A 72,089-nucleotide genomic window follows, 5' to 3' on the forward strand; every position below is an offset into this window, starting at 1 on the left:
CCTTGTCCAAGGGGAGGTTAGAGTCCTCTCCAGGGGTTAGAGTCCCTAAACTCGTTGTCCTTGTCCAAGGGGAGGTTAGAGTCCTCTCCAGGGGTTAGAGTCCCTAAACTCGTTGTCTTTGTCCAAGGGGAGGTTAGAGTCCTCTCCAGGGGTTAGAGTCCCTAAACTCATTGTCCTTGTCCAAGGGGAGGTTAGAGTCCTCTCCAGGGGTTAGAGTCCCTAAACTCGTCTTTGTCCAAGGGGAGGTTAGAGTCCTCTCCAGGGGTTAGAGTCCCTAAACTCGTTGTCTTTGTCCAAGGGGAGGTTAGAGTCCTCTCCAGGGGTTAGAGTCCCTAAACTCGTTGTCCTTGTCCAAGGGGAGGTTAGAGTCCTCTCCAGGGGTTAGAGTCCCTAAACTCGTTGTCCTTGTCCAAGGGGAGGTTAGAGTCCTCTCCAGGGGTTAGAGTCCCTAAACTCGTTTTCCTTGTCCAAGGGGAGGTTAGAGTCCTCTCCAGGGGTTAGAGTCCCTAAACTCGTTGTCCTTGTCCAAGGGGAGGTTAGAGTCCTCTCCAGGGGTTAGAGTCCCTAAACTCGTTGTCCTTGTCCAAGGGGAGGTTAGAGTCCTCTCCAGGGGTTAGAGTCCCTAAACTCGTTGTCCTTGTCCAAGGGGAGGTTAGAGTCCTCTCCAGGGGTTAGAGTCCCTAAACTCGTTGTCTTTGTCCAAGGGGAGGTTAGAGTCCTCTCCAGGGGTTAGAGTCCCTAAACTCATTGTCTTTTTCAAGGGGAGGTTAGAGTCCTCTCCAGGGGTTAGAGTCCCTAAACTCGTTGTCTTTGTCCAAGGGAAGGTTAGAGTCCTCTCCAGGGGTTAGAGTCCCTGAACTCGTTGTCTTTGTCTAGAGGGAGGTTAGAGTCCTCTCTAAGGGTTAGAGTCCCTGAACACTGTCTATTTGTGTTGAGTCAGATTGAGTTGAATAAAAATAGAGAGGAGTGTGGTGTGTTTTTTCCTTTGACCAAGAAGTTAAAGAAATCCCGAGGAGAGATGGAGAAAGGTGGGGGCTAAAAGAGTCTGTTACGTTGAGATCTTACAAAGGTTATCCCAGAGGATATACCCCTGGTTTATAAATTGGTTATAATACAATTGGAAGAGTTATACTAGAGCAAACCAGCTGTGTTGGTCAAAGAATGTTTTGAGGAAATGTATGTGAAAAATTATGAGGAAGCAATTGGAAAGTTACATAAAGGATTGGTTTAGAGAGGATCATGGAAGGTTATGAAATAAAACAAGAACGTTTTGTGGATGTGAAGAGATGATTGGTTTAAACACTGATGTTTTGAAGAGGAAACTATGAATATACTTTGATGGTATATGGGATAACATTTTAAGTCAAAATAGTAAAATCTAGGGTTTTTAAGAGTTTTGATAAAGGTATTAGATATAATTTGGTTAAAAATGAGAAAGAGAACATAACTAAATGTACTTTTATTTGGAGTTTAATTGTAATTTGGTTTTAAGTTTTATTTGAGAGTTTTATCAGAGCCTGGCATACTGTTTGGGATAAACAGTTAGGCTGTGATAATGTTGTATTAATAAATGGTATTAGTGCATGAAGAGGATTATTATAACATTCAGTTCTGAAATAATTTGGGAACACTCATCAAGTCTGATAAATTGTGGTTATGATGGTTTGAGCTAATTGGCTCGTTTTGAACTGCAGCAAAACGAGTTATGAAGTTCTACCTATCTGACCTTTATAGAAAATATATTTGGGAAAAATGTTTGGTTAATAGCTGCATTAAGAACATTATTTGGTCTATATTTCATTTAAGAAGCATACAGATTCTGGTTTGGCATAATGAAAATTGCTTTTATCATATCTTTGATAAAAAGAGGTGTGATTTGGTAAAATAGAGAATCTAAAACAATATTGGTCTTAAACTTAACTGTTTTAAAAGACAGAAAAGGTTTTTTGGAGTGAAAGAAATTAGACTAACAGTTGATTTTCTAAAGAAGGGAACAAAGAAACAGATTGTCATTTCTAGGCATGACTAATAGGAGTTGAATATGGGGGCTCGTTTTTTAGATGCTGTTACATGTGTTTGCTCAACAATAAGAAAACTGAAGGGAAAATACTGCCTGGTAATTATAGATACAGTATGTTTACTATGTGAACTGAAGTCTTTCCCAGTCCTATACCAGGTGCATAACACCATTTGAATTGATTTATTGGAGATCATATGTAATACCACAACTTAAACCTTTCACATAGCATGATGAAGAGGCGAATCAAATGGTTAACCAATTTTATAAAAAAATGCTAACTAGAAAAGAGATGTCTTCTGCTAAATTCTGTTCCAGGTGAAGCAGTAAACCAAAGAGTGGAGGAGTCAAACGAGGAGATTGGGTATTGATTAAAGTTATCAATGAAAGGAGGGATCTTATGAGAACTTTAAAATATCCTGTCTAATTTCTGTTTTTTCTATTTGTTTCGAATTTATTTTATTTTATTACAATTATAAAAGCTTGGCTAAAGTTGTATGTATGTGGTGAAGGGGGCCTGTGAGCATGTCCAGGTCTGCCGTGGATACATGGATGTATCATTATTGTATGTCAACATTGTGTAATCGGTAATGGGATATTTTTTGAATTTGGGTTTGTTGTCACACCCTATAAGGGTGTGAAAGGAGGGATTTATTTGAACTTTAAAAATATCCACTTTAAATCCTGAAATGGGTTCTTGATTTCAATATCTGTGTTTAATCATTGGTGTTCGACTGTTCGCATCTCATTTGACTCAGTTACTGCTTGATCATGGGAGATAAGGTGATGCTGGGACTGTAACTCTTTTCTGCTTCAGGACGAGTCAGACCCCTGGAGACCCTGCCCCATCTGCCCCTATGCCCCATCAGACCTAGGAGTGGTCTGGCCCCCCCCTTCCCCTTGAAGACCCTGTCCCACCTGCCCCAATACATCATCAGATGTTCGGGGAAGCCTGTTGTACATTTATGGACAGGACCATTCAAGGTCATCGAGAGAACCTCGCACGCCCTAAGGGTGCTGGGGGAAGGAAGTACGTGGTACCACTGGAGCATGTGTTGTGCTGCTCCAGAATCCAGTCGTACGTTGCAGGAGTTGGTGGAGAAGGGCCAGTGAACCTTTTGCTATTGCTACGAATGTGAGAGTCCAGAAAAGAGGGTTACGACTAGGCCAAGAGTGATACTGCTTGACCACACTAGAATTGTACTGGACTAAGAAGGTTTGCGCTATTTTACTTAAGAGTGTGCTATATCAACATGATTGTTGCTGTATCCCATGTATCAGGTCCCTGTGTAACAGGATCATTGTCTCGGCTGAGGAGAACCCGACGAAGGGGTTCCAAATGCCGTTGCTGGGGCTGGCTGACCAGGACGAGGAGGCGGTGGTTGGTCCGGGCTATGTTGATTGATCTCTGGTGTTTTCAGAGATCAAAAGAGGGATTAAAGAATATGTTGTGCTTATTAAAGTTATGCATTGTGCTTATTAAAGTTATGAACTTAAAAGTGTGCTCAGGCTTAAACATTGGGTCTCACACTGGGTGTGGGAAGCAGGCTGTTCTTTGTGTTTCTATCTCTTCATTTTCAGAAACAACCTTGAAACCGGGTGGAGACGGCACCCGAGCAGGTGGGATGCGTAGGCAAGAACAACTCCCTGATGCACGAGAGAACAAGCTCAACCCTTTTTTAATACTTGTGTGTTTCAATTGCACTGTATAAATATATGCTGGGGAGGGACAGATAGCCAGTTGGACTTCGTGAACCAGCCCAAACTCTGTTGCGGGTAGGGAAACTTAGACAACTCCAGAGCTCTGTACTTGTTGATTTCCAACTGCTGCATTAAAGCTGATATTATCGGACCTCTGCGACTCCAGACCACTCTTTCTAGAACACAGATTTGCGTCATTGGATACCATCATTACATATTGGAATAGACACAAAGAATAAAAATCCTTCAGTAGTTACTCCTGGCCTATACTATCAGTGTTTCAGGATTTTGAGAACTTTTTCTAAAATGCAGTACCATCAAGATCCACAAGGGCCTTCACTTCAAGCCAAGGAATGAGTGGGGGCTTGGTCAGCCCACAATTGCCTGAAATGTTGTGTATGCGTCTCGCCAAGCTTGCGCGTGTGTCAAGGGAAAGGCTGAGTGTGTGAGAATGTGGAGCGTGCGTGCTGAGGAGCAGAGGGAGACATTACATTGGAAATTTCCTTAGCAATTAGCCAAGCATGCATGTTTCAAATATTCACCAAAAATCGACTTTTCATGTTACAGTCAACTTTTCCTCAGATTTGTGTACTAAACATTCTCAAGAGTCTTCATATGAACTTGTGATTGAATCAGAGTATCGTTTTTTGACTGGCGGATGTGTAAAGCATTATTTTAACGTTAGCGATAAATTCGATTTGCTTTATATCAATCATTTTTGGAGATATGAAGTTGCCTTTGCACATGGTAACATGTTGTAGTGTCTTCCACCGATATACCAAGTTTAGTGTTGATATCTCAAAGATTTGCCGAGATTTGACCCAAATTCCTGTTTGGTTGCTTTGTTGCCAATTTTGATTGGCTGTACCGGACAAACGGTTTTGAAAATCCAATATAAAAGTAATACCTGAGTGAGGGTTGCTCTGACGATGATGTGTGCCAATTCTGGGGAAGATTGGAAAACAATGGTAGTAGGAGTAGGCTTTCAAATGTTTTTGATAAAACCGGAAAATCTATATAACCGGAAATTGACGTCATAGGGTGCGTTTAACTCGTCTTGATCCAGGGAATCCAATGGTATCTAATGAATGGGGGCTTGGTCAGCCCACGATCTCCTAAAATGTTGTGTGCGTCTCGCCAAGCTCGCGCGTGTGTCAAGTGAAAGGCTGAGTGTGAGAATGTGGAGAGCGCGCGCTGAGGAGCAAGCGGAGACATTTCATTGGAAATATCCCTAGCAATTAGCCAAGCATGCACATTTCAAATATTGACAATAAATCTACTTTTCATCTTACAGTCAACTTCTTCTGAGATTTGTGTACTAAACATTCTCAAGAGTCTTGCAATTCCCTTCATACACAAGGACAACCAATCAGACCACATCTTGAATGGGGTGTGAGAGCCATCAAGTTGAGACCATCCAGAAACTCCAGACTTTAGCATATGAGAGGTGGGGGCAGGTTTGACACCCAGCCTTACAACTGTCTTCATTTACATGTGCTTTTAAGTTGCTGTATGTAATCATGCAAAACCTGCACACCCGGCCACTATTAAAATAGCATGTAAATACAGCCAAGTTATGGGCGGATAAATTGTCTGCAGAAATGGTTGCTAGGGCCCCCTTCAAAAAAATGACTTCTTTCATTCACACAAATCTCAATTCCTTTTGTGTATAGTTCTTTGAGATCAAGAAGGAGAGGACGGAGAATGTCCATGAGGGGGTACCTCTGAGAGAGCTGGTATCTTATTAGAAGACACAGGTGTATGTGCCGTAACTGGGATTAGTATTTTTGTTCTAGATTTCCAATTGTAAAATAGAAGGCAGTTACTTTGTGTATTGCTTTTTTAGCGCCTAATGAATTCACCACTTCAAATTCATCTGTGTATAGATGTATACGGATAATACTTGGATCACCCAAAAATGGTGGAGTTTGGAAAATATTTCCATCTGTGAAGTCTTCCAGAAGATCCTTCGAAACTTTCTCACAGCTTCTTTGAAAATAATAAAAATGTCCTGTTTCTCCCAAAAAAACTTCAAAACATAATTTACTGGCACATACTGGAAAGTATCTTCCTTCCCCTTGCTACTGACACCAAGGACATGTTGAACTGGCTCCACAAAACTCAGATTCTCCCTTCAAAATGGTATTAATTTGTACTCAGATTTTACGTACTCAAAGGCACAGTCAAAGAGTTTCATTTGAAAGTAGATTGTCCAATTCATCATGGTCTCTCAATCTGAATCCTGACTGGTCCAGGTGAAATTTGATGATGTCAGCATAATGCTGTTGAAAAAACAGTATTAGAAATTGAAGACTTTCAACAAATGTGTCCTGGGTTATTTTGGGGAGAAGAGGTTTCTCTTGTAATTTTAATATAAAAAGTGCCACGTGCCTCTGTAGCCCTGACAACAAGGTGTTTAAGTCTGGCAGACAATTTTCCTTGATGAACAGTCTTTTATGTCATCCACCTGGTCAATTTAATTTCCGGCTGAGGATATTACATTGTCTAAATTATTATCTGTATGCTTTCTGAGAGCAGCCCTATGTTTCCTGTAAATATGTGTTCTTAAGCCAGGTATTGTTGTGTAACTCCTTTTACATCCCTCTATATCGCAAACAATGTGGAAATCAGGAAGATGGTGATGAAGAAGCTGTAGATCCTGCAAATATTTCGTAAGCTGGAACTTAACGACATCACAGAATGGACATCTGACGATTCTTTCCATTACCTCTGAAGATTTCTTTACCGTCGATTAGATTAATAGTCTGAAGCCATTTACAAACATCGTCTACAGTCCAGTGCTCGGTCATCTAAAATGAAAAATAAGACATAAGCATTAAGTAGCCTATCATTTTTAAACAAGCATTCATAAAACGTTATTTAAGGATGGTTTAACAGTCAGAATATACAAACTCTCTTAATTATGATGGTCAGTAGATGCAGTGTTGCGTTACAAATGGATGTACGGCTATGTAGCAAGCTAAAATTAGTTAGCTTATCGGGAGCCGGGTGGACAGGGGATTTCATTGTCTTGCGGTGTCTTCGTTTTGATGCAAATTTTCCAACTATGTGAGGCTGCCACATAGCCTATCACCATTCCCTCTTGCACTAAGGGAAGTGAGAAGAAAACCCTGTTTCATTCTACACTTCATTTAGTATTTTGGTAAATGAGCAGCAACAAATGTATGTATTTTAATCTATGCAATCTTCATAAATAATAGATATGAATATTTATTTAAAATATACAGAAATATCAGTTGTAAAATGTAAGCACATGAAAATTCTTAGAAGGTTTGGATGTTTGATATTAGTTTAGACAATAGGGTTGGAGGTGATATAGTGAAAAAAAACTGGCCCAGCTGCAACCGACGCAAGCACACCTCACAATTTCCCCGGAAATTGTCCTCACTCTAGTTTATACATGAACACACACTAAATTGAGTAGTCAATGTAGTATTGACAGGGCTGTATTTTTTTATTCTTACAGTCAACTTACTGTGTCCATTGGGCTCATGCGCTCCTCCTACAGTGCCACTGAGTATAATATGAAGATGGTATCCAATTCCAACGCGACAGTACAGCAACTATTGTGTGACAGTCCCTCGGATCGGCTGAGGCAGAAGTGCACCTGCAGTGGAGAGAAGGAATGATTTGACAATTGAATACACATTATATTTTAAAATCAGCAATAATTGCTTAGCTGCTTTAGTTAGGCCTAATATTAATATTGTTTGAAAAGTAAACAGCAGGGTACAAGATGCCTATGAATTATTTTTGTTTCATGAGCTGTTATATAATAAACATGTATCTAAACAACACATAGGCAAACCACAAAAGGTATTTCCTCAACCTTTGCCAAAAGTGGCATGACACACATCAGATCAGTTGTCTCTGAACTACAAAATTGAAACGTTTCATTGTGGCAGTTCAGCTTTATGGATGTTGTATATTTCACCCAAAATCTCCTGTTTAAGAAAGACTAGACTCACAATCACAATATCTTATTTTCCTATTTAGTCTTACCTTCACCAAATACAAACTTCCAGACAGCACCAGAACCCATTGGCAGCTATTTCCTTAACTAAAGCCCCACACAGTCTGGTGTTGGGCCTAATTTCTTCAGTGGGGTCCCAGCAATCCACCAATTGTGCTGTAAAGATGGGTCCCTCAGTTTTTACTTATGTTCAACCCTTCCTCCAATCAACGTTAAGTTACTGAACACAATGTCCTCTGTTCAGAGTAAACACACTTGCTCCACATGGGTCAGTCTCTCATTTTATCTAAATGCACTGGGATAGATGCACTGACAGATGGACACACGCACTTGCACTTTCACCTAACATGCACAAACACATAATATCCTTCACCACATAAGTGCCCCACTTTCAATCAAAATTGTATTTATAAAAATGTAAGTTACTTTCATTTGTATCATTAACCTAGTCTGTCAGCTTATTGTTATTTTGAAAATAATGTATCAAAATGTGCAGGGATAAGTACGTACAGATCGACTTCATGACGTTATTGTTTGGGTGTACTCAGAATAGTCTCTTAGCGTCTGTTTGCAACTACTATTTAAGTTCAAGTTAGGCAAGTTTAAATGTACACCACCTTTGTTCTCAATGGCATTACAACGTGCTAGGCACATCAAACTTTTTAAAATAGATAAATTGGGAGACTATAATTGGAGTCATCAACACAAAGTCTTGAGGCTGTATTAAAGACTAATCAACATCAACTACAATGTTTGAATGTCTCTGCCAAACAGTGCTTCACCTTTTGTTTCTATGACCAGTATCTGTGCAGTGCCACAATCATTAAGCTCGCACAGCAGGCCAAACCCCTAGCATGATCAAGACAACCATCATATACAGTGTCTGTTTATGAGAGGAAGCGATAAAGCATTGTGTGAATCTAGTTTGTGTGTCTCTGTTTACATCTCGGGAATCCTGAGTTCTGTTGGTGCAATATAATGTTTCTCATTGACAAGTATGACAAACCTAAAACCAACAGCCATGAGCCACACAGCACAAGAATGTCTGATACATCATCCTGACAAGGAAGCCAGAGCCTCTTGTTAATACAATGAAGGCTGAATAAGCTTTCTTTAAAGAGATAGCCTGTATATTCTTATAAATACAACTACTTGAAATGATAATGTAAAAGTTCTAAAATTCAGTACAGTGTTTAATGAATGGCAACAGTTACCAATAATACAATAACTTTATAATGATTTAATACATTCTTGTTAAGCATGCCATAATTACATCAGACAAATGACAATTTTTCACAAAGAGGTGAATTCATTGCTATATTGGAATATTAATCTTAATTAATTGTATAAACCTGACATTGCTCATCTTAACAAGTACATTTGACATTTTGTAACACAAACCAATGCTTTCTTTGTACAAAGGTGTCTGATGCGATACTTACATTAAATGATAATATGGTTAATTCACATTCCTAACAGGACAGAGCCTTGCACAAGGTCAACTGATGGAGTAGCAATGTTAGGTGCTACATCAATGGTTCAAGCCACTAGGGCTGTGCACAAGTGAATGCAGTAGGCAATAGAATATTCCAGATGTCAGTAGGACCAGAGTCCTTATACAGTACATTGTGACCTCTTGCCCTGCCACAGGTGAAATCAGTCATGCCAAAAGGCTCAAGACAATAATCAGAACAAGGCAATGAAAACAGTCTCAATGTCTACTGATAATTTATGGCTGTTATAAATAGATGAACACAGTTACCATATTTCTGTCTGTATACACAAGAATTGGTTTTGGAGCCAGTCTGGGCTATGAGGCACCCTTGGCTCTGAGCTTGGACAGCAGCATCTCATTCTTACGACACTCCTGTAGACAAAAACATGGCAAATGTGACTATTACTATTAATCAAATATATTTTCTTCAATTCATGACAATTGCTTAATGAATACAAATCAGCTTATAGTCAAATTCAATCAATACAGTTCATTAACAATAACATTTTAAGAAAGTGTTGTTTTACCATATAATAACAAATACAATGTGTGTGCACTCTAAAACTATTGTCACTATTCTTCAACGACTGTCTATCCATGTTGTCAATGCAATTGTCCTAATCAGTAGATCCTTAAAACCCTTGTGCTGCCTTCGGGTCATTGTGACCCACCGTCGTGGTGCAAAAAGGTGGGTCACAATGACCCGAAGGCAGCTAATAGGGGTGTGATGATACACTCATGAGACAAGACGATATTTAACAACATTGATGATTTTCATATGTTCATGTTTTCATGTCATTATTTGTCAACATTAATTTTCGTAACAATCTTACGGAAATATTTTATCTTCATGACGCACACGCCCCACCCCGAGTACTCGTTTTTTGAGACCTATCAATGATCGAAATAAGTGACAAAAATGCCCATCCCCTTATTGTCATGTAGCAAATGATTTGCAATTAACCAGTGATCAATTCTAGATTTCAATTTGTGGTTTGAGCTAAACCAGGAGTATTTAAATATTCCTGGATTTAAGTGTCTCCAAGCATCAACCAGGCTGTGTTCATTGCAAAAGTTAGTGAACGTGGTGTTTGGATGACCTACAGAGTATCTGCAGGGATGGAATGAATGCAATGGACTAGATTTAGATCACATATTATGATATTCAGTTGAGTTATATTGAGATTGTCTAAATGCAAGCCAATCTGTTCCAATAGGTTTTGGTTTTCTTAGCCAATGTTATATCCATACATATTTATCAAGATGAATTTTAATCCATCAATGTTTAGCATAAGAATCACCCAGTGACCAAATTTGTCTGCCATATATAATCTGAACTCAGTTATTTAGGATCTGATCTTGAAGTACCATGGCTAAAGTAAGTAATCTCCCTATTGTTTAGACCAAAATACAACATCCTCAACCTTAGAATGTGTTTCTTGTACAACAATTATATTATATTAAAAAAATTATTTTCTTATCTATTAGCCCTCTTGCATTAACAGCAATGAAAGAGATGTTGCTCTTTAAACTGAACATACAGCAAAACACATTTAAAAGAGAAATTACAAAACAATAAATTACCTGAACTGTATATATATTCTACCTGAACAGTAGAAGTTTTTCCTTCTTTCCTTTTTAAAGTAGCAAAACCATAAGCATAATTTTGTATTCAAAACTCACTTGTAATCAGGATTCAAGGACCCTGGTTAATTGTGTCTATGGTGTGACTCTTTGTCCATAAATGAAGGCCTGGGGGCCCCGGAAGCAGCGTCGGAAATACACGAGGGCAAAGGGCAAAACTGCGCCTAAGAAATATAATTTTGCCACTGATATCACTAGGAGAGGGGCAAAAAATGCACCCATAGTTTCCTCAAATAACAATGATAATTTAATTAACTTGTCAAAAACATCGTAGCCTATATGACCCGGTCCAGTTGCCATAGAATGTTTTTGATTTTCGCCTTGACTGATGATGCGTGTGCGTAAAGAACCACACGTTCTAAAAATAAAAAAAGCATGTCAGGACACGGTCAGTCTCCGTCACCATCTCAGGTTCCAAAGATGAAATTCACTCAACCAGCGACCATCGGAAAATGGAAGCTAGATTGGCTTGGGGTGGAGGGAGTAGACGAGAAAAACACTTGCCCCCTAAAAAATATGTTAATTTCCTACCCACAGTCTTCAGAGACCTGCCTTCCTTGCTTGCTCAACTTTCAGCCATACAGCCCTCCGTGCCTGTCCTCTTTGGGGAGGTCTTCTGCATCTGCGTCGAAATCCTTGTAGAGAGGGTTAAGTTTGGTGATGTTCAAAATCACACCGGGAAAAGCTCATTTAAGGCTATTTCACTCCCATTTACTGTTAAATAGCTGTCAGGTGCGCATTTTTTCACCTGCATCCCAAGGCTGCGATTCTCTTTCTTATCAGCATATGTTGCTCCCGAATGCGAGTCTTCTGTTATTCAAACAAAGTTCATATATAGTGTATAAAAATACCTAATATGTATAGTTTATACATACATATATAGCCTATATATAATTATGTGCAAAATGATAACAATAATTTAATTATATGAAGTGCATTTGTTTCACATACATTTGTGTGTCGACAATGGTATAAGCGCAATTCCTCATGTCCCATTATTTTAGAGCGGCAACAATAATTTACGATTGCAAATAAGCTATGTTTTGTAAAGCAGATAAACAAATGAAAGCATTGTATTCAAACGAATCATTAGCCAATAAAATCACGAATGAAAATTTACAATCTACATATGTAAGGTGAATTAGTGGACACAAACTATAGTCTGCGATCAATAGGTCTATATAAGCTGTTGAAATAGCCTCAAACATTCTAGGGTCCGATAAATCCAATTATCCTGGCAAAACAGTTATTGTTCTTTATTTATTGACAGGGCACGGTCCAAGTATTGCAAAAATGAGAGAAGTCTATGTTTGGAACTTCTAAGATAGAAGCTACGATCTCTGCTTGCTCTCCCGTTTATCCTGCTCTCAAATGTTTGCTCCCTGAACAATAAATTGGACTGTGGCTTGTGTGTTTTTATCAACACGACTGGTGCAAAAACTAATTTCTAATTAGGCTACTGCTCATCACTGGTGGAGTTTATGACTGTCGTGTTCACACTTGTAGTTCGGTTCTCTTGGATCTCTTGGTCCGGACTAAAAATTAAAATATAGCCTATACTCCTGGTTTGCTAACAGAGCAATCGCATCAAAGTTTGTTTTCATCAAACCAAACCTAGCTGCCAAGAGTGAACACACCCTTAGATGCAGACTATTTTATTTGCTCTAATTCGCCCCAACCTCAGCTACTAAAAGCACATATCTGTTTTGCTATTCCCTGCATACAGTAAGCTAAATGAATTTATTATTGAGCTGTAAGTAGGCCTATCAGAATGGAATGCTTGGAATTTGAGTAAGCTACACCGTTGAAAGGAACAGTTGAGACCAAATGCATTGATTCACTACGCGATCGATCATTAGGGGCGGATGGGATCGCATCTTTCAAACAGCCTGGAAGATGCATCCACGGGTTACCAGCTCAACAAAAAAAAAGAAATCCTGTGCACAATGCAGTACCCCAGATTAGCCTATTTTTTTCTATTTAGTCCGTAGATGTAAAGGGAACAAAACTTGTTCTCTTTTGGCTATTCTAAATGATCTGTCAGGCTAGTTGTAGTAGATAGGCCGCCTACTTTATTTATCAAATCCATTTTTTGTTTTACATGAGTCCCAAATGTTACAGTAATACAATAGCCTACATAAAACCAAAATACCCATTCTCATCTAGTCTGATATTATTTCGGCCATATTATCCACTGTGTCTTGTCATTCCGAAAGTTGTTAAATTTAATAGGCTAAGCCTCAACAGGCTAACATCAAGTAAGCCTATAGCCTAGAATTTCCAAATAATTATACATCGCTCTAATTTTTGCAATACTTGGACCATGTCCTCACAATAAATGAAAAACATTACATGTTTTTCCAGTATAACTGGATCTAATTAGACAATTGAATGTTTATGATGTCCATGTGTTTGTTTATACTTTTGACTGGGGACAACATGATCTTGTCAGCCGACTATGTAAGGCAGTGTTTCCCAAACTTTTTTTCTGGGGACCCATATTTTAAAAGTCACAAGCCTTCGCGACCCAAGCCAATAGACATTATTCGTAAATCACAAAATTAAGGTGGATTTGACCATTATTGAACAATAATGAGGATATTTTATTGTTATTTCAGAACTTGTAGGCCTACTGCCATTGTTAATAAACTCTCAGACTGAGTGATTCTTCTCGCTGAACAATTGAACCAGCAATATTTAAAGAAGGTATCCAATAAGTGCCTAATTGGACATTAAATGTAGGCTATAAAAAAAAATTATAGCCCATTTCTTCTTATTTTCAACATTCAATTGAAACAAAAATATTGGAACAAAATATGTAATAATTACAAAAATATGACAAATTATACAAAGCATTTCAACATTGCTAATGGGATAGGTGGGCCTATCAGCGTTTTTGTAGTGCGTTTCAGTCCGTGGTGCAGGAGGAGAGCGCAACACGCATATCAGGCGCAGCATTCAGTCTGTTTCTGTGCTTTGTCTTCATTTTTGTGAGCACAGAAAATCCCAATTTGCACATGGTCCAATACTTTTGCTCACATGACAAATGGGTGGATTCAAACAAAAGGTGCTATTTTCTTAGTTGTGCATCAGATCCAGAAGTAAATACCTGGAAATAAAAGCTGAAATGTTGATCTCTGGTCTCACGTTCATCATTTGATGTCAAGCCCAAATGTCTTCAGTCTACAGCAAAAATAAAGGAATTGGCCTCACTGTTCCAATACTTTTGGAGGGCACTGTATGTCAGTAACAATGCCCCTGTCTGTAGACTCAACGGCGCTATAAGTAGGGAGTAGAAAAATGGCTCAGCGCTTCTAGTGTTAATCTTATGTTCCATCTCCTTTTGTAATGCTCCTTTTTCCACCTCTGCTGATTTATTCCCTAGCTTTGTGTTCTCTCTACGTGGTTTCACATCTTCATGCAGCATCTTGAATTCTTCTTTACATTCTTTGATTTCGGCAGAGTTAAAGTTTAGAGTTTGACCGCTTTTGTGATGTAGCTCCGCTTTGAAGTCTTGAGTCATGTTTTGAAGAGTACCAATAGCAGCCAGGATTGCAGCGTTAGAAGTGTTTCCAGAATGAGCTGCAGTAGTCGCGCCTTGTCTGGTTTAGACTTTTTCTGCTGTGCTGGTGGTTTGGAGGGATATGTTGAGATATTTTTTGTTCCTCTTGTATTAGTTTACATGCTTTCTGGACTACAGTAGACGTGTGCCTGGAGAGCCTTCACTTTACACAGCTCTTGCGCTAGCCATATTATAGTCTGCGGCATGTTTTCAGGAAGTGCCCAGGGTTATTCATACATCTCTAAGTCATTTGGACAAACCCCCCACGGATTTACATCTGATATAACTCACCAAAACCTTGCTCTAAGACCAAACTGTTGATTTTCAGGGCTTTGCTAATATGAGCTGTTCACAAAGCGTCTGCTCCCTCCGCCTTGTCCCGCTTCATTTCTATGGAAAGTGCTCACTGGCACTTTGAACTTCCGGCACGTCCGGTCTTGCGCAGTATTGACTCCCCATTCTCCTGGCTCTGAGGCTCACACACACTCACAACCAGCTGTACACGTCATACTTTACGACAATCAGTCGCAAGCGTTTAAGCTCAGGCATTACAGTAGAATCAGAACCTTTCTCCCTGTGCTCAGTCAGCGTCAGGTAAATCAGCCATCGGCTAATGTTCCCTTTTGTGATTGTGCTCTGTTCCCACCTGTGAGCAAAGTTCCATGCAACTGTTTTTGACACATGGGCTGCTAGTTTATCCATTTTGGATATGTTTCAAACGCAGCAAAAATCCACGAAAATTATTTATTTAATATCTAAAGGTATTAGTTTGAGCCAGGTTCGAGAACATAATTTTTTGGGGGGAGGGGGATAGTTTTGACTTTGTCAATAGAATAAAATTACTGGAACGAGCCAGGTACCTAATCAGAAATGCAATACCACCAAGATCCACCGGGGCCTTTGCCTCAAGCCGAGGAACGAGGGGTGGGAGCTTGGATACTACTATGCATCCACGAGACAGCTTTCCACTCAATGACAAATATCGTCATCTTATAATACCGCATTCCCTAGTATCTAAAGTGCAGACACAACCATAGTCACAATAAAACACTACTGTATGAACCTCTTTGAAGTCCTTCACAGTTTTGAAGTAGAGCCTCTGTTTGTCGAGCAGCTCCAGGTATTCATCATTCAGCTGGTCTCTCCTCATCTTGTTCTCCTGCTTCTTCTTTTCCATCTGGGTACAGCAACACAAAGACAATAGCCAGATCTAACATCAACATTGCGTGCATGTAAATGTATAATTAATTAGCATTTCCTAAAATGTATTTTTCCCATTCTGGATAAGTATTCATATATTACCCATTCTGGTTAAGCTTAGAAGTATGTGTTAATTTCTAACTATAATAAGTAGGGGTGTAACAATACACTCAGCTCACGATACAATACGCATCATGACACTGGGTGTACAATACGTATCACAATATTTTGACCATTTTAAATTAAACTGAAATTCAATTAACAGATATATTTCCAAAACATTAAACATTTTCAAAAAAAATCTTTGTTGTACATACAATTTAGTTAACTCAGTTCAAGCGATTTCTGTGAATGCACGCATGACGCAGGTGCAGAGTACGTCGCGTGCTGGTAGCTCAACCAATAGGATCAAACGGACATCATATTGTAAAAAATATTGCCATAACTCTACGATACATATTGTAACATTTTTGTATTGCGATATATTGTTACTAAAGGCCGTAATCATAATATATATTGAGGGACACATCCCCCCCAATATTCAAATCAGGTCAAAATCCCCCCCCCCCCCAATATATTGATATAAAAATATAAATGTGCTACGCTACGACAGGCAACCACGCACGCTGTCCGAAATTATCATTAAAAATGTAATTTGTCCCCCCCAATGTTGACTCCATGCCTACAGCCTTGTTGTTACACCCCTAATAATAAGTCATGCATGTCTAATTTAGCCCAACTTCTCAGTTGGCTACATACTGTATGTGCTGAATGATTTAACATAAAGTTGTAGGCTGTAGCATGAATAGGTCTGGCATATGTTAAACCCACTTCAGAAATATTAGGTATAAAAGGTTCTGAAGACATTGTTAGATCATCATAGGAATTCACCAACATAGATGAAAGCTTTATATTTACAAAGTATTGACAAGAGCATTAATGGTTCCATACCTTAATGCGGTTTTGTTTGATTCCATCGACTATCTGTTCCATCTGTCTAAGGAACTGCTCTTTAGCCCCCGAAGATGCCATAGCCCTAAGCAAGACAGCAGACCACAGATCATACAGGAAATATACTGACTTAGCAACACCTCCTATTATCTAACTTAAGAATCTGAATGAAGATCTGGTTAATACTCACTGTTGAAAGTTGTCATAGATGGAGTTCAGCAAATTCACCTATGGGAAAAAAAAGATAGTAAAGTCACAAAACCTTTTCCTCAAGCTTAAACCTAACAGGATGGATCTTGTCCGTCTTACCTCCTTCTCTAGGTAAACCTTCTTATCATCCAGTGTGTTGTACAGGGTGAAGAACTGCTTGGTCTCTTTGTGTGTGGCTGAAACTGCAAAGTGGAAAACAAAATTACCAGAAACATAACCTGGCTGAGTCTTATTTGGGAGAACAGAATAAAGTTCACATATTTTGGAACATGTTATTGAACTTAGATCAAATGTTTAATGAAGTTAGTAAAACCCACCTTGACCATACAGCTCAATGAATCTTTTCTGATACTGAGTCAGCTCTGCCCGGCACGGCACCTCATCTATCTTCCTCTGCAGGATGGCAATCTCACGGTTCTTTCGTGCCTATGGTAGACGAGCACATCCAGTATTTAGCTATTGCCTACTTTATATGTACGACCAGTAAATTCATATATCATAACTGTCACCAACAGCCTTTACCATCATTAAACGAATCTTCTGTAGCTTTTCTTTGTCTACACTGTGCCGCTTGTCAAACTGAAAACTCCTCTCCTTAGAGAGGGAGAGAGAGAACATGACAGAAGTGAGAGCTAGAGAGAGTGACTTAACATATTGGCACACGTGTGTAAACTGGACATGCAAAGACAAGTTTATGTCAGCCACCTTCTCCTCCTTGGTGTTGTCTCCAGACTCTAACTTCAGGTTTTCTATGTTCTGCTGCAGACGAACCATCTCCTCCTAGACAAACAAGAGTAAAGCTTACAGTAGTTTTAAATGTAAAGATTAAATGACCTTGTAGCTATTTTATAAGGAAAAGTGTTGAATCACTGCACTAGGCATGGGCCGGTATCAGATTTTGACGGTATGATAACAGTATGATAATAGTTTGGCATGAGATTACCATACTGTGTTTCATACTGTCTGGTTTTTAACTCTGTATATGACGGTATGATAACCTTGAGAAAAAATACCACGGTTTCACAGTATTGCAATTACAGCTCTAAAATATTTTTGTTGAACACAATATATGTTATGCCATTTCGCAGAAATGTGGTAGCAGGGCTCTCAAGTTTTATCAAAAGTTTGGCATGAGATTACCATACTGTGTTTCATATTGTCTGGTTTTTAACTCTGTATAACTCGAGACAACTATCAACTCTGCAGAAATCTGCGCTTCTCAGTGTGAGAAATGGTTGATATGTGTGAGTTTACATTTAGTCATTTAGCAGACGCTCTTATCCAGATCGACTTACAGTAAAGTACAGGGACATTCCCCCGAGGCAAGTAGGGTGAAGTGCCTTGCCCAAGGACACACTTCAGTTCATTTTGCACGGCCGGGAATCGGATTGGCAACCTTCAGATTACTAGCCCGATTCCCTAACCGCTCAGCTACCTGACTCCCGAGGACAATAGTCCTCATTAGGCTACAGTATGGTAGCTAACATAGCCATTTCTAGCTCTGCTTCCCAATATTGCTGTCTAGTGTTATAAGTTAATGTAATACATAACTTAACATAATTATACTTAACATTTAACCTTCGACTGTTGAAGTAAATGGGACTTGTTAAACAATTTTTTTTAATTCATCAGCCCACTTACAATTTACCACGTTAACAACACTTATATTTGTAGTACTTGATGCAAGTTGAATCTAATCTAGATAGCAATCACACCAGCAACTGCTCAATTTAAGACAAAAAAGGAGTTTGGTAAATAGAAGAGAATATACAAGGCAACCAATTGCATTCAATAATCTTTTTTATTATACAATATGTCCAGTAAGGGGGTCAAGTTTGTTTGTACCAAGGAACAACCTTGCTAGATGCAAACTAGCCATGTTATCTAGTTGAGCTAGCGAGTGGACCTGAAATTCCTGACGAGCGTTGAGAGCCGATTGGGGACCCCTTAATATGAAATTCAGATGTACTAGGCTAATAAGAGAAGACTAACTTTGTATGCCAAAGAACACTAATAACTAGAACTAATTTGACAGACTATAAACCAACTGACCCTCTGGTTATGATACACATGCTCTCTAGCTAGCTACAGTAAAAGTGTTGCTTACGATACTAGACCTACAGTCTAGCTCTAACTGCATTTAGAATCTAACAAGCTATTATCTTACGATAAACTTTAACTAAAGCTGGCTATATAAAAAACTACTGGGATCTGCGACGCTGACCCCTTCATCCTCTGCCAGGAACCTCGGGGTTACCATAGATGACAAGCTCACCCTCACGGCCCACATTGCTGCAGTCTCCTGGTCGTGCAGATTCACCCTCTGCAACATCCGGAAGATCAGGAGATACCTGTCTGAGCATTCCACCCAGCTGCTAGCTTCTCGCCAGTCTGGCAGCATGCGCAAACCGCCCTCTCCAGAGGATTCAGAACGCAGCAGCCCGCCTGATCTTCAACCTACCCAGACGCTCCCATGTTACCCCGCTCTTCATCTCCCATCACGGCCAGCATCAGATTCAAGAACCTGGTACTGACCTTCCGAGCGGTGAACAGGACTGCACCTGACTACATCCAGTCTCTCGTCCAGCCTTACACCCCCACCCGCCACCTACGGTCTTCTTTGGACAACAGTCTGGTGGTCCCACCTCTCAAGAGCGCCCGCTCACAACCCAAGCTCTTCTGTTTGGTAGTGAAATCATCTCCCCACATCCATCAGAGATACTGATGTCAGAGATACTGTCTCTCTACCTTCAAGAAAAGGCTAAAGACGCAATTGTTCCGGGAGTACAACGGTACTTTATTTTATTTTTTTGTCATTTAGCAGACGCTCTTATCCAGAGCGACTTACAGTAAGTACAGGGACATTCCCCCCGAGGCAAGTAGGGTGAAGTGCCTTTCCCAAGGACACAACGTCATTTGGCACGGCCGGGAATCGAACCAACAACCGTCTGATTAATAGCCCGACTCCCTAAGAAAGATTTGTTGGTCCAGATGTTAGTTTCTCTCCTCCGGGAACACTATGACACTTATTGAGGGACTCGCTGCACTTGTTGGTTAGTTGTAACTGATTTAACTGCTTGTACTTGCTGTGAATTATATTATTGTTGCTTGCTTCCTCCAGGTACACTCGAGCACTTTCAAGGATCATGTTGTTTAATTTAAATGTGTTTAACTACATGCTCTTCTGGTTCCACCTATTGGCACTTATTTGCTTTTTCACAATGTATGCTCCATGTTTTGGCTACCCGCAATGATTTTATGATCATTGACCTATGCACTTTTTGTAAAGCTCTCTCTTGTAAGTCGCTTTGGATAAAAGCATCTGCTAAATGACTAAATGTAAATGTACTAATAACAATTAATAAGAGGTCCACTAATGTGTTGAAATATAAAAAAAATCTGTAATTTGATCAATTTACCAGCTAACTTGCTTCGGAAACACTGAAAATTAATGGGGTTGAATGTTGGAAATATACAACGTTTGGAACTATAGGTCGCACATGACACGCTTTACTTCCGCATTCTTCGATTACAATGGAAGTGTCGCAACTCTTTTTCTATAGCTCTGGTGATGGGTGGTGCTCCCGTATATGGGATATCATACGCATTGCCTCCTCTAGCAACCACACTAAAACACGTCTTTCAAGTTGTATTTCCTTCATTCGTGGCCATCTGAATGTTTTCGGTACCCAAAAAATTCCCATACAGCAGGGAAAAGTTCCAGGCAGGGGTGTTGTTAGACATAAAACTCTACCGGGGCACAGGCACCTATTCATATCCCTTTTTTTTTTTCTTTCAAGCTTGCTGCGCACAATGCACTACTAGGCTATAGACACTCCTTGCTTAACACACTATACGACAGTTCAGGGACGCAAGTTTTATATCAGCTTTGGCCGGGACATCAATGGTTAATGCGAGCGTGCACATTCTTTTTGCATTCATTTGAGCACAAATACTGTTTTTTTGAGCTTCATGTAATATTGTTTTTATGTTTTAGTCAAAATAAGATGATCGGTAGGCCTATCATTTACAAACTTTTTCGTTTTGCCTTTTCTTAGCCTACCTCAATTCTGACTTGTGTGCCGAGTCCGACACCTGGACTTCTGTGTGCGTGCTGCAGTGGCTATTTGGCAAGCTCAGAAGAGCGCGCTGACATGGAATTCTGTGTGCATCGGTTTGTGTTTTAGGTTAAACTGCTTTGATTTTACAAGCGTTGATTGGGATACTGCGTACATTTTTTTACGGGAATACCAATCAAAATTCATGCACTGACTAATAAAGTAAATTGTTAAAACTCAAACTAGATTTTACTGGGGCACAGCAGATTTATACTGGGGAACGTGCCCCAGTAAAAAGGGTCTAACGACACCCCTGGTTCCAGGAGTGCACCTCCTTCGGCTCTTCTATACACCTGGTGGTGACTGACTGCTTGCTCGCACCAACCGGAGGGTTACATTCTCCGCTGCGTAAAACCTGAAAGATTCCTGCACTTTCCGTTTTTGACGAGACAAAAAACAGCTCATACCACAGCAACGGTATAACGGAAAATTAGAAAGGTATTAAAACCGCATTCAAACCGTGATATACCTTGAAACCGGTAACCGGTCCAGGCCTACTGTGTACTAAGTGAAACGTGTATTGTTGGATAAGTATAGACAAATACTCACTCTACAATGTGTGCGGAACTCCTGCTCTTGGTGTTTCAGATTTTCATTCATGGCAACCAAAGCTTTCAGTTTATCCAATAGCCTGGGCCAGAACAAACACGAAAAAACTAAACATGCTACTGTGACACATTCAACTTTAACAGATGTGAGTATATGATGTTTTAAGACTTACATTAGCAACACAATATGAGAGGACGCAACACAATATGAAAGGACGCAACACTCACCCTGTGTCAGCCTGAGCCTCCATCTCCTCCAGAGCACTCAGTTCTTTCTCCAGTATTTCTGAATGCTCTGAAGCCTATGAACACAAGGTCAAATATGGAAACTTCAATCATTTGACTACAACTTATATTAAGTCAGTTACAGGAAGGTAGGGACGGTAGTTCTCCTTGAACATGCTGTTGAAACACCTCACCTCCATTAGCTTGCTCTTGGCCTCTTCACATCCGGTTTTCACCTCCAAATGCTTGGCCTGCAACTAAAAACCAGACCGCACACAAAGGAAATTCTGACTGTCAAAGAAGTACACTGTACAATTATATCTCAAAAAGTGTAAATAAGGGGACGTTAAGGGTAACTGTATACCAATACTGTGAGTTCTTACTTCCTCCAGTTGTTTGGTCTTCTGCATGATCTGTTTGTTCAAAGAGGCCACCATGCGGCGGTGTTGTTGCAGAGGTCCAAACCACTCTGAATGGTCCTCTGCTGATAGCTCAGATTGCTAGTAACAGGTGAAAACAGTAACATTACAATAACTACACATTATCAAAATACATACCCTTTCAACCTAGATCCTATATTCATTATGTCCAAAACTTACACGTTGTTAACACCAAAGTCATACTTCAAAGTAACGACATTGCGAAAACATTGATAGCTTTAGATGCTCACCCTTTCAGCATACTCCAATGCTATCTGCTTAATCTCCTCAGACTGCAGACACACTATCTGGCCCACTGCACTAGCTGTTAGCCTCCCCTGTGGAAAATCACATTAACAACCATCTCAAATATACTAATACATCGGTAAAACTAAAATAATGTACACAATCTATGCTTTTTTACCTCTTCAGCTGCCATGGCAGCCATGTTGGTCATCAGGGTTTTGATGCACAGCTATGAAGGATGAGGAAGACAGTCAGTTAAATCATGACTAATGTTCCAACAATTTACGGTAGAATTGCAGATTCTACCTTAAGTATTAATAACAGTTATATTTTAGATTGAACTGACAAAACATGAATAATCTCCAACAGCAAAAGTGCTATGACAATATTTATACAGGTGTCTTGAGAACTCACCTCCTCTGCCGCCTGCAGATCCTCATCCTCCGACACCTCCATCATCCCTGGCGGCAAGGCCTGAGAGCCCTGAACCAATAAAGCCTTCCGCTCATTTGCCTGGAAAATAGAAGGCTCATTAAGAGTGAGTTATTTTTCCAAAACGGAAGCTAGCTAGTTTTAGTTAGCTTCCGTTACCTAGCAACCTAGCATAATACTTGTAGCAATGCTACTACCTGCTAGTGTTACTTGTTAGCCTCCTAATTGAAAATTTTGAAGCCATACTATAGCGTTTGTCATATAGTTTTTGTCTATCGGAAAATAGTCGGTTGGAATGTTCAGAATCACATATGTGTGACGCTACTCCTTAACGGGTTAACACATCACCAACATACTTTCTCATCTCCCAGTTCAATCCTGTTATCTAGTCTTTTTTAGAGAATATTCCACTGATTGAAGCTTGGGATATGAGTTCACTCACAAAACTATTAATTCCAAAACAATTAATTCCTTTATCCATTAGTACAATAGTAAAATAGAAAAATTGGCTACCAAGGTAAATATGAGCAAAAAGGCTGTGAAATCATTAAATTGTTGTTTAACAGCTTGATCTTAAGAGTCACAATCTGCGGTAATGTTTTCAGAGCTTCCAGCAGCAGTAAGCAATACAACAGTAAGGCAAGCCTAATAGACAGTGTTTGTATCATTTTTGACTGTATGCAGCAAGAGGGAGAAAGATTCATAATTTTTACTTCATTTCCATAAAATGAGAAGCAACACAAATAACTAGAGAGGGTACAATTTCTGAGGAAATTGTAGGGTGTGCTTGCTTGCGTCGGTTGCACATGGGTCCGTTTTTTAATGACATGATAGAACTGATATTTCTGTATATTTTATATACAAATGCATAGGGCCTACTTATTATTTGTAAAGATTACATAGATTTAAAAGCATCTTTTTTTGCTGCTCATTTACAACTCAAAATACGAGTGAAGTGTAGAATGAAATATGATGTCTTCTCATTTCCCCTGCAAGAGGCAGCCTCATAGCTGAATCAAAATGAATAAATTTGGCAGACCGGTGTAAAAATTGACCTAATCTCTATGACTTAAACGTCCTTTTAAGTTTTCCCTTCTCGTGATATTTTCAGGCATTTAGCCTACTCATATTGCATTCATTCATTAATAAAGAACCCCCTTTGAAGATTATTCTACGACGTTACCCGGCAGTAGAAGATGGAATCGCGATTCAAACAGTACCATCTGCTAACTCAAAATATGCACCCAAAAACATAAATAAGCTTGACATTTATTTAGTGGAAAATCGCTCATTCATAAAAAGCTCACTGGTAGCGATCATTGTCAGTAACAACGCAAAATGCGATATAGCCCTGTGTGGAGAAGCTGCCCCGGTAAATTCTACTACAGTACAGTACTAGACTACTGCTGTGTTCGTCTTGGTAGTGATTGCGTTGGTTAGGTTAGTAGTCAGATAGTTTCACCTATTGAAAGACTTGATTTAAGTAAGGGGAGTGCCGAACATGTTCTGTCGCCATTTGACTTCCTAAACAGCTGTGTAGATGTTTTCGTAGTGTGTGTCGCGTAGGCTACAGCGTTGCAGTGAGCAACACTGGTTTGAAACCACAGGTAATGATAATTTCACCAACAAATCGTTTACTTGTAATGTAATGTCATAATAAATCCTTCAACGAAAATGTATTTGTGAGGAATGTTTATTTTAACGATTGAAAACAGATGCATCATAGACCACTGTAGTATCTGGTAAATGACTACATGTAAATGTGTTGCCCGGGCAACAGAGGCTAATGTCATGCTAATGCTTCAGTGAAATAGTAGACTACCGTTTCCGAAAGTAGATGTGGGCCTACTTCCTTAATAATATCAGCTAATATTGTACATTACATTTCACAATTGTGTTTCACATCACAAAGTAAATAGTTATCACCCTGGCCTCTTTGCTTGTGGCGTTTCTGCAGCTGCCTTGCAGTAAAGCTATAGTTAGCCTAGCTATCCCCCAAGTTAACAGATGCGAAACGAATGTTCTGCTACAGGTAGTCACGCGTGTTTTCGTGACGTTAGTGACGTTAGTAACGTCAGTGACTGTGGCTAGCAAATTAGCCACCGTTAGCTTCACTTTTCGCCACAAAAACGTAACTTGAGCCTAAGCCATGCAACGGAACGTAAATCCCAATAGAAGCAACTCAATCGCTACCAAGACGAAACTTGACACCTAGGTTGTCTATGTAGGCCAAATATTGACTGAGTTTTAGGGGGGCAAAAAGAATAATAATATATATGTGAGAGAACAAAGGTTGTGCTCTCGCCGAAGGCTTGAGCACACCCAATAAACCAAATACAATATACCTCAGATCAAACAGATTGGACTTTATTCAAATTAACTACAGACTCAGTGAAACCCCCAAAATAATTAAAAGGCTTAAGTGATAAACTTTCTACCCCAGTAATTAGGGCTAAACGATTTTGGAAAAAATCATAATTGCGATTATTTTTTACCAATATTGCATTTGCGATTATTTTTTACCAAGATTGCATTTGCGATTATTTTTTACCAATATTGCATTTGCGATTATTTATGCGATTATATTTTATTTTTATATTCTGTAATATTCAACAGAGATGGGCGAATAACTGTATAGTATGACCTATACAGTTATTGACACTACTGATCTCCAGTCAGCAACATAACACACAAAGTTCAGAAAAATTAAGGAAAACATTTGGTGAATCAAAGCTAAACGTAGGCTAATAACATGTGCGTTGCACTTTCTTAACTAAAGCTAGCTAGCACTACCGTTTTTTTAGAAAAAGAACTTGAGAAAAAGCGCTGTGGGGGCAGTCGGAAATATTTAGAACTCACGCATCTAAAGGTTAAATCAAGAATTAAAAGAAAAAGAAACACTGTCTGAACATTTCTGATCCAGTCAGTAGGCTAACAGAAACATAATGGCACTGACAGCCATAGTGATCCTACTGTATGTGTATCACCGAGGGGCATCATATCTTTTGTGATGAATGCTGTTACTGCTTGAGTAATTTCGTACATGAATATGGAGTTAGGCTTTGAAACATTTCGATCAGTGATCCTGTCAGGTGTTATTTGGCTTATTTGACACACTGGTGTTCAGCATTTTAGCTATGCATCGTACATGGCTTTGTGGTGTTTTTTTAGGGCCGAATTAGGTTGGTGGCGTTGCCCCGTGAGCTAGCAACGTTAGCCAGGCATGTTTTGCACCATACTTGACACTGCGCAGCATCTTTTTTAAAGGCAAAATTGGCAAAGTGTCTGTAGTGTCAGGTTCTGTCTAGCCTGAGGCCATCGTACAGGTCAAGGTAAAGTGTAACGTGCACCAAAGTAAAATCGCAGCCTTTGCGATTACAAAATCTTGTTTTGTCACATCGCGATATAATCGCAAATGCAATTAATCGTTCAGCCCTACCAGTAATTAACTGTCAGAGTCTGTAGTTATTGACACTTGTAATTAACACAACCAAGCTTAATGACAAAACATCTATTTAACCTGATGCTACTTATGTGGCATTCACCTGGTCTTTTTTTGACTGCTTGCTGAATCCATAGCGTCTGAAAAAAATAAGGATTTGTCAAATGAAATATTTTGTAATGTTGAACAGTGATACCATTCTTTTTCATTGTACTTTTTTTTCCTTGTATGTATGTCAATATAATTGTACACTTGAAAACAACATCCAAATTCTAGATCTGAACATAGGCAAGGATACTGTTTTCATAAAACACAGAGCAGCAAAACAGCAGGAAATTTGCCATGCATTTTTCAGCAGCTTGCAAAATCATATCCAACCTTGCTTACACATTCATTTGAATACCACTCCTTGCAGAAAACTACACAACACACACACACACACACACTGTCCTTACAGGAGTAAACCTGACAGTCTAACACAGGGATGGAATTTATGGACAGATATGAAGTAGCAACATTAAGGTGATTATGTTAAATTAGCTGAGCAAAACACAGAGGGTAACTAATTGAACTCTCCAATGCAAAATAGGAACCTAGAGAATCTATGCAAAATATAAACAGACAATGGAAATTGTGGAGACGTGGAGGACAGAAAAAGTGTGCATACCTCCCATACTCCAACAGAGTGGAGTGAACTTTGGACTCCTCCTCCAACAATTCTCCTGCCTCCGCTTGTCTCTTGTACTTCCTCTGGGGCTTGTACACTTCCTGGAAATACCCAGAAGAAAATTACGTTTCTGAGTTTCTCAATAAATAAAAAATCAGAATCTAAAATAAGATTAGAGCCGAAGGTTAGTTCCACAGCCAGTAGCTAGAGCCATCTCAAAAACATGCATCTTATATTTAATGGAGTTACTTACAGTGACATCCAGTACTGCCTTGACAGCCTTGTTTTTCCTATGCCGGAAGTCTTCATCCTACAAAAAGGGGAGAAGACTTTTCATCAGATGTTCTAAAGCTATAAAACTTTTGATGAAGTTTTGTAAGAAAAATACAAATAAAAAAAACATCAATCTCTACCTCAGGAAACTCGTGGGTCTTCTGAAACTGACAGATGGAGTAGGCTCGCACATAGTCTCCCATTTCCTCTCTGGTCTCTATAGCCATCTTCACAAGCCACTGATAAAAACAAGACAATGGATCACAAATCTGCTACATATACATTACTTTTCACTGCATTGTGTGTGTGAGGAGCATGTAAAATAACTGCTGCCTACTCTTTGCAATACACACCTGGATTACTGGAAATATGTGGATGAAATCCAGTCCCTGAATCTGGTGGGGCTCAAGACGATGGGGGCATTTCATTTTGGGCAGAACAGACACTATTTTTTCTGTGAGTGCTCTGTAGAAACATAAACACAATTTTTGGAGATAGAACAATATAGTTATGATGTTCAAGTGGTTGTGCATATTAATTTCCCATACATACAGTTAGTTATAATACAATATAATATACCACAGAAATGGTAACCCAGCTAACCCTGAATTGCTTGGAATGCTCAACCAACCTGTACAAGGAGCACATTCAATTTAGGGATATTCTGTCATGAGGGCTTGTTACATTTTGGAGAAATTAGATAGATATCACAGATAATTTTACAGTAGTCTGCTTCAACTTACATTTTCTGGCCAATGGTTGAATTCTCTTGGAACAGCAGGTCCACATCAATGTAGAAATTACATGTTGTAATACACCAGGTCATCCCCCCAACCACCTAAAGACAAATATTGATTTTTCCCTATGAAATTCTCCAGTTTCTAGCGTGAGCCAAAAGTTGTGAATTTTAAGGCAAGATGCCTCAAAGTACCTTATCGAAAGGGGACAATCCTTTGATTCGGGCTCGAAAGTATCCAGCAGCCAGCAGAAGCTCCAGGATTTCTCTAAGCTTCAAAATCTGTTCCTCGTCCTCCCTTGTCTCAACCTGCAAGCAACAGTTTTGTTAAGAGGTTACGGTTAGCTAACTATTTAATAGCAGGACCGAGGCAAAATCATCCTTTGGCTTTGCAACTTTAGTTAACAACGGTAGCCAGCTACTCGTACTACGTAGCACTACCTGCCTACTCGTTAACCGGCCAATAATGCTGCTTCCTGTTGCTAACTAGCTAGCTACCAGCACATTTTAGACGCCCAGTCAGTTTACCTCGGAAATATTGTGTTATTACCAAAGCAGAAACAGCAAGAAACAACATTTCACAGCGTGTCAACAATGTTACCGGAATAAGGTGGCCTTCTTGGTCATATTGAGCTCCAATTTTGGAACCTGTTCTTACTCTTTGGAAAACCGATGTGGCCGCCATAACTGCATGCCATGTGATTGGAAGCATGTGACAGTGATGTCAGACTAAAGCAGGGTTGTTGTTTAAGTAATTAATTTTTATTTAAATGCAGTAGCCTACTGAAATACAAGCAATGAGAAACGTTACAAACAAATGAGCTAAATAGAAGCACCACAAGTACGGTATATGACAATAACAACAATAGCCTACTATACAAATACAAAATAAACTAGAAAGGTACATTTCCTGAAGAAAATGTGTGTTTGCTGAAAGCAGTTGAAACCATTGTTTTGATGGCTTGAATAGTGAAGAAGGTTTTACCAAAATTTTAAAAGAGGTATGTGCTTTAAAAACAAAATGGTGAGAAAAAGTGTTAAAAGTATATCTGTCATTGTTATGCATTGCAATATTTTCTCACGGTTGAAAAAGGAGAAAAAAGAGTGATGAAAATCTTATTTAATTTCATAAATGTTAAAGCGTTATGTTAGAGCTATTTTATTTCATTCTAAACCTTTTACATTTTTAAACCCTTAGTATTAGTTATACTTGTACACTTCTTATTTAAGATTCTTATATGTTTAATGTGTGCACCTTCCTGCAACAGTAAATTCCTTGTCTGTGTGAAGTTTCTTATGGAAGCAAATCGTGACCAAAATTCAAATTCAATTGCAGAAATGCTTTTTCATTTTAAGAATGTGGCTGCATTATTTGACTCATAAATGAAATTAGTAATCAATCATCCTATTTGCATTTTAATTTTCTTCTTCAAGAGTGCTCAATCTTTCACTTAATTAAAGATTTGCCCCAGCAAATAGATACTAAAATTCAATTTGAAATGTAAAATTTGAAAATTAAAATGCATTTCCAGAAATGCATTTTCATTTTAAGAACGTGGCTGCAAAATCGTGACCACAATTCAAATTCAAATGCATTTCCAGAAATGCATTTTCATTTATACAATGTGGAGCGCGCGCTCCACATTCTCACACACTCAGCCTTTCCCTTGACACACGCGCAAGCTTGGCGAGACGCATACACAACATTTCAGGCAATTGTGGGCTGACCAAGCCCCCACTCATTCCTTGGCATGAAGTGAAGGCCCTTGTGGATCTTGATGGTAATGCATTTTAGAAAAAGTTCTCAAATTCCTGAAACATTGATAGTATAGGCCAGGAGTAACTACCACACCACAAATGACGCACCATTATCCATAGGTGGCGCTACGGCCACGCCCCAATTGTCCATTTACAAAGTGATGCCATTTGCATCCCATTTGTCCCAAAATTCTGAAATTCATTAGATATGCCTTATTTCTCATGAGGAACAAAAAAGCCTCAAGAACCTATAACAGCCGCCATATTGGATTTTTTTGTACAATAAAGCATTTCGCTCCACATTCTCACACACTCAGCCTTTCCCTTGACACACGCACGGGCTTGGCAAGACGCATACACAACATTTCAGGAGAGTGTGGGCTGACCAAGCCCCCACTCATTCCTTGGTCTTTGGCAAAGGCCTTGTGGATCTTGATGGTATTGCATTTCCAATTTTTTATGCAGTGGTAAAAAGTTCTCCAAATGCTGAAACATTGATAGTATAGGTTAACAGTAACTACCACACCACAAATGGCCCAACATCACCCATAGGTGATGCTACTGGCCACGCCCTGATGCACAAAGATACAAGGCTTTCTGGAATGGGTAGAATCACTAAGCCCCCTCCCTTCACTCCTTGGGTTGAAATAAAGACCCTTGTGGATCTTGATGGTATTGCATTTCAGATTTGGTATCCCATTGGTAAGTCTGCAGCATGGATTTTTATATACTGTGACAATTTGTGAAGAATATATATTTTTCAATGGTTCGCAATCTTAGGAGGAATCCGCCATTGCTGCTTGCAGCTATATTTGGTGGCCAAGCCGCGAAGCGGCGAAGCCACTTAAGTGTTTCTACCTTTTCTTATTGGTGGCCAAGCCGCGAAGCGGCGAAGCCACTTAAGTGTTTCTACCTTTTCTTATTATTAGGGGCCAAGCAGCGAAGCTGCGAGGCACCTATTGTTATTGTTAGTATTATTAGGATTCCTCCGTAAGGAGGAAACCTATTGTTATTGTTAGTTTTATTGGTGGCCAAGCCGCGAAGCGGCGAAGCCACTTAAGTGTTTCTACCTTTTCTTATTATTAGGGGCCAAGCAGCGAAGCTGCGAGGCACCTATTGTTATTGTTAGTATTATTATTATTATTATTATACTTCTTAAGACTGGGTGTCTATGGCAGGCCCTAGAAGCGCTTGGTCGAAAGTTGTGAAATTTGGCACACTCATTCGGGACAGTCCCCTGGTACAATTCACAAAGTTTCATGTCCCATACTCGGGCACTCTAGCGCCACCAATGGGTCAAAGTTGGACTTGTGTTTACACACGCAACTTTTGAACCGTATGACTCATTTTCAAAAATGAGGTACCATTGGATTCCCTGGACCAAGACGAGTTCAACACACCCTATGGGGTCAATTTCCGGTTATATAGATTTTCCGCTATTTCCGGTTTTATCAAAAACCTTTGAAAGCCTACTCCTCCTACAATCTTTGTCAAATCTTCTTCAAAATTACCAGATATGCTCTTCAGACCAAGCCGCACAAAATTTATGGTAGAGCATTTTGATACCCACAACCGTTTGTCCGTGACAGCCATTCAAAATAAGCAGAAAAGCCGCCAAACAGGAAGTGAAGTCATATCTCAGCAGTTGTTTGAGGCAGTGAAACTAAATTTGGTACGCCGCCTCGGAACCTTATTCTGAGGATGTCCTCCAAAAATTGTGTCATGTGACTAAAAGGGGGCGTGGCCGGAAGCATAAACGCGTTTTGGCTAATAACGGTTGAAGTGTTTACCTTAATAAAGTAATTTCTTTGTCTGTTGATGTCTTGTGAGATATAAAGCCTGACTATTAATAACTTTTCATAAAATTCGAATGGACGTGGCCGCCATTTTGGATTTCATGGAAAAGTGTAAAAACCTTTTGCACGCCCCAATTTTTGTCCAATGTTTACCAAATTTGGCAAAGATGATCTTTAGACCCAGCTTCACAAAAGCAATCAGATGAATTTTCAATTTTCAAAAACGTTTGTTCGGTAGAGACGATCAAAAGCGGTGGCGAAGCCGCCAAACGAGGCGCAAGAGCATATCTCAGCAACCATTTGCGCGATTGTCACCAAACTTGGGTTCCATCGTTCCCATGAGGAGCAGAGGAGGCCTGCAGTGTTATACCAGAAAAATAACTTTGAACTCTCAGTACTCTTGAACGCAAGCATATATTTCAACCAAACTTGTTGTATTGCATGAGTGCAACAGGTTGTTGTGACTTAATTGTTGCACAAGTGCTATGGAGGCCATGTCCTGCTCTGGACTGCTTGGCCCCTCCATTGCTGCTTGCAGCTATATTTATTATTATTATTAGGGGCCAAGCAGCGAAGCTGCGAGGCACCTATTGTTATTGTTAGTATTATTATTATTATTATTATACTTCTTAAGACTGGGTGTCTATGGCAGGCCCTAGAAGCGCTTGGTCGAAAGTTGTGAAATTTGGCACACTCATTAGGGACAGTCCCCTGGTCCAATTCACAAAGTTTCATGTCTCATACTTGGGCACTCTAGCGCCACCAATGGGTCAAAGTTGGACTTGTGTTTACACACGCAACTTTTGAACCGTACGACCCATTTTCAAAAATGAGGTACCATTGGATTCCCTGGACCAAGACGAGTTCAACACACCCTATGGGGTCAATTTCCGGTTATATAGATTTTCTGCTATTTCCGGTTTTATCAAAAACCTTTGAAAGCCTACTCCTCCTACAATCTTTGTCAAATCTTCTTCAAAATTACCAGATATGCTCTTCAGACCAAGCCGCACAAAATTTATGGTAGAGCATTTTGATACCCACAACCGTTTGTCCGTGACAGCCATTCAAAATAAGCAGAAAAGCCGCCAAACAGGAAGTGAAGTCATATCTCAGCAGTTGTTTGAGGCAGTGAAACTAAATTTGGTACGCCGCCTCGGAACCTTATTCTGAGGATGTCCTCCAAAAATTGTGTCATGTGACTAAAAGGGGGCGTGGCCGGAAGCATAAACGCGTTTTGGCTAATAACGGTTGAAGTGTTTACCTTAATAAAGTAATTTCTTTGTCTGTTGATGTCTTGTGAGATATAAAGCCTGACTATTAATAACTTTTCATAAAATTCGAATGGACGTGGCCGCCATTTTGGATTTCATGGAAAAGTGTAAAAACCTTTTGCACGCCCCAATTTTTGTCCAATGTTTACCAAATTTGGCAAAGATGATCTTTAGACCCAGCTTCACAAAAGCAATCAGATGAATTTTCAATTTTCAAAAACGTTTGTTCGGTAGAGACGATCAAAAGCGGTGGCGAAGCCGCCAAACGAGGCGCAAGAGCATATCTCAGCAACCATTTGCGCGATTGTCACCAAACTTGGGTTCCATCGTTCCCATGAGGAGCAGAGGAGGCCTGCAGTGTTATACCAGAAAAATAACTTTGAACTCTCAGTACTCTTGAACGCAAGCATATATTTCAACCAAACTTGTTGTATTGCATGAGTGCAACAGGTTGTTGTGACTTAATTGTTGCACAAGTGCTATGGAGGCCATGTCCTGCTCTGGACTGCTTGGCCCCTCCATTGCTGCTTGCAGCTATATTTATTATTATTATTAGGGGCCAAGCAGCGAAGCTGCGAGGCACCTATTGTTATTGTTAGTATTATTATTATTATTATTATACTTCTTAAGACTGGGTGTCTATGGCAGGCCCTAGAAGCGCTTGGTCGAAAGTTGTGAAATTTGGCACACTCATTCGGGACAGTCCCCTGGTACAATTCACAAAGTTTCATGTCCCATACTCGGGCACTCTAGCGCCACCAATGGGTCAAAGTTGGACTTGTGTTTACACACGCAACTTTTGAACCGTATGACTCATTTTCAAAAATGAGGTACCATTGGATTCCCTGGACCAAGACGAGTTCAACACACCCTATGGGGTCAATTTCCGGTTATATAGATTTTCCGCTATTTCCGGTTTTATCAAAAACCTTTGAAAGCCTACTCCTCCTACAATCTTTGTCAAATCTTCTTCAAAATTACCAGATATGCTCTTCAGACCAAGCCGCACAAAATTTATGGTAGAGCATTTTGATACCCACAACCGTTTGTCCGTGACAGCCATTCAAAATAAGCAGAAAAGCCGCCAAACAGGAAGTGAAGTCATATCTCAGCAGTTGTTTGAGGCAGTGAAACTAAATTTGGTACGCCGCCTCGGAACCTTATTCTGAGGATGTCCTCCAAAAATTGTGTCATGTGACTAAAAGGGGGCGTGGCCGGAAGCATAAACGCGTTTTGGCTAATAACGGTTGAAGTGTTTACCTTAATAAAGTAATTTCTTTGTCTGTTGATGTCTTGTGAGATATAAAGCCTGACTATTAATAACTTTTCATAAAATTCGAATGGACGTGGCCGCCATTTTGGATTTCATGGAAAAGTGTAAAAACCTTTTGCACGCCCCAATTTTTGTCCAATGTTTACCAAATTTGGCAAAGATGATCTTTAGACCCAGCTTCACAAAAGCAATCAGATGAATTTTCAATTTTCAAAAACGTTTGTTCGGTAGAGACGATCAAAAGCGGTGGCGAAGCCGCCAAACGAGGCGCAAGAGCATATCTCAGCAACCATTTGCGCGATTGTCACCAAACTTGGGTTCCATCGTTCCCATGAGGAGCAGAGGAGGCCTGCAGTGTTATACCAGAAAAATAACTTTGAACTCTCAGTACTCTTGAACGCAAGCATATATTTCAACCAAACTTGTTGTATTGCATGAGTGCAACAGGTTGTTGTGACTTAATTGTTGCACAAGTGCTATGGAGGCCATGTCCTGCTCTGGACTGCTTGGCCCCTCCATTGCTGCTTGCAGCTATATTTATTATTATTATTAGGGGCCAAGCAGCGAAGCTGCGAGGCACCTATTGTTATTGTTAGTATTATTATTATTATTATTATACTTCTTAAGACTGGGTGTCTATGGCAGGCCCTAGAAGCGCTTGGTCGAAAGTTGTGAAATTTGGCACACTCATTAGGGACAGTCCCCTGGTCCAATTCACAAAGTTTCATGTCTCATACTTGGGCACTCTAGCGCCACCAATGGGTCAAAGTTGGACTTGTGTTTACACACGCAACTTTTGAACCGTATGACCCATTTTCAAAAATGAGGTACCATTGGATTCCCTGGACCAAGACGAGTTCAACACACCCTATGGGGTCAATTTCCGGTTATATAGATTTTCTGCTATTTCCGGTTTTATCAAAAACCTTTGAAAGCCTACTCCTCCTACAATCTTTGTCAAATCTTCTTCAAAATTACCAGATATGTTCTTCAGACCAAGCCGCACAAAATTTATGGTAGAGCATTTTGATACCCACAACCGTTTGTCCGTGACAGCCATTCAAAATAAGCAGAAAAGCCGCCAAACAGGAAGTGAAGTCATATCTCAGCAGTTGTTTGAGGCAGTGAAACTAAATTTGGTACGCCGCCTCGGAACCTTATTCTGAGGATGTCCTCCAAAAATTGTGTCATGTGACTAAAAGGGGGCGTGGCCGGAAGCATAAACGCGTTTTGGCTAATAACGGTTGAAGTGTTTACCTTAATAAAGTAATTTCTTTGTCTGTTGATGTCTTGTGAGATATAAAGCCTGACTATTAATAACTTTTCATAAAATTCGAATGGACGTGGCCGCCATTTTGGATTTCATGGAAAAGTGTAAAAACCTTTTGCACGCCCCAATTTTTGTCCAATGTTTACCAAATTTGGCAAAGATGATCTTTAGACCCAGCTTCACAAAAGCAATCAGATGAATTTTCAATTTTCAAAAACGTTTGTTCGGTAGAGACGATCAAAAGCGGTGGCGAAGCCGCCAAACGAGGCGCAAGAGCATATCTCAGCAACCATTTGCGCGATTGTCACCAAACTTGGGTTCCATCGTTCCCATGAGGAGCAGAGGAGGCCTGCAGTGTTATACCAGAAAAATAACTTTGAACTCTCAGTACTCTTGAACGCAAGCATATATTTCAACCAAACTTGTTGTATTGCATGAGTGCAACAGGTTGTTGTGACTTAATTGTTGCACAAGTGCTATGGAGGCCATGTCCTGCTCTGGACTGCTTGGCCCCTCCATTGCTGCTTGCAGCTATATTTATTATTATTATTAGGGGCCAAGCAGCGAAGCTGCGAGGCACCTATTGTTATTGTTAGTATTATTATTATTATTATTATACTTCTTAAGACTGGGTGTCTATGGCAGGCCCTAGAAGCGCTTGGTCGAAAGTTGTGAAATTTGGCACACTCATTAGGGACAGTCCCCTGGTCCAATTCACAAAGTTTCATGTCTCATACTTGGGCACTCTAGCGCCACCAATGGGTCAAAGTTGGACTTGTGTTTACACACGCAACTTTTGAACCGTATGACCCATTTTCAAAAATGAGGTACCATTGGATTCCCTGGACCAAGACGAGTTCAACACACCCTATGGGGTCAATTTCCGGTTATATAGATTTTCTGCTATTTCCGGTTTTATCAAAAACCTTTGAAAGCCTACTCCTCCTACAATCTTTGTCAAATCTTCTTCAAAATTACCAGATATGCTCTTCAGACCAAGCCGCACAAAATTTATGGTAGAGCATTTTGATACCCACAACCGTTTGTCCGTGACAGCCATTCAAAATAAGCAGAAAAGCCGCCAAACAGGAAGTGAAGTCATATCTCAGCAGTTGTTTGAGGCAGTGAAACTAAATTTGGTACGCCGCCTCGGAACCTTATTCTGAGGATGTCCTCCAAAAATTGTGTCATGTGACTAAAAGGGGGCGTGGCCGGAAGCATAAACGCGTTTTGGCTAATAACGGTTGAAGTGTTTACCTTAATAAAGTAATTTCTTTGTCTGTTGATGTCTTGTGAGATATAAAGCCTGACTATTAATAACTTTTCATAAAATTCGAATGGACGTGGCCGCCATTTTGGATTTCATGGAAAAGTGTAAAAACCTTTTGCACGCCCCAATTTTTGTCCAATGTTTACCAAATTTGGCAAAGATGATCTTTAGACCCAGCTTCACAAAAGCAATCAGATGAATTTTCAATTTTCAAAAACGTTTGTTCGGTAGAGACGATCAAAAGCGGTGGCGAAGCCGCCAAACGAGGCGCAAGAGCATATCTCAGCAACCATTTGCGCGATTGTCACCAAACTTGGGTTCCATCGTTCCCATGAGGAGCAGAGGAGGCCTGCAGTGTTATACCAGAAAAATAACTTTGAACTCTCAGTACTCTTGAACGCAAGCATATATTTCAACCAAACTTGTTGTATTGCATGAGTGCAACAGGTTGTTGTGACTTAATTGTTGCACAAGTGCTATGGAGGCCATGTCCTGCTCTGGACTGCTTGGCCCCTCCATTGCTGCTTGCAGCTATATTTATTATTATTATTAGGGGCCAAGCAGCGAAGCTGCGAGGCACCTATTGTTATTGTTAGTATTATTATTATTATTATTATACTTCTTAAGACTGGGTGTCTATGGCAGGCCCTAGAAGCGCTTGGTCGAAAGTTGTGAAATTTGGCACACTCATTAGGGACAGTCCCCTGGTCCAATTCACAAAGTTTCATGTCTCATACTTGGGCACTCTAGCGCCACCAATGGGTCAAAGTTGGACTTGTGTTTACACACGCAACTTTTGAACCGTATGACCCATTTTCAAAAATGAGGTACCATTGGATTCCCTGGACCAAGACGAGTTCAACACACCCTATGGGGTCAATTTCCGGTTATATAGATTTTCTGCTATTTCCGGTTTTATCAAAAACCTTTGAAAGCCTACTCCTCCTACAATCTTTGTCAAATCTTCTTCAAAATTACCAGATATGCTCTTCAGACCAAGCCGCACAAAAGTTATGGTAGAGCATTTTGATACCTACAACCGTTTGTCCGTGACAGCCAATCAAAATCAGCAGAAAAGCCGTCAAACAAGAAGTGAAGTCATATCTCAGCAGTTGTTTGAGGCAGTGAAACTAAAATTGGTACGCCGCCTCGGAACCTTATTCTGAGGATGTCCTCCAAAAATTGTGTCATGTGACTAAAAGGGGGCGTGGCCGGAAGCATAAACGTGTTTTGGCTAATAACGGTTGAAGTGTTTACCTTAATAAAGTAATTTCTTTGTCTGTTGATGTCTTGTGAGATATCAAGCCTGACTATTAATAACTTTTCATAAAATTCGAATGGACGTGGCCGCCATTTTGGATTTCATGGAAAAGTGTAAAAACCTTTTGCACGCCCCAATTTTTGTCCAATGTTTACCAAATTTGGCAAAGATGATCTTTAGACCCAGTTTCACAAAAGCAACGAGATGAATTTTCAATTTTCAAAAACGTTTGTTCGGTAGAGACGATCAAAAGCGGTGGCGAAGCCGCCAAACGAGGCGCAAGAGCATATCTCAGCAACCATTTGCGCGATTGTCACCAAACTTGGGTTCCATCGTTCCCATGAGGAGCAGAGGAGGCCTGCAGTGTTATACCAGAAAAATACCTTTGAACTCTCAGTACTCTTGAACGCAAACATATATTTCAACCAAACTTGGTGTGTTGCATGAGTGCAACAGGTTGTTGTGACTTAATTGTTGCACAAGTGCTATGGAGGCCATGTCCTGCTCTGGACTGCTTGGCCCCTCCATTGCTGCTTGCAGCTATATTTAGGGTTCCTCCGGTAGGAGAACCCTATTGTTATTGGTGGTATTATTATGTTTTACCCATGGGAGTCAATGGCAGCCCCTAGACCAGTACCGTAAAAAGTTGTGAAATTTGGCATGTTGAAACTGCAGACCATTAGTAACTACCATACCAAACATGGGCCATGTGAGACAATAGGTGGCGCTACAGGCCACGCCCCAATATGTCAATTTTCAAATTGATGCCATTTGCAGGCCATAAGTCCCAAAATTCTGAAATTCATTACATATGCCTTATTTCTCATGAGGAATAAAAAAGCCTCAAGAAGCTATAACGGCCGCCATATTGAATTTGTCTGTACAATAAAGATTAAGGAAACGCGTTTTTTCCCTACTCCTCCTACATTTTTGGTCGAATTTTCTTCAAAATTGCCATAGATGATATCCAGACTGAGCCTCACAAAAGTTATCGTAGGGATTTCTGATTTTCAAAACCGTTTGTCCGGTAGAGCCAATCAAAATCTGCAACAAAGCAACCAAACAGGACGTTTGGTCAAATCTCAGCAAATCTTTGAGATATCAACACCAAACTTGGTATGTCACGTGGAAGACACTACAACATGTTACCATGTGCAAAGGCAACTTCATACCTCTAAAAATGATTGATATAAAGCAAATTGAATTTATTGCTAATGCTAAAATAATGCTTTACACATCCGCCGGCTAAAAAATGATACTCTGATTCAATCACTAGTTCATATGAAGACTCTTGAGAATGTTGAGTACACAAATCTGAGAAAAAGTTGACTGTAACATGAAAACTCGATTTTTAGTGAATATTTGAAACATGCATGCTTGGCTAATTTCTAGGGCTGTTTCCCCAAATCCTCTCTCCCTTTGCTCCTGTGCGCGCGTGCTCCACATTCTCACACACAAGGGGCCAGAGCCCCTTGACACACGCGCGAGCTTGGTACACGCACAAGAAGACGACCATTTTATTTTATCGTTGGAGAACTCCTGCAGCCCTCAGAGATTTTCATTGTTACATTTGACAGTGAGTAATAAGATCCTACAATGGCAGTACAAAACATGTATTTTAGCGTTTGTATTCGTATGATAACTTGAAGACTTTTATACTGTCGTAAACAGGATAGCAGCTAATCTATCTACTGTAGGCTAGCTGAGCTAAGAATATCTCTTTGTACAGACAGTATTACAGGCTAGCAAGTCGTAAAATCTTTAACATTATACTTGCTTCTGTGAGACGCGTTTGAAATTTGTATACTGTGCGTGACTATGCGGTTGGGTTGTTCTATTTTTACATGTCATTGTTGATGTAATTTAAATTAGTACGGTGAGTTCCAAATGTGTCTTTCGATTAAACACTGCAGCGTGTATTACACAATGATCATTTGTGGTGCGGCTTTTATTCGAAGGCAACGTTTAATTAGTAAGACAGATTCAGTGAATTGTAGTTGCAGTGCGGCCATACACAAACAAATAGACAAGGTCAGATAAATGCCGAGCAAGCTATAACCCTTAAGGCTAGTTTTTGCTTTTGTGGACGGCGTTTCAAATTTATGTACTGTACCTACCTACGGTTGGGTTATTCTATCTTTAGCTACATGTCATTGTTGATGTAATTTTGTTTGTTCGTTCCAAGTTTTTCTGACGGTCTTCACATTGTAAGTTATTCTTTTTGAAACTGTAGCTAGGTAGCCTAGTTTGCTGCACAGTTAGAGCTACCTAGCATAAGCAAGTAGCAATGGTACCATGGTTGTTTTGCTTGCTAGCTTTGTTTGGGTTCATGGTTTGATCGTTTAGGAGTTCCATTGAAAGCCTATAGACCTACAATACGTTTGTAATCGGCATTTTGTACCATGCTGCACGATTTCCTATCTCTTGATAACATTTTATATTTGTATCAATTTTATACACTAAATTGCCAAAGTATTCGCTCGGTTGCCTTTACACGCTCATGAACGTGAGTGACATCTCATTCTTAAACCATAGGATATGATGTCGGACCACCCTTTGTAGCTATAATAGTTTCAACTCGTCTAGGAAGGCTTTCCACAAGGTTTAAGAGGTTTATGGAAATGTTTTACCATTCTTCCAGAAGTGCATTTGTGAGGTCCAACATTGATGTGGAACAAGAAGGTTTGGCTCGCAGTCCCTGCTCTAATTCATCCCAAAGGTGTTGTATTGGGTTGAGGTCAGGACTGTGTGCAGGCCACTCAAGTTCGTCCACACCAATCTCGCTCATCCATGTGTTTATGGGCCTTGCTTTGTGCACTGTTGCACAGTCATGTTAGAACAGGAAGGGGCCATCTCCAAACTGTTCCCACAAAGTTTGGAGCATGAAATTGTCAAAATGTTGGTGAATTATTGCATTTCAGGAAATTAACTTATGGGTAGGAAATATTTAATGGATTGGGCTCGGCGGGGTATTTTGTCATCCATCCATTCCTACTCCATGCTCTTGATTATGTAATTGACCTACAGGTACATCTTCTAGGCTATGTTTATTTGTTTTAATTTTCTAATGTGAGTCAGTGGCTTGGCAGTATTTTAACAGTAAGGTTTGGTTATTTGTGTTAAACTGTGATGATTCTTTTGGTGAAACATGAATTTAAAGTAAAAACCATTTGCAAGATAAATTGTTCTCAATTGGTCTTAATTTGTATTTATAGTCGAGTCCGTTTCTCTGTTTACATTTTACAGACTTAAATTTGAATGTAGACAGTGTAAATTGAATAAAGGTAAATAATGGATGTCTAAATATTTTTTTTAAGTACAGAGATTGGTGTTTTGAGAATCCTAACCATTTCAATATTTTCTTAAAGGTCTGTATACTACAACTGTTGAGTATGAAGTTATGATAATGTAAGACTATGAAATTGTTAAGCAGTAGTGTGGTATGTTACATTTCATAGTTTTTGATGGTTTTTCTATGTGTTTTTTAGATGCCATGTTCCAGCAAGAGATCCAGGGACCAAGGATCCACTGTTGAGGTTAGACTTCCTTGTGGGAAAAAATGCTAAACCAGTGTGTTTAAGTGATAAGATTAATTGAGAAAAATGAATGTGAATGAGCATTTTTAACAATGTCTTTGTTACGGACCCATGTTTAAAATGTCCTAATTCAGTCTGTATAGTTGTGGTTGTGTGTTTTTTCTTTTCTCCCTTCTTTCTTTCTATTCGCTGCATGCAGGTATGGTCTAGTCAGCGTTTGTTGGCGGTTGGCTATCAGTCTCCCTATCTCGTGATTGGCAATCAGCTGCGCACTTCCAATCAGCGGTTTAGTTGTCAACATAAAATTACCACACTGGTCAGAGATTGCTTTTTGCTTTGGAAAGTTGCTTGTTTAGAGAGTTGTCAAGTCAGAGAGACTTCTTGTTGAAATCATTGTAAATGTTGTTATTATTTTGTTAGAATGGTTTGCTTCATAGTGAACCCTTTTAATAGAGCAGTTAGTGGTGCAGCGTTTATTCGAGGGTGGCGTTCATTCAAGGGCAACGTTTAATTGGTAAGAGAGATTCAGTGAATTGTAGCTGCAGTGCAGCCATAGACAAACACAGAATAGACAAGGAAGTCAAACAAAAGCCCAGTGTAAAATGTATGCCGCGCGTGTCTCTACTTTGTGTACAAATCTGACGCAGCATGCCGTAACATTCTTACAGCTTTCAAACAGAAACCTGTGCAGAAAGCACTCACCACCAGCAACAGATCTATAGCACGCAAACTTGGTGTTGATGAAAAGCACATTCAGGAATGGTTAAGTCAGCTACCTCGCCATATTGTATACAATATGTATAACTATCTATAGGCCTGAATGCAATTGTCGCAATTGCATTATAATAATGTATAATTTTTTTTCAAGCAATGTCTTAATTTAGAATTATATAATTGTATTCAGAATTATTACGTGACTTTATTTTGAAGGCCTTTTGGGACGCTCATGAGTGAGAGAGTCGACAACCTAACAGCAAGCGAAGCACAGACAATTTAAAGCTCTGATAAGTTTCAAGTTCAAGTTTATTATCATATACTCATAAACAGCATTTATAAGTAATGAAATTCTTTGTGCTCAATGTCCGTTCAACTTGCAGAATAAAAAAATTCAATACTAAAGAATGGGGAAAAAGGGTAGAAAAAATAAGAAAAATTGTAGTGCAAAAAGATATTTCAAGGACAGTTCAGCATCCTGATGGCATGTGTGAGAAAACTATCCCTGTATCTGCTGGTACAGGACCTTATACTCTTGTATCGCCTTCCAGAAGGCAGGAGGGAGAAAAGACTGTGGCAGGGATGACTAGGGTCAGAAATGATCCACTTGGCCTTTCTCCTGCACCGCTGGCTGTAAAGGTCCTGAATGGATGGTAATGCAGTCCTTGTAATACGCTGTGCAGATTTGACCACTCTTTGTAGTGTCTTCCTGTCCTGGGCAGTGCTGTTGCCAAACCATGTTGTAATGCCACCAGTCAGTATGCTCTCAATGGTGCACCGGTAAAAATTGGTCAGTATAGTGCAGTCCATGCCAAATTTCCACAGTCGCCGCTGAAAAAAGAGCCTCTGTTTCGCTGTCCTTGTAACCACACCAATATGGTGTCCAGCTCAGATCCTCACTGATGTTGATACCAAAAAATCTGAAACTTTTGACTCTCCACAGCTGTGCCCGCGATGTGAATGGGTGCATGTTCTCCCTGCAGCCGCCAGTAGTCCACTATCAACTCCTTGGTTTTTGCTACATTAAGCAACAGGCTGTTATGCTGACACCAGGATGTCATTGTTGCCAACTCTGCTCTGTAGGCAGACTCATCACCATTCTTGATGCAGCCGATAATGGTGGTGTCATCAGCAAACATAATGATAGTGTTGGACCTTTTTGTGGCTGCACAACCATAGGTGAACAGAGAGTACAACAGTGGGCTTAACACACAACTCTGTGGGGCACCAGTGCTGAGTGTTAGACTGGTGGGGTGATGTTACCTAGCCGTACTGCCTGTGTCCTGTCCAGCTGCACATGGAAGGACTGATGTTCGGTCCTGTAGTTTTATGATGAGCCTGGATGGTACTATGGTGTTGAAAACGGAGCTGAAGTCGATGAAGAGCATCCGCACGTATATGTTGTTCTGATCCAAGTGAAAGAGAGCAGTGTTCAAGGCCAAAGCTACAACATCATCTGTAGACCTGTTCGGCCTATATGCAAACTGGAGTGGGTCTAATGCAGGTGACAGGCAGGATGTAATGTGGTCTTTGACTAAAGTCTCAAAGCATTTAATCACAACAGGGCAACAGGGCGGTAATCATTGAGACAGCTCACTGATGGTTTCTTAGAGACTGGGATGATGGTGGCCCCCTTGAACCTATTGGGGACGACAGACTGCAACAGGGAGAGGTTAAAGATGTCAGTGAACACCTCTGCCAGTTCAGGAGCACAGGCCTTGAGAACACAGCCAGGGATGTTGTCAGGTCCTGGAGCTTTATGCACATTCACTCTAAGTGATAAGTTTAAGGTTGTTATAGAGGTTGTTAGCAATCTAAGGAAACCTCTATTCCCTTGTGTAGGCTACAGCATGCAGCCAACAAAGTATGTTGTTTTGTGTCTGTATTTGACTTTGGTGAATGTTATTTACATGCTGCGCATGTCATTGCATGTTCATATTAAGCTAATGTGGTCTTTATTTTCTCATTACAGCGTGAGTTTAGTTTTAACGGTGGATTTGGAGAAAAAGCTTCAAATAAATCTGTAGCAAGAAAGACACTTGTGCCTGCCAGTGTTTCATGGGATAATAGTATGCTACACTTGTAAATTACTTGTGTAATAAATACTGTGTTTTAACCAATTAAATAACCGTTTTCTGATTTTTTGGGGGAGGCGTTTAATCGAAGGTGCCATTTATTACACAATGTTCATTTTTGGTGCAGCGTTTATTCAAGGTCAACGTTTAATCAAAGAAAAACTGTAGTTTTCTTCCCAGCATGGGAAGGCCAAAGGATGTTTACAATTGTAGTAGGCCATTGATATGTTTTAAAAGTTCAGGGATGTAATTTGTTGGATAAGAAGCCCCCATCCCCCACTCCAGAGACAATTGATGACAGAGAGGTGCTGACATTAAGTTAAACATAGTCATGCGTTAAAGAGTAGAGTAAAAAATAGAGACAAAATGTGTACATGGATGTTGAAACTCAGTGCTCTGAGTTTGTGCATGTCAGTTTAGACAAACGTAGCCTTTTCAACCTCTAGGTTTAATTCTCTCTTTTATACATTTAAAGTTGGATTTGACATTTAACAGACATTTAATCATTTAGCAAGTTGTTTGACTCAAAAACCATAACGAAGTACATATGGTGTAAAAAATCTGCAGTCAAATTTGGCGAAATTGCTAGCTTGGATGTTATCTTTACATATAGATGGGTTGGTGGTTACAAACAACGAGGATGCGCACGCAGCTTCAAGGCAGAACAATGCCTACCATTTCACCTCTAGTTTATATGTTCCCACCCCCCCCCCCCCTTCTGAATAAAGTTAGATAGATCTGATTTGTTGATATCTGTTGCTATGAAAACCATTTTAGCCAAGCTAACTAACATTGTTTTTAGCTAGCTGACATTACCATTCAATCACTAACAAAACACGAATAGAAATACTTTGCTAACAGTCCTCACGTGTAATCAAAAGCTTGTAGTGAGATCACATGCATGACCCCCCGAGACAAGCTTTCATGTTTGCATCGCTAGCATCTCGTCATATTACACAGCCGGAAGACAGCTAGATAATAAATATTGTAGCGTCAGCGCCCTTGGGTACCCAGCATGCAGTGCACACCAAAAACGCAAATAGCTGTGGAAACGCAAATAGCTTGGTTACAACAGCTGTGCAAGGGATTTCAGTTGTTGTGTTCGTTCACTTAAATGTGTGTAATGTTATTGTTTTTTACTTAAGATAATACTGTTGGTCACCCTGATTGTGCATGTTGTGTAGTTTAATGGGATCAGAGAGTCTGACCATGACAAAGTATTGTTAAGCTGCTGTACCATCACAAGGTACACTTGCTAACAGCTGGACATTAGCTATACCTTGGTCCAGTTCCCTACATGACTCTTGACAGTTGTTTGACTGAGACTCTAGAGAGAGCTCAATTCAGGTAGAGTTCTAATAGCCATGGTCTTGTAACCAGTTTCAGTTTTGAAAACAGTGTGACTGTGTATGGTATGTTTTTTGGGCTACTTCTAATACTCATACGGCTGCCGCATTTATGCCTTGGCATGACCTGCGCTGGGATAGAGGGAAACCGCATGGATGGGGAAAGTGTGTGGGCAGAGCAAGCAGTAGTAGTACATAACCTACACACTTCCTTTAGTGAAGTGTATCCTCACTTTCATAAAGTTATTGTTGTAATCAAAGCTTTTAACCCTTGTGCTGCCTTCGGGTCACATGACCCAAAGGTTCATAACGAACCATCGTTGTGTTTACCCAATTTTACCCAATACAAAAACAAATAAAAATAATTTTCTTTTAACCATCGCAATGTGGGGGGTCTGAGACAGCCCAACGGTTAAAAGAAAATGATTCACTTTGTTTTGGTATGCGGTAAAGTTGTCGCAATACGACGGTGGGTCACAATGACTGATGGGTCAGAATGACCCGAAGATAACACACGGGTTAAAGAATGGATCTCTGCATGATGGGCCTGACCAGAGCACAGGTGGCCTGACACAACACGCTTCAAAGTTGTCACTTTCAAAAGGGTGGCATTTTAACCCTGTCAGTCCAACATGTCTAAAAGTTGGTACGCATGCCTTATTGCCAATGGGGAACAAATAAGTCTCAAGAACCCATAATGTCGGCAGCATGGATATTTCTCTACAGTGACAATTTGTGAAGAATTTCAAAAAATGACTTCAAATCAGCCATTGATCCAATTGTATTGAAATGTTGTGTACATGTATGAAATACATGTCTGTGTCATGTCAATTTTGTAATGGTTTGCAATGCTGAGGAGGAACCCGCCATTGCTGCCTGCAGCTATATTTAGGGTTCCTCCGGTAGGAGAACCCTATTGTTATTGGTGGTATTATTATGTTTTACCCATGGGAGTCAATGGCAGCCCCTAGACCAGTACCGTAAAAAGTTGTGAAATTTGGCATGTTGAAACTGCAGACCATTAGTAACTACCATACCAAACATGGGCCATGTGAGACAATAGGTGGCGCTACAGGCCACGCCCCAATATGTCAATTTTCAAATTGATGCCATTTGCAGGCCATAAGTCCCAAAATTCTGAAATTCATTACATATGCCTTATTTCTCATGAGGAATAAAAAAGCCTCAAGAAGCTATAACGGCCACCATATTGGATTTGTCTGTACAATAAAGATTAAGGAAACGCGTTTTTTCCCTACTCCTCCTACATTTTTGGTCGAATTTTCTTCAAAATTGCCATAGATGATATCCAGACTGAGCCTCACAAAAGTTATCGTAGGGATTTCTGATTTTCAAAACCGTTTGTCCGGTAGAGCCAATCAAAATCTGCAACAAAGCAACCAAACAGGACGTTTGGTCAAATCTCAGCAAATCTTTGAGATATCAACACCAAACTTGGTATGTCACGTGGAAGACACTACAACATGTTACCATGTGCAAAGGCAACTTCATACCTCTAAAAATGATTGATATAAAGCAAATTGAATTTATTGCTAATGCTAAAATAATGCTTTACACATCCGCCGGCCAAAAACTGATACTCTGATTCAATCACTAGTTCATATGAAGACTCTTGAGAATGTTGAGTACACAAATCTGAGAAAAAGTTGACTGTAACATGAAAACTCGATTTTTAGTGAATATTTGAAACATGCATGCTTGGCTAATTTCTAGGGCTGTTTCCCCAAATCCTCTCTCCCTTTGCTCCTGTGCGCGCGTGCTCCACATTCTCACACACAAGGGGCCAGAGCCCCTTGACACACGCATGCTTTCTTGAAAATGTGTGCTGACCAAGCCCCCACCCTCGTTTTTTAGCCCCTGTTTCATTTCGCTTCCAATCGCAGCTCGCTGTTACGAATACAAATTATTTTTCGGCGGCCATTGTTGTTTCCCGTGTCCCGTGAAAGTCGTCTCCCGTGAAAGCCGTGTTGGAGGCAGCCACTTTCGGTAAGTCCTGGTTTTACACATTTTAAGCTAGAATTAATGATTGGGTTTGTGAAAGTACACTACTCTTGAATTATGGTGAAGGTTTAGCACTTTTAGACCTTATAGATCGTGATTCTGAAGTGACGGAAAACCAAACTCGAAAAGTAGCTACTGTAGCTCTAGCTTTTTTCCTCTGTGTTTTTAATTAGTGAGTCATTTTGCATCTCGGCGAATTGTTCATCAAAAAGGTCGAGGAGAGCAGCCTTTAGGAGAAAAAGCAATTCCCCACAGACCTGTCGGCTCATAATGGTGATTTTTGGCGTGAAAGTCTTTGTAATAAGCCTATGCGGCAGGGAGACTTTTTCAAGGCGAGCCTGTTTCATTCGTCATATGCCCTGAGAAAGCGACCTACGTTAGCCAGGCTAGTTTTGCCAATTTCGGTAAGTCAGGCTATTTAAAGGTCTCTTACAGTCAGAATCACTGTTTACAAGCAAAGGTCGAGCTGGTCTTTTGTCAGATGTGTATATATTGACCAGTTTAGAGGTAAATACTCTTGCCAGAGCCTGGAATCGAACCTGTGTTTTGAGTGACTGCATGGGTCTCCATGACGTCAACACATTTGGATTCAAGTTCAAGTAATGACACTGCATTTCACAGTCAAAACTGAAGTCTGTATCAAGTGTAGATGGGAAAAGCTTCATTTTTCACAACTGACATGGACCCTTTCTTCACTTTGACAGGTCTGGAGGGTCATGCAGAGGCCTGCTCAACAGAGTTCAACAGAGGATGCAACAGACTCGAGGATGGTGAGATCCACACAGACCCCTTGCTGGACTACCCCTCTCTAGCTGGACAGCTTCTCTTCAGCCCTGACCCCAGAACAGCTTGATCCAGCTGGCCTGCCTGCCTGCCTGCCTGCCTGCAGGCCCTGCTTGCCCCTGCCTGCCAGCCCTCCAGAGACAGTCACCCCACAGACACAGTAGCTCTGCAGCCTGCTTTTTTGAGGACATTGATGAAAAAGGACAAGCCAGCATTACTTTGATGAAAGTCTAAATGTTTAATCCTTTCCATGTGCCAGTATGCCAAGCTGCTGACTTTGTGTCTTAAGTGATGAAACTAGTTCAAGTGATAGACTTTTGACCTGAATCCAATGATTATTCATCTGAATAAAAACCACTCAAGAGAAGTACTGCTTCTTGGAGCATTTGTGCTCCACATCAGTACATCTCACACATTTGCCTTTGTTTCCATGGGATTCATGGAATTGTTAGTTTCTGCTCCACCATTTCCACCCTAGTGTAATAATAAGTATAATTTAGGACAGCAATTACATTTTTGTGTTATCCTTCCGCATTACACACATTTAGTCAATGTTCTTAAACTCAACCGATTATTGTCATTTTACCATACTGTTCATATTGAACAGACATCAGTGTTTACTTGGAAAGATGACTGTATATTTCCACTTTTGATTTGTATTTCCATCGTAAGTTTGGTCTTTAATTTCATTTGGAAGTGGTATTAAAAGGTCTTACATTTAACTTGTTTATACCTGTAGACACCCTGTGAAGCCCCCACTGCAGAGACAGTTGGTGACAGAGAGGTGCAGACATTAAGTTAAACATGCCTTAAGAATAGAGTAACAAATAGAGACTAAATGTGTAAATGGCTGTTGAAACTGAGTTGGTGCATGTCAGTTTAGGCAAAGGTAACCTTTTAAACCTCTAGGTTTAAAACAAATTCAGATTTGATTGGAACTCTCTTTTATACATTTATAGTTGGATTTGACATTTAATTCATTTAGCAAGTTGTTTAACTCAAACAACCATAACACGGTACATATGGTATACAATGCTGCAGTCAGATTTGGCGAAATTGTTAGCTTGGATGTTATCTTTACATATAGATGGGGTCTTGTTGATGCGCACGCAGCTTCAAGGCAGAAAGACGCGTTCCATTTCACTTTTACTGTACCTACACCTTTAATGTTCCCGCCATCCCCCCATTTCTGAATAAAGTTCGACTGATCTGATTTGTTGATTTCTGTTGCTATGAAAACCAGTTTAGCCAAGCTAACTAACATTGTTTTTAGCTAGCTTGCATTACCATTCAATTGCTAACAAAACATTAGTAAAAATAGCTTGCTAATCGGGCAGAACTTGAACTCGGGCAGGAGACTCTGAGACCTCAGCGCACCACTAGCATCTCGTCATATCACGCAGTCGGAGCACAGCTAGATAATCAGCGTCAGCGCTCTTGGGTACCCAGCATGCAGTGCGGCATGTTAAAAAAACAACAGCTACGCAAGGGATTTCAGTTGTTGTGTTCGTTCAGTTAGATGTTTGTAATGTTATTGGCCGGGTTTCCCAGATTCGTTAAGAAGCTCTTAACGCTAAGAGCTTCTTAGGAGCGTTCTAAGAGCGTTCTAAGAGCGTTCTAGAGCGTTCTTAGAACGCTCTTAAGAAGCTCTTAGCGTTAAGAGCTTCTTAACGAATCTGGGAAACCCGGCCATTGTTTGTTAGTTAATATAATCTTGTTGGTCACCTTGAGTGTGCATGCTGTGTAGTTTAATGGGAACAGAGAGTCGGCCATTTTACTATCACAGGCTATACTTGCAAGGAGCTGAACGTGGGCTGTGCCCTAGACCAGACCAATTGCCTATGAGGCTAATCTTGATTCTGGATTGACTGAGATTCTGGAAAGAGATCTACTCAAGAAGAGAGTCAATATCTGTGGTTTTCAAGCCATCTTTGAGAAAGTTTGAAAACAATGTTGCGGTTAATATGTTTTGATTGTGGGAGGCAACTTTTGGACTACACCTAAACCTCATGCGGCCACCGCACCACCCGCACTGGCAAAGAGGGAAACAGCATGGATGGGGAAAGTGTGTGGGCAGAGCAAGCAGTAGTAGTACATAAACTACACACGTCCTTTACTAAAGTGTATTCTGACTTTCATAAAGTTATTGTTGTAATCAAAGCTTTTAAAGAATGGATCTCTGCATGATGGGCCTGACCAGAGCACAGGTGGCCTGACAGAACACGCTTCAAAGTTGTCACTTTCAAAAGGGTGGAATTTTAACCCTGTCAGTCCAACATGTCTAAAAGTTGGTACGCATGCCTTATTGCCAATGGGGAACAAAGAAGTCTCAAGAACCCATAATGTCGGCAGCATGGATATTTCTCTACAGTGACAATTTGTGAAGAATTTCAAAAAATGACTTCAAATCAGCCATTGATCCAATTGTATTGAAATGTTGTGTACATGTATGAAATACATGTCTGTGTCATGTCAATTTTGTAATGGTTTGCAATGCTGAGGAGGAACCCGCCATTGCTGCCTGCAGCTATATTTATTATTAGGGTTCCTCCGGTAGGAGAACCCTATTGTTATTAGGGTTCCTCCGGTAGGAGAACCCTATTGTTATTGGTGGTATTATTATTTTTTACCCATGGGAGTCAATGGCAGCCCCTAGACCAGTACCGTAAAAAGTTGTGAAATTTGGCATGTTGAAACTGCAGACCATTAGTAACTACCATACCAAACATGGGCCATGTGAGACAATAGGTGGCGCTACAGGCCACGCCCCAATATGTCAATTTTCAAATTGATGCCATTTGCAGGCCATAAGTCCCAAAATTCTGAAATTCATTACATATGCCTTATTTCTCATGAGGAATAAAAAAGCCTCAAGAAGCTATAACGGCCACCATATTGGATTTGTCTGTACAATAAAGATTAAGGAAACGCGTTTTTTCCCTACTCCTCCTACATTTTTGGTCGAATTTTCTTCAAAATTGCCATAGATGATATCCAGACTGAGCCTCACAAAAGTTATCGTAGGGATTTCTGATTTTCAAAACCGTTTGTCCGGTAGAGCCAATCAAAATCTGCAACAAAGCAACCAAACAGGACGTTTGGTCAAATCTCAGCAAATCTTTGAGATATCAACACCAAACTTGGTATGTCACGTGGAAGACACTACAACATGTTAACATGTGCAAAGGCAACTTCATACCTCTAAAAATGATTGATATAAAGCAAATTGAATTTATTGCTAATGCTAAAATAATGCTTTACACATCCGCCGGCCAAAAACTGATACTCTGATTCAATCACTAGTTCATATGAAGACTCTTGAGAATGTTGAGTACACAAATCTGAGAAAAAGTTGACTGTAACATGAAAACTCGATTTTTAGTGAATATTTGAAACATGCATGCTTGGCTAATTTCTAGGGCTGTTTCCCCAAATCCTCTCTCCCTTTGCTCCTGTGCGCGCGTGCTCCACATTCTCTCACACACAAGGGGCCAGAGCCCCTTGACACACGCATGCTTTCTTGAAAATGTGTGCTGACCAAGCCCCCACCCTCGTTTTTTAGCCCCTGTTTCATTTCGCTTCCAATCGCAGCTCGCTGTTACGAATACAAATTATTTTTCGGCGGCCATTGTTGTTTCCCGTGTCCCGTGAAAGTCGTCTCCCGTGAAAGCCGTGTTGGAGGCAGCCACTTTCGGTAAGTCCTGTTTTTACACATTTTAAGCTAGAATTAATGATTGGGTTTGTGAAAGTACACTACTCTTGAATTATGGTGAAGGTTCAAAAGTGAACTATTTTCTAAGTATACTTCTTACAAAAGTGAACTATTTTCAAAGCATACTTAAAAGTATATCAAAAGTGAACTGTTTTTAAGTATACTTCTTACAAAAGTGAACTATTTTCAAAGCATACTTAAAAGTATATCAAAAGTGAACTATTTTCTAAGTATAATCCTTAAAAGTAGATCAAAAGTGAACTATTTTCAAAGCATACTTATAAGTATATCAAAAGTGAACTATTTTCTAAGTATACTTCTTAAAAGTATATCAAAAGTGAACTATTTTCTAAGCATACTTCTTAAAAGTATATCAAAAGTGAACTAAAAGTGTACTATGGGAATCAGGTGGCTGAGTGGTGAGGGAATCGGGCTAGTAATCCGAAGGTTGCCATTTCGATTCCCGGTCAAGGCACTTCACCCTACTTGCCTCGGGGGAATGTCCCTGTACTTACTGTAAGTCGCTCTGGATAAGAGCGTCTGCTAAATGACTAAATGTAAATGAACTATCCATATTTTAGTATACTTATAGTATACTTTTATATACTTTTTTTTGTAAGGGAATTTAGCCAGGACACTAATAGCCACCGTAATGGAGTGGAACTCTTATCGGATTTATGAAATAAAACTGTCTTTTCCCTAATATACGTTGATGGAACACCCCCCATATTAAGGCAAAACGCTTGGCTTCCGTTGTTTTGTTTTGGAATAATAGAATAACCATATAACAACGAATGGTAGAGCCATTTACTCGTTTGTTTTATCGTCCATGCTGGCACAAGTGTAAAATTCACCGAACAAATTTATTAGGAGTCCTGTGTAGAAAAAAGTAGCTCATCAACTGAATTGTTTTCTAGTCCCGATTATATTTACTAAATTAATTCGCATTAGCTTGCCACTCCCACGTTTTAAGCAAGTACAACATTAATTGATTACCTGAAGTTTATCGTGGACTTTAGCTCGAGAACACAATTCATCAAATCAATCTATTGGTGCTTTGGTCGAACTAACACATATGACATGAGGCATTCACAAATTTACAGTATTTCACCTTCAAACATCCACGAGATTATATTTTGGTATGGAACAACTTCCTGATATGGACAACCGACTCAAAATGCGTCTTTTCGATTTTCAAAATAGAAGTCCGACCAAACCAACGTCTATCTCAATTCTTCTTCTTTTCGTTTCACTGAAGTGATAGTTATATGGCAGTTTCCCATTGCTTTACAGTCCTTTAGTTGAACACTGCAAAGTCGTTTGAGCTGCAAGGGTGTATCTGAATGAGAATAGATGCAAAGTTTATCAATTGCAGAAGTTGTAGGCTACTACCACAAACAGTTCATCACCATCTCTTAGGAAAACTTGACCTTGTTAGTTTCTTTTTTTTTTGCGAGGGGAGATAGAAAATTGCAACATTGAATTGCTTTAGTTCAAATGTCAGTGTCAATGTAATATCATGTATTATCTTGTGACTAGAGGACGTATTGTCTCAAAAAAGAAGCTGTTATAATGTTAGAAGTTTATGAAGACTACATATTGCATGAACTAAACATTTATAACTTAAAATTATATTTCCAGGACTGTGTGACTTCAATTCATCACCTCAGGATTACCTTATCAGCCATTGGACAAAATGATTGATGACAGTAGAAGACTGGTTGGCCATGAGTCAGCAGTCCCTAATCACTTGACTTTCAACCATGGTCCATTATGTTGTAATGGGACAACTTTTCAAGATTTAAGATTAATGTGTAGATATGTGTTTTTGTCAACCTATTCATGTTCACATTCACTTCACCAACTTTGCAGTTTAAGCCTAATGATTGTTATAATGAATAAAATGTTGATCTCTTTAAAGCTCAATTTAAAATGTTGAGATGTTGGAACTAAACATGTCGAACACTTTCCTGATTCTATTCCTAATGATAAAGTCAGGTGGCTGAGCGGTTAGGGAATCGGGCTAGTAATCAGAAGGTTGCTGGTTCTATTCCCCGGCCGTGCAAAATGATGGTGTGTCCTTGGGCAAGGCACTTCACCCTACTTGCCTCGGGGGAATGTCCCTGTACTTACTGTAAGTCGCTCTGGATAAGAGCGTCTGCTAAATGACTAAATGTAATGTAATAAAGGACATTAAAAAAAAACAAAGACAAGAGCATGTTCCAGTGACAGGCATGCTTTACAGATGAGGTGGTATGCTTCAGATCATGAGAAAGTAACTTGGCAGCGGCAAGATGAACGTACAAATATGTCATAAATGGAATGCATGATATAGTTGACAGAAAAAAAATTGTGATTGTCCAAATAAAATTAAATCTATACATTTTATTAGAGAAGAGAAAAAGTATTTAAACCAAAGGTAAAATATGGAACAACTGGACTGTAATAACAAGCTTGACTTTAAAGAATTCCTCAGGTCTACCACCAAAAAGTTAAGTACAGTTGGTACAGGTTCTTTCTGTAGTGGCTCTTGGGTCACAAAACATAGCTTCTTAGTGGCACACCAGGTGTTCATATTTGATATGCTGTAGCAAAGGCCATTCCAGTGGGTTTAAGGCATTTCTGAGGGACTGGTTTTGGGCTCCACTCTTAGCAGTCATGATTTGAATTACCATGCAAGGTAAAATCTGATTTATACTCCATACTTCTTTTTCAACTCCTCTACCAAAGCAATGTACTCAGTCATGGCAGTATCGTTGCCCTTTCCTGTAAAAAGGAAAATAAATATTAAGCAAAACTAAATTAGGTGATAATAGAAAAATGTAGTGCTGCAAGTAATTACCAAATATTTTTTTAAGAATGGACTCTCAAATTATATGAGTGCAAGTAAGAAACTGTAAAACAGATCCAGCTGTAGATTTCTCTGCATTCGAATATCTATCAATAACAAATACACCCACCCCCCTGTTGTGAAGCCAATGTTTCACCACTAGTATTCTGGTTTAGTATTATATTAAAATAGCGGTAAGGTTGGCTAAAACAAGATACATACCCTTCTCTTTCTCCCAAGCGTCCCATTTGGCTTTCCCAGTGAAATCAAGCATACCTGGACGAGCTTCAGAAAATAAACAAGTAATGCTTCTACTTTAATAAAGTTTATTTTGCATTCATGTTTGAGGCCTAGTAAATTAAGTAAATGTGGAGGAGGTGGTAGCTCTCAAATAGTGCGGCTGATGGCTTACCGGTATTGACATCACCCACAGAGGCCTGCTTGAACAATGCATAAACCTTAAGCATTTCAGCATCCTCTGGCTTTGATTTAAGCTGCTTTACTTCTTCTGCAGCCTTCTTGAAGTTGGTCTGGAGTAAAAACATAAGCTAATACATCATACATCTTTATATTGTAATAAGGCTTTGTGTAATATATGCATCCATTATTACCAACAGTAATGGAAATTTGGTGTGGGGAAACATTTGAGGGTTGTTAAAATGTATGGAAAGATATTATAAGTTATAAAGTTGTTCAGGGCCCTTTTCTAATTCATAAGGGATAAGTGGGCTACACAAGTATAGTAATAAAAAGTATTGTGTTGTTGGTGTGATATTGTTTCAAGATGATAGTACAAAATAGTCAGTGTTTCTGAGAATTGAGCTGTCATCCTGGTATTTTTCGTGTAGTAGGCCTACTATGGATTGCAAATAACAACTACGGCATAGAGTGCCGTAGCCCAGTGGTTCTCAACCCTGGTCCTCAGGGACTCCCTTGTCCTGCATGTTTTGGACATTTCCCTGCTCCAACATGCCGTACAGGGGGTCCCTGAGGTCCAGGGTTGAGAACCACTGCCGTAGCCTATAGGCATACTCAAAATATACGAATATTAAATAATATAAAATGCAGTTACGTTCATGCTACAGTACCAACGTTTCTAGCCCCGACCACTGACCTGACGGATAGCTGCCAGCATGCCCTAAAAATAACTTGTTTATGGACTACAAAGTAGGGCTGGGCGGTATGGCCTAAAATGTTTATCACGGTATAATTCGTAAGAACTGACGGTATCGGTATATATCACGATATATTAGTTATTCTTAAAATGTCATGACAATGCAATCTACCGCACTCGGACGGATTTGGATATCACGATATATTACAACCGGCAATACCGGTATTCGCGTTCATACCGGTATACCGCCCACCCCTACAACAAAGTAACGAAAATATATCGACACTCACATGAAACACCACGGGCAGTGTCGAAAGACACACCACACCCTATGGGGGATGACAAGTGCCCTTGCACTCCCGAAAAGCATAAAATGTAGACAAGCTTTTCCCACAATGTCCATGTTGTCAGCGACGTAGCAACGTAGTACGTGTGGGGACTTTGATAGCGGCGACGTAACGTTTTGTAAACATTTCATTAGCGCATGTGAGATGTAACCTGTCTGCAAAGCTAACCTTAGGTATTTTCGACATCGGTTGCGGCTGCATGAAACGACCGGCGAGAGTTGCCACTTGCTGTCGGGGAGGAGTTAAAAACGGCTCCGTAAAGTCGGACATTCCTGCTTCTTGTGGTTTACTGCGTTGACGGCAGTCATGGTCGATCAAGCGCTGTTTGCTTACTTTATCGCTGAAGAACTGCATGGTCGCAAATTTAATCGTTTTAGCACACGAACCAGTGCACTGAAATTTTTCATTTTATGTATTGGGTTATGTTAAACTCTCTCCAATCTGCATATTGATAATACAACCAGAACTCAACTAAACTTAGTCTTTCCGTTAGTGAAGAGGCAGACTAAAACACTTTCTTCAACAATAGTGCAAACAGTGTTGCCAAAATCCTACTCCCTTCTAACTTAAAATGTTTTGCAACGAATATCAAAAGCTTTTTATGGCACACTTAGAGGGCATGAGGAGCCACCCAAATAATTTTGGGGTGTGTCAGATCTTCTAGGCCCAATATATGGGGGGGGGGGATTTTGGAAGGTATGGAAAATACTACTCACCCAGTAGGTTAAAAAGAAATACTGAATTGCTGCATCGATAACTAGTTGATTCAAGTAGCAGTTGGTTTTTAGGATTGTTAAATTGGTGAGGAAGCGTGCAAGATTAAGATAACTCATACACAGTAGCCTACTGCAATGCATACATGGTGAAAATACAACATTTAGTTGTATTAAACATAGATGAACACAGCTCTATTTGAACATTTCGGGAATGTAGGAGGTGGAAGAAAAGATATGTCCTATGTGCTTATGCTGATCATAATAGCCATTTCTTTATCACATGGTCATACAGCCAACTCCAGAATTACTGGCACCACATTGGCACAGATGTCACATTTATTTTTAATGAAAATTGAAACAATTAAACCTTCAATTTAATATCAAGAAAATAAAATGTCAATAATTTTGTACATTTCTTTTGAAACCATATGTGCCATGCCACAATTCTTGACAACCCTAAATATTGTTGTAACTAAAGCATTTTGCCATTTATATTAGACTTTTTGAAGTTGATCAAAGTATTTAGGAATTTACCAGCAGTAAAACGTAGGCTATTGTAACCTAGGCCTATATAGATAAGGCTGACAGGCAATTCATTTAACCCTATTGCAAACCTGTGGGCTAAACTGAAGATCAGATTGAGAGTAGGACTGATGATCTGGAGAGATTCTGTAAAGAGGATTGCCCTCTGATTCCTGACAAACCCTATTTGACTGTAAATTATGTAATATTTGTTTTCTCTATTCACTATCAACACCATCCTATCCTCTGAGAGACTTCTTTACCGTTGTGTCTGAACGGCTCATTTTACGTCATGTTATATAAACATTCTCTCTAATCTACAGAATGATAATATGCTTCTTATAAAACCCACAAATCAGTTTAATTTTGTAACTCCGTTAGTGAATATACGAACACTTTCTCCATTATGGAGTTATCAATTTGCGAGCCCTGTAGCAGAACAGCGATTAGATGTTTTTCAATCCATAGACATTAGCTTACATAATCAGTTATGTGAAACGTCGCATTTGCATTGCAGTGCATTTCACAATGCATTTTAAAAACAGTATAATGATTTTTTGCATTTTTGAATTCAGTATAACTGAATAACAGACATCCCATGTCTCCCGGAAGTTCCGTGAATCTGCCGCATTTCAATAGCTGCTCCCGAACGCCCGCAAATGCTATACAATCTCCCGGAATTCGGGGATTTTGTATTTAGAGCGAGCGCGAGACTGTGCAATGATCATTTATGGTTGAAATAGGTGCATATCGCGCGTCCTGGTTGCGTCCCGAGGGGGGGGGACAAGCCACCTCCCGGAAATGAGTCTCAGTTTGGGGTGTCTGGAATATAAATCGCCTCGGAACGCAACTCTACGCATAGCAGTAGGTTACTAGAAAGACAGTGTGTGCGCGTTCACGCGTAGTGTAGTGGAATTCTGGCAAGGAGTGAGGGTAGGGGAGTGATTATGGCAGAATTTCTGCACAACACTGGCATAATGGTGAGGCTAGATAGTTATAGATAGTTATAGCTGCCTTCTTATCGACCTAGCTATCCACATATATGGCAGACGTAGTGGTGGAAACGATTGTCAGCTTTGCAGACATAGCGACATAGCGGTGGCAGTGATTGGCTGATTTGTTAGGCGTAGCGACGGTTGCTAACTCTGTTAACATTACCTGGCACTAATCACCCCCCTTACACACCCAGCATTCATCATCGCCCGTGGCTTTAGTCTAGTGTGGTCATAGTCCACACAATGTCAAAATGGCTGTGATCCCTCGAAATGTTGGAAGGATAGGTTGGTGTCCCTTTTATTTCGTTCGAATCTATAACTGTTCAAAACCGATACACCTACGCTACATGCAGTAGGTTTGGTAAACACATTGTTTTGCCTACATCATGTAAACGAAAAACAATAGGCCTACTGTTTAGCTAATGCAACAAGAAAATTAGGACACCGCCGTCTACCGAGTCTAGTAACTAAATCAAAAGGATCCGCAACAGAAATATAGCCTAGCCTAAATTGAAAGTAACTAAAACAATCAAAAATGGCTACTAACCTCAAGTTCAGACATGATTTCAGATGATTTTTTGATGGAATGCCTACTTTCTGTGAAGTTGCAGAACACTAAACCAAGCTTGTTACAAGCTAACGGAAATTTTATGCAAGCTTCACCGTTAAAACGACCTCCTCATCACGCCTCCTTCACTCAATTGGTAGATTTACTGAGTGGCACAGCATTCAAGCCATACATAGGGCAGTTACGCTGAGCTTAAGGAAAGCCATGAGTGCAGCAAACGTGTCCAAAAATCGTGTTGACATGACCAAAATATACGTGTCAACATGTACATTTTTGTCGTGTTGACGTGACATTTTTGGACGCGTTAACGGAACAAAAAAGACACATTGACATGTATTTTCTGGTTGTGACCAATAGAGGACCTTGATTCAAGGCGGTCGTAAATACTCATGAGGCGGACTCAGACCCATAGACTTATATACAGTAGACACAGCGAGCCTGCTCTTCAAAGATGGCGTCCCCATTTATTTCTATGGAAAGTGCTCAGTGGCGTAGTGAGGCAAGCGATAGCGCGAAACTCTTTTTTGTTGCTCGAAAAACTACGAAAGTATACAGATAATAGTACACAGATCAGTATAAAAGTGTATAAACAACTGAAATAAGAAAAAATATAGCTGCAAGCAGCGATGCGGGTTCCTCCGCAAAATATTATAAAAATGTACATTGTAGAAGATCAAGAGTTGGACAACAAGAAAGCAAAATTACCATGTTTGACCAACAACAACAGGCTGAATGGAGATTCAAACTCAAGAGCATGAGGTTGCAAGTCAGCCTCTCTGCTACACTAGTATGGAAGGCCTAGTGGGCAAGTATTAAGACGCCCCCGTGTGTCAACCACGCGTAATTTCGCCTCTTTCGGTGTCTTTTTTGCCTCAAATCGACCCGTGTCACGTGACATGTTGCCATTTTATGGAAGGCCAACTGTGCCAAAACGTCTGAATTGTCGTTCGTGTACAGACGTGACATTTTAACGTCTTTAACATTTTTAACGTCTGTACACGTTTTGACGTCTGTACACAGCCGTTTTTAACGTCTGTATACGTTTGGACCATCTATGCTTCCATGCTATTGGTTGGGACCAACATAGCCACCCCCCATTTTGACCTAGTGTCTGCGCTAGGCTGTACGTAGTTCTACTGTGATCATGTGGGCTCTTACGTAGCTATCATTTAGTATTTGGGACAGTCCATTTGTGTGGGAAGAAAAATTGTACGGTTTATCCTGTATCACACTTCAGTCCAGTAGGTGGCAATGATACACCTATACCTTGTTTGCTAACCGCCATTAAAAGAACCAAAGAAGAAGACGAACACGTGTGTGATTTCGAATTCTGGTGGAGCCAAATAGCAGAAAATGAGACCACAAACTTTCGGAACTTTTGAAGCATGTACCCAACATTTGTCTTCAGATGACCAGGATTCTATACAGACTGTTCTAACAAGGTAAGCTATCAATTAGCAACCTTAAGCCAAGTTACTTGTTTTGTATAGTTGTTTGGCTAGTCCTGTCCTCCTGGGCTCCTGACTTCTCATCAACACACTTAGTGCTAACTAACTCTTAAATAATGAGCAACTTGAAATTTACGCCGCTAAACTAGACATTTACATTTAGTCATTTAGCAGACGCTCTTATCCAGAGCGACTTACAGTAAGTACAGGGACATTCCCCCGAGGCAAGTAGGGTGAAGTGCCTTGCCCAAGGACACAACGTCATTTGGCACGGCCGGGAATCAAACTGGCAACCTTCAGATTACGAGCCCGATCCCCTAACCGCTCAGCCAACTGATTCCCTTATAAGTAGACCTTATAAGACTTTGAATATTGTGTTACTGAATGCGGTTATGTTACTGAAGCCAGGGCCCCGTTCGTCGTAAGGGTTGAAGCTAAGTTAATCAATTGTCCCTTTAGCCCGTTAACATTAGCGAGATGAGTGAGAACAGCAAATATCGGTTCGTCAACGGCTGATCCGCATCCAAATCATGTGGTTAATTTCAATCAGGCTAAACTTATCAGGGAAATTGCACGTGCACGTCCTACTTCAAAAGGCAGGAAAGGTCGATCACCAAACGGTATGATGGCGGAAAAGACGAAAGAGAGAGCGGTGATAGGCTATTCTCGCCATCCGAGCAAACTATTATAATGAGTCTCTAGACAATAAGCATATTATCATGGCTAAGTCAAACACCGCCACCGCTGCCAGAGCAAAACAAGCAGCTTGGGAAAAAATTGCCGATAAGCTAAATGCGAAAGTTTTGGGGAAATGTATAGGCTCATCTTAAGTGCCTCATTACCCCAATCAATCAGATCAAATTTCTTTAATTGTGCCTGCTGGTATAGGCTTAATGGAAATTAATAATCGAATGAGATCTTGCTAGCGAAAATAATGATCTCAACTCTTTCAGAATAAGTAGGCTAAATAAAAACAAGGCCAAAGAGTATCTAATTGATACGAATTCATAGACAATTATGAGGATATATGTAGGCTACTGCGCTTATATCATGTACTATATATGTGTATATGCATGTAGGCATATGTGTAAATCCCTCTTTGATGTCATTGACTGGGACATGGCCAGGGAATATGATGAATTGATTCATCAGCTGGTTAAGCGCCAAGTACACTTTTCTTACAGCAACGCATGCTGCGGCTTTGCCAATGTTTTCTGCATTGCCTATACTGTATAAAAATTTAGCCTATAGCCTACCTGACGCAAAAAACCTCAAGGCTATGCAGTCTGAAGCACAGTTAAAGTTTCAAGTAGCTTTATTGTCAATTTCTTCACGTCAAGACATAAAAAGGAATCGATATGACGTTTCCCACTCTCCCACAGTGAAACATATAAAAAGCACAGGCACAACAGATAAGACAAGACATTTCGTAAAACATAGCGTTACATATTCACATACAGCAGCATAAGCTCATAATAAAGCATAAAGCTTGCTGCGGCGTGTGATATTTGCAATGTACGGCCCGAGAAGGTCTTTCAAATAAATGAGTCCATGTCGGCTGAATCGATACTGCTCAAACAAGAATCCGTGTGAAATAAAGGATCTTGGCAATCGCGAAGAACTCTATTGGTATGGAAAGCTAATCGAACTAAATTATAGCTCCTTGGTCAACTGGGTCTCTCAAAAAGGGAGCTGCCATGTTATTTTCTGGGGGTGTGGCAAGCTTATCCAGCTACACTTACGTTAGCCTGCTCTGGAGCAGGTTAGTGCTAATTGATATGTTACTATGGTGATTTATCGAAAGTTGCTTCCACTAACCAAAAAGAGGGGCGTTTTTTATCTTAGCCTGAAAATTAGCTCGCTAAACCGCTTAGCGAGCTACGACGAATACCCCCCAGCAATCTCAAACAGTTGTTTAACAAGCTTTGTTGTAGTTAGACTACCACTCGTCATCACACTTGTAGTGCTAACTCTTTAATGAGCAAGCTCAAATTAACGCTGTTAAACTAGACCTTATAAGGCTTTGAATATTGTGTTACTGAATGCGGTTATGTTACTGAAGCCAGCATCTCAAAGAGTTGTTTAACAAGCTTTGTTGTAGTTAGCCTACCACTAATATATTTTGACATGCTAACAGGTTGGAGATCATGGCGACGAGCGTTCGCTGGAGCAGAGGGCGACTGCTTCAATCTGAAGTGGTTGATGAAATGCTTTTGCTCAGCGAGTTAATTCGGGAATCCAACGATCAGCAACAACAACGTGGTAATGTACTCGTCATATTTAAACATGATCTGAAGAAGCAAGATTCAAAACACGATGCCTCTAACATTTTTCTCTTGAACTGAGTTGCTCCTGGTTTCACCGTACCTCGAATGGGAGGACAGACTGGAGGAAGGCCGGTTTACCAAATCGCCCAAGAGCAGTTGCAGATGTTGTTGTCCTAACTTCTCTGCTAAACAGATTGCGGAGATCTTGGGTGTCTCAAGAAGAACAGTGAACCGACGGTTAAGGTATGTGTCAATTGAAGGACTAGTTCAGGAGAGATCTAAATAATGTCACCCCTTTCTCACTGAGCCATACACAATTTTGTTTTTCTTTACAAAGCACATGAAACACTGCAGAATTACCCTTTCTATACATTTCATAAAGAAATTGATATACTGTGATAGCTAGAACTCTTTCATATCCCATATCTTTGGAGAAAAAACTCATGTGCATGTACCACATAGCTGCCTTGTCACTGTTCCTTAAAGGTGACATGACTTCACTTTAGGAGGTTATTTAACATTAATAAGAGTTCCCCTAGCCTGCCTTTGGCCCCCCAGTGGCTAGAATTTTCGATCGGTGTAAACCAAGCCCTGGGTGTTCTTCTCCGCCTTTCAGAAAATGAAAGCTCAATTGCTCTGTTTGAAAATCTCCTCTTTGTGACGTAACAAAGAGGAAGGTTACCTTCCCTCTCTCTGCTTTGCCCGCCCAGAGAATCTGGCCCGCGCATAAGAAAGTGAGCTACGACGTGCAAGTGTTTTTATCCTCGAGAGACATGGCTTGCAAACAAACAAAACATTACATTTGCTCAGTTTGGATGTACAAAGGAAAACAAAAATATTTTTACAGTTCCTTCATCCGAGCCTCTGAAGACCCAGTATCTTAATTTTATTTTCTCTGGAAATGCGCCTACACAACTTCTGTTGTAGGCGCATTTGTTTTGTATGTCTGTGCCAAACACTTCAGCCACGACTGTTTCCTCAACTTGAGCTAATACAAAACTGGCCTTGCTGAAATTAAATTCTGGATCAGTACTAACTCTCTTTCGTCCTGCTACTAACCTCGGACAAGTAAGTTAACTAACGCTATATCATTTTGTAGCTTTACTGTATATGGTTACCTAGCTTGCTACCCTTAGAATGTGGCTGTAACATTAGCTCTGCAGCTAACAGCTGAGTTACTGTCGCTAATGGAAAGGTAGATAGCATCAAGTATGTGTGTGAATACACATGCTGTAACGTGAGTGTTGTACACTTCTTTGTTATTTGGATAACCGTTCTGCTGTTGGTGTTATGGCGCGCGCGATATCCGCCTTTCCCCTCATTGAAATGACTGTGTGTGTATCTCTGCAAACCAGGGTTATCAGATGAGAATGGGAAAATTTGAGGCATCTTACAGCAACGGGGCTACAGCCATTGCGATACATCCATTGTAAACATTAGCGCATGGTGCCGCCCCTCCGCTCCTCATTTGCATTTAAAGCTACAGACACCAAAACAGCGCGTTCTGAGGAAAGCTCCTTGTGGGACTGCTAGTAGTGGCTGTAATTCTGCACCAAGGCTGAATTTCGGGAAAGAGACTTCTGATACAGTATTAGGGGACCACTAAGGCCTATATAAAAGCATCCAAAAACAGCATGTCATGTCTCCTTTAAACACATTGTTTTGTTCAGAGTTACTATTAGGGATGAATGTAAAAAATGTATCTAAGTTCTAATATGTATACATTGTCTTCCATAGACAGTACATACAATTTCTCTTTTAGAGGTCGCTACTAGAGATGCTCCGATCAGGTTTTTTGGTGCCGATCACTGAAATCAGTATCTGCCGATCCGATAATACCGATCACGGTGTCGATTGAAGCATTCTATTTATTGTGTAGCATTATTTATGAAATTAATTATTCTTAACAACATTGGTATTGTATTTAAATTACGAGACGAGAGAGTATCATGAATTGACAACCATCCGTTCTATTGCAGGGAACGTGCAACATTCCAGTGTAGAAGCTCTCTCGCTTACTATAAAATGTGTAAATAATAATAAATATTAAAATAATAATAAAAATATAAATCTTTAAATAAAAATCACAACAATAGAATGACATGTGCAACATTCCACTCTCTAGAGGCTCTCAAGAGAACTTGGAGCTTATACAGTAGCTTTCCTGTGGAAAAATAATACAAACTTAACTGATAAAAGGTGGAGTGCGTCACAAAGAGGAGAGATAAAAGGTGCACAGGAAGTCAGCAATTAAACAAAAAAACAACATGTATATCTATCTGTATAGTGTCTCACTCACTCTCACATCCTTTACTCACTCTCTCACTTCACGCACGCACTCACTCACTCATACTAGAGTATTCAAACCTTACTTCTGATTAAGCAGCATCACTGGAAGATTTGCCTTGATAAATATAAGCATATCAGCATTTTTAGGAGTCAACCTGTTCCTCTTCTCATCTAAAATATGTCCTGCTGTGCTGAAAAGTCGCTCGCTATCTACACTTGTACAAGGTGCGGACAGGACGACTCGTGCTGCTTGTGCGAGAGCCTTGCAAAAAGCAGTGGCTGTCCGTGACTGTTTTCGTTCGAATGCGGGTCTCACAGAGTAACGTCGCACGTGCGATTCTGAAAATTCCAACCGACTATTGTCCGATAGGCAAAAAATATGACACGCTATAGTATGGCTTCAAAATGTACAATTAGAGGCTAACAAGTAACACTAGCAGGTAGTAGCATTGCTACGAGTATTATGCTAGGTTGCTAGGTAACGGAAGCTAACTAAAGCTAGCTAGCTTCCGTTTTGGAAAACAAACTCTGGTGGAAGCATCGGAAATATTTAGAACTCACGCATCTAAAGGTTAAAGAATATTTTCTTACCATTGGCGGCCTGAAATGCCTATGTAACGTTTTATTGAAGTGGCAGGGTCAAATTCGCTGTGGCATCTTGATGGCAACCACAAACTCATAAAGTAAGTGGCTTGTTTTCACTTGTCTGTGATTCGTTAATTTGCCCTAACTGTGTCCCTAGCAAATGACAAGCTGATTTTATGAGTTTTGAATTTAAAATAAGATTTTCAGCTTCACATGAATGCAATAGAGGTTAGGACTTTTCTTTCTGTTAAACGCCCAACATGTTGCACAGAAATGTATACAAATCATTTTAGCTGCATTCAAGCCATTCATATTTTTTTTTGTTATTTATAAAATAAGATGTGCAAGTGAAATCTTTTATTTTCCCTTCCTTCATCTCTTAGGTGGAGTGTTGTAATCCATGGAGGAATCGATGGGTTCAGCCGACTGGTGGTTTTCCTGAAGGCTTCTAACAACAACAGAAGTGACATTGTAATGGACCTGTTTTCGGAAGCAGTCTCCCAGTTTGGTGTCCCATCCAGAGTCAGATGTGACTATGGAGGGTAAAACAACGCCATTTGTCTCTTCATGGATGTCTTCCGAGGATCAACCCGAGGGAGCACTCATAATCAACGCATTGAAAGACTGTGGGGCGATGTCTGGAGAGGTGTGACAAAAAAAACGCAAGGTCCTACATAGTGTGGTCAGGTCTGTTGAGTTTATTATCGACAGGAAGTTCCCAGCCCTACAGGACACCTACCACACACGATGCCTCAGGAAAGCTGGCAGGATTCTAAAAGACTGCTACCACCCATCTTTCAGTCTCTACCCCGCTGCCTTCTGAACAACAGTTTCTATCCAAGGGCCAGCAGGCTTCTGAATGAACATTTACATGGACATTTCTCACTAGCCACCTTACATTGATGCATTTCTCTCTAGTCACTTTACACATTGTCACTTTCAGCTACTGGTTGCACTATCAGCAATATTACACTAACTGTACCCCACTTGTCTTAGGTTAGTATAGGTCTAAGGTTAGTATAGGTCATTATCTGTATTAGAGGTCTAATATATTGTATACTATTTTGTATATTTAGGAGGTTTATAATTTATTATCATTTTTCTTTCATAGATGAAATCTAAGTACTTATTATGTTATGCCAGGTTGCTTTGCATTGTCTTGTCTCAAAAATGTCAGTGCCCAGTCTGACGTGTTCTGTGTACCTGACAATAAGACTTGAAACGGATGTCTACCACTCCTTGTTTACATATCTATATAGAAAATGAAGGAATCATTATTGCCAACAACGAAAGTCATCTTTGGGCTCTTCACTTCATTTACCTGCCTCGTATAAAACGTGGCCTGAGGACTGCCAGATACATGTCACCATATCAAATCTTTGTGCAAGGCTGTCTGACACAACAGTTGCAACATCACACTGGTATCCAAGGTATATTTGGAGCAGCCAGTTCCAGGGGTTGGCTGACCAGGGGGCGGCTGCACTTGCCTTTGACTGGCTACAAAGAGTTGTGGTTCCCCTAAACCAATTTTAACCAAGTGACGAACAGTTGGAACAACTCAGGCAACACACAAATCCTTTGGGTGGAGATAGAGACAGTTTGGGAACTGATCAGGTCCTCAATGTCCTGTCTTAAATACAGTGCACACACATAATTTAACTGTTGTAATCACATTGTCAATAGGCCTTGGAATGAGTAAGCAGTCTCAATCACGTCAATGTAATAAAGATGAGCAGACCAAATACAATTTTGTGTGTTTAATGTTATTGCATTATGTAACTGAAAATAGGATGGATGTAGGATGAACAATATTCAGCCCTCCCAACGGATCAGCAGAGAGGTGATCTTACGATTGGACATACACAACATGTGTTAAAACATTGACCAATTACATCACTACTTCATCTTTGCGCGCCCAAAAAGAAAATTCCTTTTTGAAAGAAGCACTGGTAACCACGGAGTTGACACTGACACGACAGCAGAAGACTAAAGGTAAATGTCTTTTTTTACTTTACTTGAGTTCGCAAATATAAAAAAGTAAATACCCTGGGATTTTTATTTGACGATGAGAGGCTCGTTGTCTATAGGTTGTGACTGTCATGCTGGTGTGCTGAATGGGAACCGTTATGTGAGTGTAGCTAACATCAGAGCCATACTGTAATGAGGCTCTGGCTAACATTTACTAGCTTGCACTGACAACCTTCAGTTGGTAGCTAATGTCGTTAGCTAATGTAAGCTACTTGCTAGTAGCTAGCTAGCTAAGGTAGCTAACGTTAACAGTTCAAGTAGCTAGCTAGTCAACCTGGATAATTTAATATGTAAAATTGGTTAGCATTTTGTATTCGCTATTGAAACATGGAGAGTGAGAGAACGTGAAAACCTGGCTAGTAACAGCTTGCGTTTTCTAACGATGAAGTCTATTTTAAGCACGTACTCTTTTGTCATAGCTTAATTTTGCATGTGGTGTTGGCTAGTTTGCGCCCTTTCGTATTAGTCTAACTATAACCATAGAGCAGGTGCAGCGCTAGTGGTGTAAATCAGTTTTTCCGCCATCCTTTTTCTCTCGCAGCACAATATAGGCTATGTATTATAGGAAAAAATCTCACGGCAAACCAGCATGACATTTTATTTCTGTGTATTGAGTTGTTTTGTTGTGTAATGCCTTTTCAGTTGAGCTATTTTAGAGAGTTTTTTCCCCCACAGACGAGGCACAATGGAATCGGGACAGAGCAATCGCGTGTGAACTTGAATGCATAGGAGTACTGTAATTGGTCATTGTATTGTCTGTTCCTCACCTGTATAATTTTATTTTTCTGTTCAGTGCTACAGTAGAGTAATGGGCCTTGAAAGGTTTAAATAAAACACAGTTCGGTAAGTTTCATTACTCAAATACGGTACTATCTATAAATATAGCTGCAAGCAGCAATGAGGTGGCCAAGCAGTCGAATGACCCATAAAACATGTTGTACATCCTCAGAAGAGGGTTACGAGTACACGCAACAAGTTTGGTGTGAATCCATCAAAGATTTGCTGAGATACGACCCAACTTCCTGTTTGCTGGCTTAACGGCACATTTTGATTGGCCGTACCGGGCAAACGGTTTTGAAAATCCAAAAAACATATGATGGCTTTTGTGAGGCTTGGTCTGAAGATGATCTCTGCCATATTTGGTGAAGATTGGAAAACATTTGTAGGAGGAGTACAGAAAAAACGTTTTTTCAGTAATTCAAAATGGCGGCCGCATCAATTCGGCTGTTATCACAAGTTATCATGTGTCACACACGGGATGTCCCAAGATATCATGAGACAAAGGAATCACTTAATAAAGGCAAACGAATCAACAGTTATTGGCCAAAACACATTTTTGCATCCTGCGGCCACGCCCAGTGATCACATGACACCAAATTGTTTGGACATCCTCAGATGAGGGTTCCGAGTCATCATACCAAGTTTGGTGTTGATTTCTCAAGGATTGGCTGAGATATGACTCAACTTCCTGTTTGGTGTCTTTGCTGCCGATTTTGATTGGCTGTACCGGACAAACGGTTTTGAAAATCAAAAATCTTTGAATAACATCTGTGAGGGTTGCTCTGACGATGATGTGTGCCAATTCTGGGGAAGATTAAAGAAGAATTGTAGGAGGAGTAGGCTTTCAAAGGTTTTCGATAAAACCGGAAATGGCGGAAAATCTATATAACCGGAAATTGACGTTATAGGGTGTGTTGAACTCAAGTATGGGACAAGTATGGGACATGAAACTTTGTGAATTGGACCAGGGGACTGTCCCCAATGAGTGTGCCAAATTTCACAACTTTCGACCAAGCGCTTCTAGGGCCTGCCATAGACACCCAGTCTTAAGAAGTATAATAATAAATATAGCTGCAGGCAGCAATGGCGGGTTCCTCCTCAGCATTGCAAACCATTACAAAATTGACATGACACAGACATGTATTTCATACATGTACACAACATTTCAAGACAATTGGATCAATGGCTGATTTGAAGTCATTTTTTGAAATTCTTCACAAATTGTCACTGTCGAGAAATATCCATGCTGCCGACATTATGGGTTCTTGAGACTTCTTTGTTCCCCATTGGCAATAAGGCATGCGTACCAACTTTTAGACATTTTGGACTGACAGGGTTAAAATGCCACCCTTTTGAAAGTGACAACTTTGAAGCGTGTTCTGTCAGGCCACCTGTGCTCTGGTCAGGCCCATCATGCAGAGATCCATTCTTTAAAAGCTTTGATTACAACAATAACTTTATGAAAGTCAGAATACACTTTAGTAAAGGACGTGTGTAGTTTATGTACTACTACTGCTTGCTCTGCCCACACACTTTCCCCATCCATGCTGTTTCCCTCTTTGCCAGTGCGGGTGGTGCGGTGGCCGCATGAGGTTTATGTGTAGTCCAAAAGTTGCCTCCCACAATCAAAACATATTAACCGCAACATTGTTTTCAAACTTTCTCAAAGATGGCTTGAAAACCACAGATATTGACTCTCTTCTTGAGTAGATCTCTTTCCAGAATCTCAGTCAATCCAGAATCAAGATTAGCCTCATAGGCAATTGGTCTGGTCTAGGGCACAGCCCACGTTCAGCTCCTTGCAAGTATAGCCTGTGATAGTAAAATGGCCGACTCTCTGTTCCCATTAAACTACACAGCATGCACACTCAAGGTGACCAACAAGATTATATTAACTAACAAACAATGGCCGGGTTTCCCAGATTCGTTAAGAAGCTCTTAACGCTAAGAGCTTCTTAAGAGCGTTCTAAGAACGCTCTAGAACGCTCTTAAGAAGCTCTTAGCGTTAAGAGCTTCTTAACGAATCTGGGAAACCCGGCCAATAACATTACAAACATCTAACTGAACGAACACAACAACTGAAATCCCTTGCGTAGCTGTTGTTTTTTTAACATGCCGCACTGCATGCTGGGTACCCAAGAGCGCTGACGCTGATTATCTAGCTGTGCTCCGACTGCGTGATATGACGAGATGCTAGTGGTGCGCTGAGGTCTCAGAGTCTCCTGCCCGAGTTCAAGTTCTGCCCGATTAGCAAGCTATTTTTACTAATGTTTTGTTAGCAATTGAATGGTAATGCAAGCTAGCTAAAAACAATGTTAGTTAGCTTGGCTAAACTGGTTTTCATAGCAACAGAAATCAACAAATCAGATCAGTCGAACTTTATTCAGAAATGGGGGGATGGCGGGAACATTAAAGGTGTAGGTACAGTAAAAGTGAAATGGAACGCGTCTTTCTGCCTTGAAGCTGCGTGCGCATCAACAAGACCCCATCTATATGTAAAGATAACATCCAAGCTAACAATTTCGCCAAATCTGACTGCAGCATTGTATACCATATGTACCGTGTTATGGTTGTTTGAGTTAAACAACTTGCTAAATGAATTAAATGTCAAATCCAACTATAAATGTATAAAAGAGAGTTCCAATCAAATCTGAATTTGTTTTAAACCTAGAGGTTTAAAAGGTTACCTTTGCCTAAACTGACATGCACCAACTCAGAGAACTGAGTTTCAACAGCCATTTACACATTTAGTCTCTATTTGTTACTCTATTCTTAAGGCATGTTTAACTTAATGTCTGCACCTCTCTGTCACCAACTGTCTCTGCAGTGGGGGCTTCACAGGGTGTCTACAGGTATAAACAAGTTAAATGTAAGACCTTTTAATACCACTTCCAAATGAAATTAAAGACCAAACTTACGATGGAAATACAAATCAAAAGTGGAAATATACAGTCATCTTTCCAAGTAAACACTGATGTCTGTTCAATATGAACAGTATGGTAAAATGACAATAATCGGTTGAGTTTAAGAACATTGACTAAATGTGTGTAATGCGGAAGGATAACACACAAATGTAATTGCTGTCCTAAATTATACTTATTATTACACTAGGGTGGAAATGGTGGAGCAGAAACTAACAATTCCATGAATCCCATGGAAACAAAGGCAAATGTGTGAGATGTACTGATGTGGAGCACAAATGCTCCAAGAAGCAGTACTTCTCTTGAGTGGTTTTTATTCAGATGAATAATCATTGGATTCAGGTCAAAAGTCTATCACTTGAACTAGTTTCATCACTTAACCCTTGTGTTCTCTTCGGGTCATTCTGACCCATCAGTCATTGTTACCCACCGTCGTATTGTGACAACTTTACCGCATACAAAAACAAAGTGAAGCATTTTCTTTTAACCGTCGGGCTGTCTCAGACCCTCCACATTGCGAAGGTTAAAAGAAAATGATTTTTATTTGTTTTTGTATTGGGTAAAATTGGGTAAACACAACGATGGTTCGTTATGAACCTTTGGGTCATGTGACCCGAAGGCAGCACAAGGGTTAAGACACAAAGTCAGCAGCTTGGCATACTGGCACATGGAAAGGATTAAACATTTAGACTTTCATCAAAGTAATGCT

At 40.1% G+C, this 72,089-nt stretch overlaps 3 protein-coding genes and 1 long non-coding RNA gene across 6 annotated transcripts in view; 2 read left to right on the forward strand and 2 right to left on the reverse strand.

Moving 5' to 3' along the window:
* Positions 1–8,887: 8,887 nt before the first annotated feature.
* ccdc93 (coiled-coil domain containing 93) lies at positions 8,888–28,598 on the reverse strand. 3 transcript variants are annotated; one of them, XM_062457410.1, is made up of 23 exons: positions 28,539–28,598; positions 28,076–28,189; positions 27,888–27,982; positions 27,498–27,609; positions 27,285–27,383; positions 27,125–27,181; positions 26,872–26,972; positions 26,308–26,344; positions 22,745–22,843; positions 22,509–22,559; positions 22,336–22,422; positions 22,049–22,165; positions 21,860–21,922; positions 21,669–21,742; positions 21,442–21,523; positions 17,480–17,554; positions 17,297–17,368; positions 17,092–17,200; positions 16,874–16,956; positions 16,755–16,792; positions 16,565–16,649; positions 15,477–15,590; positions 8,888–9,579 (listed from the first exon to the last, which is right to left on the reverse strand). In XM_062457410.1, exons 1-23 carry the CDS (start codon positions 28,590–28,592, stop codon positions 9,523–9,525), a joined length of 1,875 nt encoding a protein of 624 aa, XP_062313394.1. In that variant the 5' UTR covers positions 28,593–28,598; the 3' UTR covers positions 8,888–9,522. The 3 variants fall into 3 exon arrangements, with proteins under 3 accessions (XP_062313394.1, XP_062313392.1, XP_062313395.1); XM_062457408.1 differs by having other exon boundaries at positions 28,482–28,598; XM_062457411.1 differs by having other exon boundaries at positions 28,409–28,546.
* Positions 28,599–54,335: 25,737 nt separating this feature from the next.
* dbi (diazepam binding inhibitor (GABA receptor modulator, acyl-CoA binding protein)) lies at positions 54,336–59,201 on the reverse strand. Its single transcript, XM_062457366.1, has 4 exons — positions 59,042–59,201; positions 55,213–55,330; positions 55,023–55,085; positions 54,336–54,736 (listed from the first exon to the last, which is right to left on the reverse strand). The coding sequence occupies exons 1-4, from the start codon at positions 59,054–59,056 to the stop codon at positions 54,663–54,665; spliced, it is 270 nt and encodes an 89-aa protein (XP_062313350.1). The 5' UTR covers positions 59,057–59,201; the 3' UTR covers positions 54,336–54,662.
* Positions 59,202–60,252: 1,051 nt separating this feature from the next.
* On the forward strand, positions 60,253–63,192 carry LOC134016897 (uncharacterized). Its single transcript, XR_009929700.1, has 3 exons — positions 60,253–60,504; positions 62,648–62,772; positions 62,857–63,192. It is a non-coding gene; the product is annotated as an uncharacterized LOC134016897 (long non-coding RNA).
* A 4,361-nt stretch (positions 63,193–67,553) lies between these two features.
* The window catches only part of LOC134017608 (uncharacterized), a 10,942-nt gene continuing 6,406 nt past the window's right edge, over positions 67,554–72,089 (forward strand). Inside the window, exon 1 of the mRNA XM_062457442.1 lies at positions 67,554–67,643. The gene's annotated coding sequence lies outside the window, so the exon portion shown is untranslated. The remainder of the gene's footprint in view (positions 67,644–72,089) is intronic.

The sequence above is a fragment of the Osmerus eperlanus genome, chromosome 3 (genome assembly GCF_963692335.1).
Source record: "Osmerus eperlanus chromosome 3, fOsmEpe2.1, whole genome shotgun sequence".
NCBI lineage: Eukaryota > Metazoa > Chordata > Actinopteri > Osmeriformes > Osmeridae > Osmerus > Osmerus eperlanus.

What these genes read in the sequence shown, in the direction of transcription:
- dbi (XM_062457366.1), bottom strand. An exon ending in TGTGGGTGATGTCAATACCG is followed by an intron (nt 55,086 to 55,212) that starts GTAAGCCATCAG and finishes TATTTTCTGAAG; the next exon opens with CTCGTCCAGGTATGCTTGAT. An exon ending in CGCTTGGGAGAAAGAGAAGG is followed by an intron (nt 54,737 to 55,022) that starts GTATGTATCTTG and finishes TCCTTTTTACAG; the next exon opens with GAAAGGGCAACGATACTGCC.
- ccdc93 (XM_062457408.1), bottom strand. Translation starts at nt 28,592, where the DNA reads ATGCTTCCAATCACATGGCATGCAGTTATGGCGGCCACATCGGTTTTC. An exon ending in ACATATTTCCAGTAATCCAG is followed by an intron (nt 27,384 to 27,497) that starts GTGTGTATTGCA and finishes TGTTTTTATCAG; the next exon opens with TGGCTTGTGAAGATGGCTAT. An exon ending in TCAAACAAAACCGCATTAAG is followed by an intron (nt 15,591 to 16,564) that starts GTATGGAACCAT and finishes TGCTGTACCCAG; the next exon opens with ATGGAAAAGAAGAAGCAGGA.